The sequence below is a fragment of the Panthera tigris genome, chromosome D4 (genome assembly GCF_018350195.1).
Source record: "Panthera tigris isolate Pti1 chromosome D4, P.tigris_Pti1_mat1.1, whole genome shotgun sequence".
Classification (NCBI taxonomy): Eukaryota; Metazoa; Chordata; class Mammalia; order Carnivora; family Felidae; genus Panthera; species Panthera tigris.
In genome coordinates, this window is record NC_056672.1 from 56,441,568 (window position 1) to 56,511,088 (window position 69,521).

General features: G+C 44.4%; 5 protein-coding genes across 13 annotated transcripts in view; 2 read left to right on the plus strand and 3 right to left on the minus strand.

Moving 5' to 3' along the window:
* Positions 1–3,949: 3,949 nt before the first annotated feature.
* Positions 3,950–13,154, minus strand: PIGO (phosphatidylinositol glycan anchor biosynthesis class O). Of its 4 annotated transcripts, none has more exons than XM_007076523.3 (11): positions 12,679–13,154; positions 11,391–11,930; positions 10,620–10,763; positions 10,310–10,433; positions 9,831–9,990; positions 9,445–9,624; positions 7,657–9,184; positions 6,828–7,034; positions 6,396–6,610; positions 5,713–5,783; positions 3,950–5,560 (listed from the first exon to the last, which is right to left on the minus strand). In XM_007076523.3, the coding sequence occupies exons 2-11, from the start codon at positions 11,926–11,928 to the stop codon at positions 5,431–5,433; spliced, it is 3,297 nt and encodes a 1,098-aa protein (XP_007076585.2). In that variant the 5' UTR covers positions 11,929–11,930; positions 12,679–13,154; the 3' UTR covers positions 3,950–5,430. The 4 variants fall into 4 exon arrangements, with proteins under 4 accessions (XP_007076585.2, XP_007076584.2, XP_007076583.2 ...); XM_007076522.3 differs by having other exon boundaries at positions 12,467–13,154; XM_007076521.3 differs by having other exon boundaries at positions 11,391–13,154.
* A 3,362-nt stretch (positions 13,155–16,516) lies between these two features.
* Positions 16,517–19,840, minus strand: STOML2 (stomatin like 2). The gene is made up of 10 exons (XM_007076520.2): positions 19,694–19,840; positions 19,316–19,453; positions 18,763–18,862; positions 18,566–18,624; positions 18,373–18,474; positions 18,088–18,222; positions 17,790–17,934; positions 17,592–17,671; positions 17,215–17,343; positions 16,517–16,793 (listed from the first exon to the last, which is right to left on the minus strand). The coding sequence occupies exons 1-10, from the start codon at positions 19,736–19,738 to the stop codon at positions 16,656–16,658; spliced, it is 1,071 nt and encodes a 356-aa protein (XP_007076582.1). The 5' UTR covers positions 19,739–19,840; the 3' UTR covers positions 16,517–16,655.
* A 2,025-nt stretch (positions 19,841–21,865) lies between these two features.
* Positions 21,866–32,528, minus strand: FAM214B (family with sequence similarity 214 member B). Of its 4 annotated transcripts, none has more exons than XM_042965029.1 (9): positions 32,411–32,528; positions 24,846–24,989; positions 23,632–24,601; positions 23,392–23,450; positions 23,097–23,202; positions 22,813–22,971; positions 22,521–22,589; positions 22,262–22,416; positions 21,866–22,144 (listed from the first exon to the last, which is right to left on the minus strand). In XM_042965029.1, exons 3-9 carry the CDS (start codon positions 24,523–24,525, stop codon positions 21,991–21,993), a joined length of 1,596 nt encoding a protein of 531 aa, XP_042820963.1. In that variant the 5' UTR covers positions 24,526–24,601; positions 24,846–24,989; positions 32,411–32,528; the 3' UTR covers positions 21,866–21,990. The 4 variants fall into 4 exon arrangements, with proteins under 4 accessions (XP_042820963.1, XP_007076580.1, XP_007076578.1 ...); XM_007076518.3 differs by having other exon boundaries at positions 22,262–22,437; positions 32,411–32,525; XM_007076516.3 differs by lacking the exon at positions 32,411–32,528 and adding an exon at positions 31,952–32,046 and having other exon boundaries at positions 22,262–22,437.
* A 115-nt stretch (positions 32,529–32,643) lies between these two features.
* On the plus strand, positions 32,644–40,010 carry LOC102958428 (Golgi-associated plant pathogenesis-related protein 1). Its single transcript, XM_015535045.2, is given in 6 exon segments — positions 32,644–32,952; positions 33,885–33,999; positions 39,404–39,596; positions 39,599–39,706; positions 39,708–39,782; positions 39,784–40,010. Coding segments are annotated over 4 exon segments (387 nt in total). The 5' UTR covers positions 32,644–32,952; positions 33,885–33,999; positions 39,404–39,518; the 3' UTR covers positions 39,910–40,010.
* An 11,530-nt stretch (positions 40,011–51,540) lies between these two features.
* The window catches only part of UNC13B (unc-13 homolog B), a 240,119-nt gene continuing 222,138 nt past the window's right edge, over positions 51,541–69,521 (plus strand). The window contains exon 1 of one of the 3 annotated variants that reach the window (XM_042965021.1): positions 51,541–52,150. In XM_042965021.1, the coding sequence (XP_042820955.1) occupies positions 52,129–52,150 (22 nt within the window). In that variant the 5' untranslated portion in view covers positions 51,541–52,128. The remainder of the gene's footprint in view (positions 52,151–69,521) is intronic. The other 2 variants (XM_042965020.1, XM_007076519.3) reach the window with 2 other exon arrangements.

Sequence of the window (69,521 nt, forward strand, 5' to 3'; positions counted from 1 at the left end):
CCAAAACCCTGAGAAATCGATCTCGGTACCAAAACCCGTGGCTCAGCCCTTCCCTCGCAGCCAAACTCCTAGGTCGGTCTGGCTTGGCGCCGCCCCGCACAAAGGAGGCCCGAGCAGTGCATGCTGGGAAGCGTAGTACGGCCGAAAGCAGCCACAAAAATGCCAGCCATGGCGCAAAGTTATTTCCAAAAGCAACTGAAAGGAGACCAAGGCTTTTGGTCAACAACCCTTCCTTTCTTTGCTCACCACAGAGCACTAACACGCTACCACATTCTGCTCAACCTCGTGCAGTCTGACTGCTGGCCATGGAAGCCCTAGGCTTGAGCAGGACACACTGCTCAAAGGTACCTCTGAATCTTTCAACAAATGGACCCAGGAGACTTGGATATCCATATATAAAAACAAAACTGTGACCCTTACCAGAGATAAAATCAACTCAATATGGATAAGTTGAACTTTATTAACATTAAAAACTCTGAGGGCAAAACAAAAACAAACACCTCTGGGGCGCCTGGGTATTTCAGTGGTTAAACATCAGACTCTTAGTTTCAGCTCAGGTCATGATCTCAGGTTGGTGAAGTGGAGCCCTGGGTAGGGCTCTGGGCTACTGGTGCAGAGCCTGCTTTGGATTATCTCTCTCTCTGCCCCTCCCAGCCCACGCACCTCTTTCTCAAAAGAAATAAACTTAAAAACAAAAACAAAACTTGTGCTACAAAAAGGCACCATCAAGAAAATTCAAAGAAAAATCATAAAGTGGAGAAATTATTTGCAGAGCATACACATAGCAGATCTCTAACCACAATACATAACTCTCAAAGCTCAAAAATAAAAATAATTTAAACCATTTTAAGACAGAAAAATATGAATAGACATTTTACCAAAAAAAAAAAAAATACATGAATGGTTAAGCAGCACGTAAAAAGATGATCAACATCATTAGCTATCAAGGAAATGCAAATTAAAATCCTGAGACACCATTATACACGTACACTCATAGTTACAATAATAAAACACAGGGGAACTCAGGTCATGATCTCACGGTTCGTGGGTTCGAGTCCTGCATCTGGCTCTGTGCTGACAGCTCAGAGCCTGGAGCTGGCTTCGGATTCTGTGTGTCTCTCTCTGCCCTTCTCCCGCTCACACTCTATCTCTCTCAAAAATAAAATAAACTATTACCAAAATAAAATAAAATAAAACAAAACAAAAAAACAAAAACAAAAACAAAAACAGAGAATACCAAAAGTGCCTGGCTGGCAGAGTCAGTACAGCATGCAACTCTTGATCTCAAGGTCTTAGTTCCAGCCCCACATTGGGTGTGGAACCTACTTAAAAAACAAAACAAAACGAAACACCACCACCAAAACAAAACAAAACAGATAATACCAAATGTTGGTGAGGATGTGGAGAAACTAAAACCTTCATACTTAGTGGGAATATAAAACATTATAGATACCTTAGAAAACAGTTTGGCAATTTCTAAAAAAGTAAATCATACAGCAATTCCACTCCAAGGAATCCTCTCAAGAAAGAAAAACAAGGGCTCCTGGGTGGCTCAGTCAGTTAAGCATCTGACTTTGGCTCAGGTCATGATCTCACTGTTTGTGAGTTCGAGTCCTGCATCTGGTAAGCTTGAGCCCCAGTTCGGGTTAGCCCAATTTCTTTCTTTCTTTCTCTCTCTCTCTCTCTCTCTCTCTCTCTCTCTCCCCCTCCCTCCCTCCCTCTCGCTCTCTCTCTCTCTCTGCCCCTTGCTCACTTGCGCCCTCTATCTCTCAAAAAACAAAAAAACCCAACAACTTATGTCTACACCAAGACTGGTATGCAAATACTCAAAGCAGCTACAAAAATATTCATAATAGCTAAATAAAACTAAAAACAATCCAAATGTCCATTGGCTGATCATAGCCATACAACGGAATATGACTCAGCAATAAAAAGGGGCAAAAACTGATACATGCATCAACATGGATGAACCTCAAAAATATTCTAAGTCAAAGAAACCAGACCAAAAGACCACATATTTGATGATTCCATTTGTATGAAATGTCCATAAAAGGCAAATTTAGAAAAACTAAAACATATCATTGGCCTAGGGCGAATTTGGGAATTCATTGTAAAGAAAGTATAGGGACTTTGTGAGAGTGATAAAAATTTCTATAACTGAATCGTGGCACTAGATAAGATTTTTTACATTTGAAGCCAAAAAGCACAAGCAACAAAAGAAAAATAGGATGAATTGGACTTCATCGAAATTTAAAAATTTGTGCCTCAAAGAATGCTATCAAGAAAATGAAATGCCTGGGGTGGCTGCCTCACTTGGTAGAGCATATAACTCTTGATCTCAGGGTCATGAGTTCAAGCCCCACCTTGGGTGTGGTGCCTGCTTTTTAAAAAAAAAAGACAATCCACAAAAGGATAAATATTTGCAGATCATATATCTGACAAGGGATTTCTATCTAGAATATATAAACAACGTTATAACTCAAAAGTAAAAATAAGACCCAATTAATAAACAGAGAAAGGTCCTGAATGGACAGTTCTCCAATAAGCATAAGAAAAATGCTCAATATCACTAGTCATCAAGGACATGCAAACCAAAAACACAATTTTTCCGTTTCACACCTGATAGGATGGTTAAATAAAAAATAGTTAATAGTAAGTAAAGGCATGAATGTGAAGAAATTGGTACCCTCATACACACTAGTAATGGGAATATTAAATGGTGCAGTGGCCTTGGAAAACAAACTGGCAGTTCTTCAAAACGTTAAACACGGATTTACAATAGGACCTAGCAATTCCACAATATACCACTAGGTATAAGTGAAAAAGAAATGAAAACTTATGTCCAAACAAAACTTGTATATGGATGGTCATAGCAGCATTATTCATAATAACCAAAAGGTGCAAAGAACCCAAATGTCCATCAATGGATGAATGAATAAACAAAATTGATATATCCATACAATGGAACATTATTTGGCCATAAGAAAGAAATGAAATACTCATATGTACTGCAACGTGGATGAACCTTGAAAACATTAGGCTGAGTAAAAGCCAGAAAAGGCCACATATTATAACATTCCATTTATATGAAATGTCCAAAATAGGCGAATATAGTCAGAAGGCAGATTAGTGGTTGCCTCGGGTTAGGGATGGATGTAGGGAGGTTTGGAGGGTAATAGGAAAGAGTATGGAGTTTCTTTTTGGGGTGATGAAAACATTCTAAAATTAACTGTGATGATGGTTGCACAATTCTGTGAATATACAATTATTGAATTGTGCACTATTTTTTTTTTTTTTTTTTTTGAGAGAGAGAGAGAGAGAGAGAGGGTGCGTGGTGGAAAGGCAGAGGGAGAGGGAGAGAATGAATCTTAGGCAAACTCCATGCCCGGCGCTGAGCCCAACACTGGGCTCGATCTCACAACTGTGAGATCATGACCTGAGCCGAAATTGAGTCAGATGCTTAACTGACCGAGCCATCCAGGCACCCAAAATTGTGCACTTTAAATGGCTGGATTTTATAGTAAATTGTACCTCAATAAAGCTCTCTAAAACAAAACAAAACAAAAAAGTTGGGCGCCTGGGTGGTTCAGTTAGTTAAGCATCCAACTCTCAATTTTGGCTCAGGTCATGATCCCAGGGTGATGGGATAGAGCCCTGCAAAGAGCTCAGAGCTGAACATGGATCCTGCTTAATATTCTCTCTCCCTCTCCCTCTGCCCCTCCCCAGTTCACACATACACTCTCTCTCAGAACAAAACAAAACAACACAACAAACAATAAGTTAGTGTGTAATGGGGTCTTTGATGTCAAGTGAGAAGCAGAAATGAGATTTTTTTTTTTCTTGAGAGAGAGAGAGAGCGCGCGCACAAGCAGGGGAGAAGGGCAGAGGGGGAAGAGAATGTTAAGCAGGGGTGCTAATGGGGCTCGATACCACAACCCTGGGATCATGACCTGAGCAGAAATCAAGAGTCAGATGTTCAACTAAGCCACTCAGGTGCCCCAAGAATTTTTAACAGATCTTTCTCTAAAAGGATCTTGTAGTTAGATCAGAAGAGGAAATAGCCAATGGTACTAAGAAAAGATTTTCCTTAGGCTCCAGGGAAGGAGGCTCTCTGCAAAAAAGGAATGGGATTGGGGGGAACCTGACTAAGACAAGATGAGGGACTAGGCTCTGAAACCCTTCCCATGGGTGCTAGGGATGGGAAAGGGTCTTTTCTTCTCACAGAGGCATTGTCTGCTTATTAAATGATGCTTGGGAATAGTGTCCCCCAGATTAAGGAAAGGGAAGGGATCTTTTTCTAATTCATCTTACAGTTTTAGCTGGGGCCTAACTTCTCTTACATTATTAAATCTATTCCTGCCAGGGTTACCAATGTCCTATCCTCTAACTGCCTGAAACAGTATGAACTTATCTTTGTTTGATCTCTGTAGCATTAGAGACTATTAGCCACAATAACTCCAACTCTTCCTTTAGCTGCCACAGTGGTGAATGCCTTTACTTCACCATCACTTGTCCTGGGCATTATCAAACATCAAATCCCAGTCCTGACCCTTCTCCTCAGGGTCTTCCCCTCCCCCTCCTTTGATGGACATTTCCATGAGAATTTGCCACCAGTACTTCAATCTTACATAGTAGTGAGGTGGATGAAGAACATAAGAGACATGCATTAAATTTATATAGTTTTGGCTCCAAGTCAGGAATAATCAATAGGACAAGATGGAATGCTATGTAAGATGGGCAATTAGGTCTGATAAATGGCAGCAAAGGTTGGAAAACTAGGGTGGCCTCCTGGCCTCCACAGAAGCAAAGGGCAAAGGGTGTTCTAGCGCGAAAGAACACAACAGAGGAGGGAATGCAACACTGTTTGGGGCTTTAGACAGTGGGTTTGTGTACTCCATGTTGCCTGTGCTTTTCAGCCATCTCTGCTATTAGCAGAAGAATTTAATAAAACATGTTACATGAAAAAAAAAAAAAGCCGGTGGGATAACAGGAGTGATTTGGGAAGAAGTAGAAGTGAATTCAGACAACTCCAACCACTTCCCAAAAGTTTTCAGGTGTAGCCAGGTCTGCACAAGATGGCTGATGCCATCTGTGCCTCATAGGAGGGGAGAGTGACCCTCTTCCTAGTCCCTGTAGGACAGTGGGGACTCCCCCACCTCTCAGACACACATATTTACATTATTATTTTATTCTACTTTGGAGACCACCCTCCAGTCCCTTAGATGCATTCAAAGCAGCAGTTAGGGACCATGCCCCACTATGATTTTGAATTATAAAATAACGAAGTCCCAGATGTCAGTAGCTCCTGGCTGCATGGTGGTAAGAAGTGTGGCTAAGCCTCTCTTGCAGATGATCCAGCACCTGTATAGGCCAGGCGAGATTGTTCTTCAGCTCTCCCTGTGGCCACAAAGCCAGCACTTGCAGCCTAGGCTACCTCTGTTGGGCCAGAACTAGCTGCCTGAACCAGGAGCTCACAGCACCATCCACTCGCATCACCAAAGCTATGCCCAGGAAAAGTCCCACGCTGCTCACAATGAAGCCCACAGCCTCAAAAATGAACCTGCAAAGAAATGTGGAGAATTCTCAGGGGACACTGAAAGTAGATCTGGAGGCCTTTTCCCTGATGAAACAAAACCTGCCCGCCCTGATGTTCATTCTTTCATCCAAGCTTACCCACCCCAATGCCAATACTTCTCAAGCAAATCCACTCACTTGGGAGCAAACACCTTCCAGACCATGAGATGCCTGCGGAGGATGGAGGCTGCCAAGGCACAGGCCAGAATCTAAGAAAGGATACGAAAGGTCAAGTTATTTGGGAAGGGGAGAAGAAGCAGGTCAAAGGGAGAAGTGCTATAGGCCCCTATGAAGAATGGGAGGAGTAGGAAACTAGCGCATGTCAGTGAAAAAAAAACCCTAGATGACGAATTGGGAGACCTAATTCTTTTCCTGGCCTCACCATGACTCACTGTGTGACCTTGAGCAAGCACTATCCATCTGTGCTTATACTCAGGCTCTGCCTTCCAGGGTGGAGGAAAATGTCAGAGTCACACCTTCTGCCTCTGAAGGGAAAGCAGATCCATGACCACAGCCTGGGAAAGAATCCTGGCCATCACCTCAGTTTTTCCAGTCTGTCCACTAATGGAGGAATCCCCAAATGCAACCAGCAGAGTCCAGATCTAGCTTGTAGAGAGGAAACAATCCATGACTAGGATTAAGGAGACTCAGGTCTAAGTCTCAATATAACCACTTGAGGCCACTGGCCTTGGGCAACTATTTTTCTTAACTGTACTTCAGTCAAGGCTGTCTCCTAGGGTTTTGGTAAAGTATGAAAAAAAGAATGTGATGTACACACATGAGAAAAGGTCACTAACCCTGTGATCTCTCCCTGTACCTACCTGAATACCAAGGACAAAGAAGTACTTGAGGCCCAGCTGCAGCAGTGCTGCATTGAAGTGATGAGGCGCATCCCGGAGCCGCATCTCCATCAGTGGCTCCTCCTCCTCCTCAGGCTTGACTCTGGATTCAGTTTCATTCCCTAGGGGCTGCCACTTCTTCCGGGGTCCTTGACTCTCACATAGGAAGGGCCAGAGCAGAAGCAATGGGCAACCTACTGCCTCAGAGGAAGGCAGGACTAGAATCAATGGAGGACCCAGGGACCAGGCCACCCTGGCCCCCAACCACCCTAGTTGACTGAGGCTCCAATTACCATTGGCCAAGGGGTGCCAAAGATCCAACAAAATCACATCTCCCCACTCAAATCCAGGACTTTCTTTTCTTTCCACAAATTCAGAGTAAACAAGGGAAGCAAGAGAGGAATGAGGAGTTACCTGCAAAGAGGAGATGGGAGGCAAAGGTGTTGGCTCCCACCAGCAGAGCAGGCAGCCAGGTGGAGGAACCATGACCCTCTGGGAATCCCACGAAGGCTGCGTGCCAATGAATGGCTGGAAAGACAGGCTGGTGGCCCGTGGAGTAGAACGTCTGTGTGGCCATGAGGGCCCAGGCAGAAACTGCCTGCCATGGCACAGTAAAAGGACCTGGGGGAAGAGATATACCTTTTCACAGTCACATCCCATTCTCTAATCCATAGCCTACTGCCTCATGATCATATACTCCTACTACTTCAGTGCTATACACACACACACACACACACACACACACACACACACACACACTTGCACATGCCAATCATCCAACCTCTTTACATTCAACACTCTGTTATTCTAATTCCCTCTGTGGCACTAAGTCCCCGTTACTCTAAATCTGAACATTTCAACTATGATCTATCTCTTTCTCTCTCTCATATATGCACAGCTCACTGTTGACATCACATACTCATAATTCACCACTCCCATCACTGGAAAATCAGGAAATGCACTCATGAAGATGCAGCATTTCCATAAGAAATGAGTCTTGGAAAAAAAAAAAAAAAAAGAAATGAGTCTTGGAGTACTCCTGTCTGTCTCCTCCATGAACCTTGCTGGCCTTGAGAGCCAGTGGGAGGGATCAATTAGCTTGGCTACAGCAGATAAGAGGACATCTGGAGAACCCTCCCAACCGTGTGAAGAATCTGAGGAGCAACACCTCCCTGAAAACAAGAGGGGCCGAAGTCACATCACTACTGTCCTTGGATGAACCAGGGCTGAGAAATGTATTTACCAGGGGTGGTGATGGATATCCCAGCAGCAAGCAGATGCAGGAGAAGGAAGCTCTGCAGAAACAGAAGCAGGAACACAAGGCTAATGCGTTCTGCATGCAAAAGCAGAAGTGGGAAGGCCAAAAGGGTGAGAGCTGTGACCATAGCAGCTGAGTAGACACTCCCCAACTGATAAGCTGCCACAGTCAAGGGGCCCTGGGATTTGGTCCTCTCTAGACGGCCCCGGAACTCCTCCTGCATATGTCGGTAGATTTGAGGAACCACATAATCCAGGTCAGCGCGAGAAGTTGGGGGGCCTGAGAAGGGAGTGAGGACAGTCCTGGTCCTTGGAGCACCTGTTGTAGCCTTCACTAGCACTGTCACAGGCCTCCAGAGCAGCAGCATGAGCCCTGAAGCAGCCAATCCTGCCACAGCCCTGGGCAGCACAACTGATGCTCCAGCAACCAGGGCCCGGAGACGTGGGGGTGCTTCATCTGCTCCTGATGCCAATGCCCAGTAAGCGGCAGTGCCTAGTACCATTAAGGGCAGCCCCCAGCGCACAAAGAGCACAGAGGGCTCAGGGCTCTTGAGGTTACTATAGCGGCGAAGCCACAGGCGCACAGCAACTAACAGGGCTACCAAAGCCCCCACACAAGCTCCATACCACAAATTCTTGGCTCGACCACCCACCATGGATGCCAAGGGACTCAGCCAGGGAGAGGAATGGCAAGCAGGTGTCTCTTCAGGGCACCGATGAAAAAGTCCAGCTAGCCTTATACATAAAAGCAACCCAACTCCAAGTCCCAGGGCATGTGTGCCATTGTGCCGTGGCGGGCCTGTTGAGGCCGAAAGGCAAAAGCGGGGTATTGTGAGAAGCTTAGGTGGCAGCAGCTTGCCCTCCCAGTGAAGTTGGGCAACCAGGAGCAAGATGAATGAGCCCAAAAGGAAGGGGGTGGCCCTGGCCTCAGCTACAACAAAACTGTCAGAGAAGAAAGCAGCAAAACGAATGAGCAGGAATAACAGAACAGGCCCAGGGATGGGCAGTAGGGCTGCCGGGGGCCTCTTGGACCCCCAGCCAGCCCACACTTTCCACAAAAAAGGCAGGAGTGAGCCCACTGCAGCCATGGCCCCTAGGACCACTGGATCCGGCTTCAGTCCGGTAGCTGTCAGGAGTCCAGCACACACTATGGCACCAGCCAGACCATAGGCCATGGGTGTTAGGAGGAGGGGGCAGAAGTAGAAGCCTGGGGATGTTACCCACTGGGATACCAGCAAGCAAAGAAAACAGGCAGCAGCCATGAGAGCAGCACCCCCTGCCATGCGAACCAAAGAGAAACGAGCCCAAGACTCAATGCACATGGCCCGAACTCCCCGCAGGAACTGCTGCAGCTCAGTAATCACAGTCTGTAGTGCTGCCTCAGCCCCCTGGGGGCTTTGCAGAAGCCGCTGGTAGTCAGCAGAGGCCTTGGAGAAGAGGTTCTGCAGTCGATGAAGCTCCTTAATTTGAAGGTCCTGAGCAGCAGCTGAGTAGGTGTGAAGAAATCGGGATACCTGGCAAAAATGGTCAGAGGCCAAGGGAACACATCAAAGACATAAACCGGGACAGAGGCAAGGGTTAGTGTTACCAAAGCAGGTATCTGGAAAACAGGGACCCAAACTCTGTCCAAGACAGGGGGGAAGTGAGGGATAATGAAGGAGGACATGGCTATGGACAGTGGGATTAAAAATGAACAAAGGACAATGAAGTGATCATTATGCTTCTCCCATGCCCACCCTAGCTCTATCACCTGGAAACCCAACCCATCACCTACCTGCTGGGCATTGAGATGAAGAGCTGAGGCTTGGGCCAGAGCAGAGGAGTGAGGCTGGGGGTCTTCAACCACTGAGAACAGCTCAACCATTACCTCCCCAATGTTCCCAAATGGAATGGGCAGGCCCAGCAGCAGGGCCAGCGTAGGTACAAGGTTGATTTGAGGAACTATCTCCGGCTCCTAAAGGAAAAGGAGAGGGGCCAATGGGTTCACCACAAAGCTGAGATCGGGATTTCGAATGGAAGACAGGGACCTAGGTAGGAAATGGATGGGGAATGCCCAGGGTAAAGAATTTGGGGATCTAAAGTGGAGGGATCCACAAGAATGCTGTGATCTTGATGAGGATGAATACCAGGAGATCCGACAAAGCACACCCCAGACCTCACCTGTGGTAGGGCACTGGGAAAGAGAGCTGTGGGACTGTACAGAAAAAGTGCAGCTGAGATCTCCAGCTCACTATCCCCTCCGTGGTCCCCAGTCATGGTCATTCCATGGTCCCCAATCACCACCAGCAGTGTGTCATTCTCCAGACGATCCACAAGTCCCCTGAAGGCCAAGAAATATGTCAGGGGGTAGGAATGGATGAAGATTTTCCTTGGAGACCCATTTACCCCCAGCCATAACTTCCAACAGGAGGGCTTAGACATTTGGCAAAGAGATACCTCTTCATTCACAACCCTACTGCCCAAAGCCACATGCTGAGTCACTCAAGATGAATGAGGCTCCTAGCTTCAAAAGAAAGGCCTAGAAAAGACAGAATTCAGCAAGGAAAGAGGCTCCAAGATAAAGACTTTTTCTCTTGGGCCAATATATCCTGAGATTCTCAGACACAAACCCACTCCCCCAGCCAATAACCCACACTCACTGGATCACCTGGTCCATTTGGCTAAGTTTCTTGGCCATTTCAGGGTGGTGAGGGCCATGCTTGTGGCCACAGTGATCCACACCCAGGAAGTGAGCAATCAGCATATCCCATTCACTACTGTCCACTGTGAAAGGAAGAACACTGAGCACAGGGGACTAAGGCCACTCCTCAACCCCAGCCAGCTTTTGACAATCTATCAAGGGACGTAAGCCCAGGCCACTGCACCCATGGGAGGGTCAGAATTTGTGACCTGAAGCAACCCTCCCCAGCTCCTAATCTTAGTCAGACCTGCCTCTGGCCCAATGCTCACTGGTTGGGTAGAGGTGTTCCAGGATGCCATTGTCCACTGTGTGCAGGTCTCTCACATTGAAAGATGGGAAGAAGAAAGCTTGAGAGAAAACTCCAGGAAAAAGATCTTTCCAGGTATCATCTCCCATGAAGACCACACGCCTTCCTGCAGGGACATGAGAGTGGGTCACAGCCTGAGCAGGAATCAAGGCAGGGGTAAAAAGAAGACGGGGACCTTTAAAGACTCGTCAGAAATCTCAACCATGCACTCGAAGGGACAGCAATTTCATCCAACAACTCTTTATCTTTCAAGGCCTAAGATTTTCTGCCAAGAAGCTTTCCCTGTTAACCATACTTTCCCCAATAACAAGACTTTTCACTTCTTGTTTCTACAAAAGGCTCTGCTAATTCCCAATTCTTGGCTACCTTTGCTGATCTGTCTTTCCTGGGTATATGTTACATTTTCCAAATCAGTGAGTGGACAGGGCATGGACTGACTCTCTGCTTTCTCACTTGTGAGAATAACAGGATTCACATCTTCTCCTCATCTCTCCACTGCCCCTTACTGAGAGCTCCCCCTAAATAAAACCAACATTCCATGCAGACTAGAAACTCCAGAAGGACAAAGCCCAGACCCCTACTTGCTGCATGCAGGGCCCTGGTCTCTTTCTCTTCCCCTGTCCTCCCACAGCATAGTCTAGCAAGCAGCTGGACACCCAAAGTTCTGGCTCTCTGACTTCTAAAGACAAAATCTGCTAAGGTACTCTTGGACTCTAAAGAGGCCCAAACTAACCTGCACTGGCAAGCTGCTTAATGAGATTGTCTTCCACTATGGCATAGCTGGCAAAGTTACTGCCAGCATCAATAAAGGTAGGCAGTGAGCCAGTGGTGAGGGCCTTGAGGCGCTGCATGGTGGTGGTGGGGGGATCAGCCTTAGACTGGTAGAGCCTGGCATGGTGGGGCTGAATCTCCAGGATCCTCTGCAAATAGTCCAGTTTACCCAGGAAGGGCAGAGAGACAGGAGGTTCCCCAGGCCCATGTGAGTGCTGGGGCTGGGCAAAGTCAAATCGCAGAGCATCTATTAGCACCAACACAAGCCGAGAGAATCGAGAAGGCATCCAGCAGGCCCCGGGTTTCCCTTGGCTTCCCCATGGCAGGGACCCAGGGCCTGGGGGCTCTTGGCAGCTGCTATGGTTGGTGAGCTCCAAACGGGTGAGCAGGAAACCACTGGTGAAGAGGGCAATGCCAGCGTAGAAGAGGAAGCCGACCCAGGCCAGGAAGAGCAGCACTGAGATCTTCTGCATCCTGCTGGTAGCGGGCAGGGAGTTCATCACTGTGGGGTAAAGAACCAATGGATATTCTGGTCCCTCAATACAAAGCCAAGCTAGAATCACTTCCTCTTGGAAGCCTTCCAGAAGATAAACAGCCCCATAGCCAACCCAATGCAATGTTCCTCTCCACCAGTTACACCAGTGTTTCTGAAGGTGAGGTCCGCAGATTACGGGCATCAACCTGGAGCAGCCGTTTAAAATGCTGATTTCCAGGCCCCACCCCAGATCTACTGAATCGGGATCTTTCGGGGTGGAGCATAGGGATTTGCACATGTACTCCAGGAGATTCTAATGATGAAAAGCACAGTCCACGAGGGAAACTTATTTCAAGTGGTACACTGCTCTCTGACAGCTCATTTCTCCGCCTCTCTCCTTGCCAATCTCAACACCCTTGGGGTGCCCAGGGCTCGCAGCGCAGGGGAACCTGGGCCGGAATGACGGCGCCGCCTGGTGGAGACCAAGAGGACCAAGGGGAGGAGTCACGCTCCGCTTCTGGAAGGCCAGGATCGCCAGGAGACCAACCAGAGTCACGACCTACCCCGCGCAGCAAAGCAGAGTCGCGGGGTCTACGGCCGGTGGGCCTCGCCGGGACCCACACGTCAGAACAGCTCTGCCTCCTCTGGTGGCTACCTGGCCATCTCCTGGGCACCCTGGCTCCGGTACTTAGCCGGCTGCGAGCTGCGGGGGATGGTTTGATTCGGGAAAAGGGATTGAGGAGTAGGGAGTAGGTTCTCGGAGACCCTGGCTCACCTTGAAAGGCGCCCGGAAGCGCAGAGGCTACGCCTGCGCACTGGTGGTACCATAGACAGACGCGGGCCGGACAGAGCGGCCCACAGGGGCCCCATCGCCATCTGCTGGCGCCTCCGAGGAGGTTCCTAAAGGAACGCAGGTCTGTAGTTTAGGGGAATTAGGGGCAAGGAACAAAGCTGCAACTCAGTGAACCACTGGTCATTCTTGGTTAAGGTTAAGAGCTGGCCTTTTGGAATCAAACTTAGCTTGAATCCTAGCTCTGCCACTCACTGGCATTATTGGGCATTACCTCATCTGTAAAATAGGGATAAATAATATTTATTTTCTACTTGCTTAGCTGACACCGATAGGTTTTATTATTCCTCCTCTTCGTGTCTTTCACTGGATCTTCCAACTCAATAATCCAAAAGATAATCCAATTTAAAAATGAGCAAAGGTAGGGGCATCTGGCTGGCTCAGTTGGTAGAGCATGCAACTCTTCATCTTGGGGTCATGAGTTCAAGCCCCACGTTGGGCATAGAGCCTACTTTAAAAAAATAAAAATAAGGGGTGCCTGGGTGGCTCAGTCAGTTGAGCATCTGACTCTTGGTTTTGGCTGGGGTCCTGGTCTACTGGTTCATGGGATCTAGTCCTGCATTGAGCTCTGTGCTGGCAGTGCAGAGCCTGCTTGGGATTGTCTCTCTGCCCCTCCCCTATTCTCTCCCCCCCCCCCAAATAAATGAATAAACATTTTAAAAAGTAAGTAAGTAAATAAAAATAAAATTTTTAAATGGGAAAAGGATAGGGGTGCCTGGGTGGCTCAGTTGGTTAAGTGTCCAACTCTTGATCTCAGCTTAGTTCTCGATCTCAGGGTTCTGAGTTCAAACTCTGTGTTGGGCTCCACATGTATCCTACTTAAAGAAAAAAAATGGATCTGAATAGACATTTCTCCAAAGAAAATACACAATGACCAATTAGCACAGAAAAAGATGCTCAACATCACTAGCCATCAGGGAAATACTAGAGATACCACTTCAAACCCCACTAGGATGGCTGTAATAGAAAAGACAAATAACAAGAATTGGGTGTGGAGAAATTTGAACACTGCCCTTGGGATTGTAAAATGGTGCTTTGGAAAACAGTCTGGCAATTCTTCAAAAGGTTAAACATAGAGTTACCATATGCCCCAGCAATTCCACTCATAGATGTATACCAAAGAGAAATGAAACACATATGTTCACACAAAAACTTGCACATGACAGCTCATAGCAACAAAACAACCCAAATGGCCTTCACTGATGAAAAGATAAACAAAATATGGTATATGTGCACAATTGAATATTGTTCAGCCATAAAAAGGAATGAAGTACTGCTACATGCTATTACATGGATGAACCTTAAAAATATTGAGTGAAAGAAGACAATCACAAAATAGCATTTTATATTACTCCATTTACATGAATATGTAAAGCTAAAGGGACAGGAAGTTAGTGGGTTCCTAGGGCTAGGGAGGAGAGAGGAATGACTGCTAATGGGTATAGGGTTTTGGTGGTCGGAAAGAAATGGAGGAGAGATGATGAAAATGTTCTAAAATTGTGATGGTTGCACAACTCTAAATATACTACAAATGATTGAATTTACACTTTAAATGGGTTAATTGTAGTGTATGTGAATTACATCTCAGTAGATGTACTACTGTAAACAAAACAAAAACCCTCTGCGCTGGTTTCACATTTCATGGTAAAGCCCAAGTTCTTGTGGTAGTCCTACATAGCGGCAGTAGAAGTCTATACACCAGCTCCCTCTCTGATGCATCTCGCTGCCACCTCTTTGCTTCCTTAACTCTGCTCCATCCATTGTAGCTCCTTTGCTCTTCCAGTTATAAGGCAGGCAAGCTCTGCCTCAAAGCCACTACATTTAGGATCTCCAGTCAGCTCTATTCCCAGGTGGCCAAATGGGCCTTCCCCTCCTTTCCATATCTAAGCTCAAATATAACATCCAGAGGCTTCCTGGAACCCTCTAATGTTACAGATTACAGCCACTTCACCAAATTCCTCACATTCCTTCCTTTCTTTAATTTCTTTCATAGCACAACTCACCAGCATGTGAAATACTAAACATCTTATTAATGGTTTGTCTCTTCCAAATAGGACTTAAACTCATTGAGGGGCACCTGGCTGGCTCAGTCGGTACAGCATGTGATTCTTGATCTCACAATTGCAAGTTCAAGCCCCATGTTAGGTGTAGAAATTACTTAAAAATGAAATCTTTAAAAATAAATTTTAAAATCTTAAAGGAAAAAATTTAAGCTCATTGAGAACAGGGAATTGTTTCTCATTACTATATCCTTAGTGCCTGGCATGTATTTGAGGTTCAACAGTCATCAAATGATACACAAATTCATTACTATATCCTTAGTGCCTGGCATGTATTTGAGGTTCAACAGCCATCAAATGATACACAAATTCTAATTCAGACATATGTTGAAAAATGTCATCGCTCCACCTCCATCCCAATGGCTCCTTACTTCAGTTCAGGCCTCATCACCCTCCAGGATGGAGGTCGCCTTCTTACTGTCCTTCAGCCTCTCACCTCTCCTTCAAATACCCTGTCCACATTGCAACAGGACAGCTGTATCTAAAACACTAATATGACTACCTAAATCTTCCTAAGTCTTCATGGGAGGGCAGAAAAAACCCTTCATGGACCCCTCCCTATCCTAAAGCTAAAGTCCAAACTCTTCAGTACTCTATCTCCCTATGACTGGCTCTTGCCATACAGTCACACCCCTAACATCCCACCCACCCTTCAGTCTCAGCAAACATCTCTGAATGTTCCAACTTCTCTGGAATCATGGGCCTTTGCAGATTCTAGTACCAAACCCTAGCCTGGTGAATGTGTTAATTTTTCTAGCCTGAGCTCAGTGGCAGGGTTGGCAACCTTGCTGCCCACAAGCTGGCATGCTCCTCCCTGCAGGATCCCTCAACCAGAATTTTCTTCCATCTTAGCACTCAGCACTTTGTATCTCTGTGTCTTCCCTGCCAACCTGATATTCTGTGAAAGCAGGAACCACTAGGTCTAAACTGCTTGTCTAGCACTGAGCTTGACACACGGTAGACATCATGTTTTTGAATGAATGAGTGTTCACAGTCCCTGGGAAACCTTTAAACACTGAGCAGTACTATCCGCCAGAATAGCTTTCTTTCCCATAAAAAATCCCCCCAGGGGTGCCCAACTGGGTCAGTCGGTAAAGCAGGCTACTTTTGATCTCGCGGTTCTGAGTTCAAGTCCCACATTAGGTGTAGAGCTTACTTTAAAAAAAAAAAAAAAAAATCCCCACAGGGGCACCCAGGTGGCTCAGTCGGTTAAGAGTCCAACTTCAGCTCAGGTCATAATCTCATGGTTCATGAGTTCGAGCCCCATGGCAGGCTCTATGCTGACAGCTAAGAGCCTGGAACCTGCTTCAGATTCTGTGTCTCCGTCTCTCTCTGCCTCTCCTCCGCTCACACTCGGTGTGTATTTCTCTCAAAAATAAATAAAACATTAAATAATAATAATAATAAATTTAAATAAATAAATAAATAAATAATCCCCACAAATACCCGCTCAAATTTATATCCCCATAGTTAGCAAGAAGGGGGACTACACTCCCTGATAGTTCAATAGACACATGGCTTAATCCTCCACCCTATCCCAAAGCTTCTCCTGAAGACAGAAAGGATGACTTACATGAAGTTTACTCTTAGTCATGGAGGAATCAGCTCCCCAGACCTGAGAGAACTGGAGGATGGAAGTGGACATCCAAGGAAAACACTGGTGACTTTCCCAACTTCATTCCCCAATCAAAGAGGACAGTTTCTGGTTTGCCAGTGGCAAGTTTATTACATGATTAAAGTTCAAATAAAAAAATAATAACAAAATCTTGGCAGGGAAGCTAGAGCCAGAGTATGGGAATGCTGTTTCCCTGTCCCCAGCCTCCCTGGCCAAGCCCAGCTCCATTAACTCAGCTTGACTCGATCAAATTCCTCATCAAGACTTGCATCTGTGCCCTGGACATCTCTGCTGCTCCCACTGGAGACTGAATCCTGGGCCCCGGGCACTGGGGCTTTGGTGAGGGCCCCATACACACCCATGGCCTAAAAAAAGGGACAGAGAGAGCCATGAGGACACATGGCAGAAGGCATAGCCCAACCCACCAATAGCTAAAAAGAAAGTGGGGCTGGGGCCAATAAACTTATTTTTCCTTTCTATCTCTCTTGCAAGACTCAAGCTGTAGAGTCGATTCTAGGAATCGTAAAAACTATCAGAGCAGGGTTACCCTCAGAATATTGGTACAGATATATCTGCCCCCAAAAAAAGATGTCTCAAGAGCTCCCCTATCTCCAGGGGTGAGGGAGGTGTCTCATTCTTAGAAACTTATTCTCTACAGAGACTAACAGAAGGTCTAGGGCTCAGGCTACTCTGAAGGCCTCTATGGTGTCTAAGTTGTGATGGTGGTGACAGGGGTCTCAGTTTCTGGCACTGGTGTCCTGTGCTAGGTCCTCAGGGTACTCTAACCTGAGCCACCATACTGGTGACATCGCCAGGGTTGGAGGGCAGCAGGATAGTGTTGGAGTCCTTGGCCAGTTTGGAGAACGCACTGACATACTGCTCAGCCACAGTCAGCGAGGCTGCTGCATCTCCATTCTGTGGCCACAGAAAAAATCAAAGATCACAGTCTTGGAGAAGGAGATGGGTGGGTAGGTGGAGGGGAGGGGAGTAAAGAGTAGTCAGGTTCCTGGAAAGAGAATCAGATCACAATACAGATCACAATACAAGAGATCATGTAATCTGGCTCAGCGGAACCCACAAAGGCAGGAACTTCTCCCAAGAGTAGATGAGAAAACCTCTTCCAGTGTCAATTCTTGTCTCCCATCCCACCCAGGGCCTCTCACATGTTGTGTCAGAGCTGCAGCCAGGATCCGAATAGCTTCAGCCTTAGCCTTGGCCTTGGCCAGAACTGCACTGGCCTCTCCTGGAAGAAAAGAGATAGAGCTTTACTCATGAAGTCAGGGTACCTCAAAGCTCCTGTCCCAGTACCAACCCTCAAAAACCCAAGCCCTCTCCTCCCTCAGCCTCTACCCTCTGCAGACCTGCTGCCTGATTTATTTGTTCAGCCTTTTCTGCCTCGGAGGCCAGGATCTGTGCCTGCTTCTTCCCCTCTGCCACGTTGATGGCTGACTCTCGGGTCCCCTCAGACTCTAGAACTGTGGCCCGTTTCCGCCTCTCTGCCTCCACCTAGAAACCCCCAATGACCCCCATCAACAAAAACCCAGAGTAAATTCTTACACAGACCTGCAATTGTACCCATCATGACAGGGAAGGGAGTCCAAGTCCCCATGAGACTGGAGCATCCTGAAGTCCTCTTCCCTGCCCCTCCCTGGCCCCCACCTGCATCTGCATGGACTCTTTCACCCGGGGTGGCACGTGGATATCCTTGATCTCATAACGGAGGCAGCGAATGCCCCAGCAATCAGCAGCCTGATTGATGGCATCCACAATGCTAGCATTCAGGGACTCCCGCTCCTGGAGAAAGAGAGGTATAAATTCCATGGCTTCAACACACTCATCAGGGATCTAAGCTGAGAAGTGCCACTGACTGATCTTGATTCCCACAAAGGACGGAGAGTGTGAGGGAAGCATCTTCAAACAGTAACTCTGGCTCAGACCCCTTACCCGGAAGACTTTGTCCAGAGAGAGTTTGCCAAGCTCTGATCTCATGGTCGTCTGAGCTAGCTGTGTGACAGCATACTCAGGGTCCTCCACACCATAGCTTGCCTGAAAAGGGCATGGAAAGTGTAAGAAGCTCGAATGCAGGATTTTAGTGGGAAAAGCAACTTAGGAGCTGAATAAACCAAGGAGAAGATACCTTGTATGGGTCCATGATACGTAGATAAAGGACTCCATCGATTTGCAGAGTTACATTGTCTACAGGTACAGGAGCAGGAGAGAAAAGGAGGAAAATCAGGCCTCCAATTTCCGCTCAGCTCGTTCTCATGAGCTCTGCATCTCCTGCAACTACATCCTAACGGTCTCAGGGCACCCGTGTCACCCTGCACCCCTCACCGAGAGTCACAGCCGACTGCTCAGGCACGTTGATGACAATTTCCTTGAGACTCTGCACGTATCGGATCCGGTCTAACACAGGGATGAGGATGTTCAAGCCCTGGGAAGAGGAGTCATGGGTCCTCAGAAGGATGGGGGTTGTAGGGTTGAGATCCAAGCTAGGCCTGGAGTGGGTATGGAATGAACATATGGAACATTCCAAGTAAAGCAGAAAGCTGGGCGTGTCAATAGTAGGGAAGTCCAAAAAGATGGGAATACAAGGCGGGACATCTGAACAAAGGGGACAATCAAGAGAATGGGAGCCAGCAGAGTAGCAGACAACAGGAGCTGAGGGGGTAGATAGGGGAGATACCCAAGAATGGGGCTTGTGTAATGCTAGAGCAACACCCAAAGGTGGTAACATGGGTTCAGCAGCCTGGGCCCTGCCAGGTCTGGCCAGGGGAGCTGAAAGCCAAAAGTGGGCGCAGGCTCCAATGAGATCCCACCCCATCCGCCCATATCGTGAGGGAATTCGGCATCAGGGTGGCCCTGAGTGGGCAGAAGAGGTTCTCACAGGCTCCAGGATCCGGTGGAATCGGCCCATTCGCTCTACCACCCAGGCCTCTTGCTGCGGCACAAACAGTACCACGGTGTTTCGGGGCAATCCAGAGGAGGCGCGACGCGGAGCACGGCCAGAAGCCTGCACGGAGCCCTATCGGGAAGACGAGGATTAGCAGAGACCCCAGCCGGCGGGCCACATCGCCCTTCTCGGCGCCTGTCCAGAGAGCATCTCCTTAAACCGCGACCCTAAAGGGTCCTCGGAGAGGAACTCACGTGGGTACTGTGACCTCTGACCCTAGTTCTCTCCCCAAACTTAGAATCCTGCTCCTTCCCAGGTAAGGATCCAGGTGATCTCTGACAGGACCCTTGGAGAACGTTCCCTCGCACTCACCCTCAGCAAAAGGGCCCCAGTGCCCCGCGCAGCGCGCGCCAGCATTTCCCACGAACACAGGACCTCCGGAACCAACGAGACGGTGAGCAGAGAGGTCACTCTAGAAAACCGGACCTGAGCCTTTCCTCCTGTATTTCCACTCCCCCAGACGTACTTCCGGCCGTCTCCGTTCTCCCGCCCCCCCCACCCCAACTTCAGCCAATCAGCTTTACTTGAACAGAAGCGTGTATCAAGTTGTTCCCTGGGATTTGTAGACCAGCTAGAGAAGGCACAAGGCTGAAACTTGTTCTGGTTCTCTTTGATCAAGCTCAAGATCCTGGACATGGTGACCATGGAGTCTATTTTCCGCGTGCAAGTGTCCCAGAAACACCTCCCACCAAGTTCTTTACCTCCACCCGAGACTCAGTTTACCCTTCTGAGCGTATAAACGGCTTCGTCACCATAGCGACCAAGGGATTGGCGCTCTATGCCATGGTTGCCATAGTGACATTGTCAGGTAGTCCTGCTGTGTTGTACCCAGCCCTCCCACTGGGGACTGACCCCATTCCCGTTGCCATGGTGATTGGGCTAACATTGCCTGGTGATTGGATTGAGATTTCCCCCTCCCCTCTTCTCCCCAGGCACCGTAGCTTTTTCTACCTCTTCCTAGTCAGTCTATCAGGCCTGGTCCCCTTACAGAGTCCAGCACATAGCCCCTACATTCAGGCTTCTCTGGATCATGTCACTCTGCACACATCCCTGATGTCTGGCACATCTTTTAAGAGACTTGCAGAATCACCCCCATTTTACATTTCAGGGCACTTAAGTTCAGAGGTGCTAAAATCGGTAACAATAGAACTAGTTTGGGTATGTAGATCCACATTCAGAGAGCTCAGCTTTTATGGCTGAACCTTTCTCACCACCCCACCCCGCCCCATTATCTGAAAAGAGCAAGACCAGATCCTAAGAATCATTAGGGCCTTGCCTAAGACCTCATGGCCTCAGACCTCAGGCCCGTCTGGGAGAAAGGGCAGAGTCTGAGCTCCAGTTAGACCCTCCATCCCCATTCCCATATTCTCCCCAACAGAAAAAGTAGGGTTTAGCTCAAGTTTCCAAACAAGAATTTATTCTTTCTTTATTGTTGTTGTTTCCTGAAAAAAAGTACCAGGTACAATTTTTTCATTTCTTTTTTCTTTCTTCTTTCTTTTTTTCTTTCTTTTTCTTTTCTTTTCTTTTCTTTTTTTTTTTTTTGTTCAAGTTTCAAGCAATTGCTTGTTCCCCTCAGCCAGCCCCAGGAGTCAGGACTAAGGCTGGGTCAGAGTCTGGTGTGGGGAATGGGGTAGTTGGGAAATCACATGACTGAGTTTGAGGGGTGCCCCTCATCCCAGCTGAGGTAGGTGGGTCAGAGTCTGGTCAGGTGAGAGGAGGCACCCCAGTCCTTGGCCCTGACTCTGCCCCCAGAACACCTTCCTCAGTCAGGACCCCAAAGCAAGGAGACACAGGCAGGAGGAGAGAGACAACTGGAGTCTGGAGTCTTAGATCAGGCATGGTTAACCTCTGTGTGTGTGCATGCATGCAAGCTCTCTTTCTCACACACACCACATAAATAAAAGCTTGTATGTGTGTGCGTGTGTGCGCGGACACGTGGACACACACACACACACACACACACACACACACACACACACAAGTTGGCTTTCAGAGAGGGGTCAGAGGGTAGGGGAAGTGAAAGGTATAGGGAAGGTATAGGGAAGGACAGGAGAAGCTGAGTCTTTGGCTAGGGACTCAGTCCTTCTGGGATAACCTCTCTGCCCTCAGCTGAGAAAGAACAGTTCTCCCCCAACCCCCACATCAGCTTCTTCAACTCCTGAGCTTGGAGCAATATCTGAGAGTGGGAAAGGATGAGGGGCAATGCCAATTATCAGGTTTGGGAGGTTACCAAGGCAATCCAATTTGAATAAATTATAAATTAAAAATAAATAAAATAATAAGTGGCCCCTGCCCAGGACAGGGAGGCAACGCTGGCATGACTTGCCTGGGAACTTTAGACAACCTCAGGGTAACGCCTTGTCTCCCCACTACCTAAGTTGGCCTGGGAAATCCAAGGGAGTGGGAGGCACATGGAGTACCCAGAGTAGAGCAGAGTGTGGTAAGGATCAGAGGCTTTAAACACCCAAATAATCGATTTGGGCATGAGCATGGTGAGGGCTTTAATTCAAGCCTAAAGGGTCTTTTGCCACCTTTCCACGTATTTGCTCTGTCCAGGATGGAGCAGGATGGGTAGGTACTTGGCCCACATGGGTTCAGGGCACTGGCAATCAGGGCAAAGGTGAATAACGTGGATTGTGAGGGGACTCAGTCACTGCCTGCAGTTCGTAGGGGAGCCCTGTGTCCAGTTCCAGGCTCCGGCGGGAAAAAAGCAGGCGGATGTCTCCATGCAGGCTTAAGCGGCCTGAGCGGGAGCTCCGGAACCTGGGGGACAACAGGGTGATCAAAGAAAGAATCCAGATAGTAGATAAGCCAGATAACCTGGGGTGGGGAAAATCCTTTCCCTGGGCCTCCCCAGCTGCCCCCGGGCCCTGTCCTCACCTGAGGTGCAGCAAGTAGCAGAGGAGGCGGCAGGTGGGGCTAGCATTTCCCTCCTCACCCACAGGTACCAAAAAGAGGCGATGGCGCAGGAAGGTCATGTGGGCAGCAGGCATGTCCGAGAAGTCAAAGGTCACAAGGAACATCTTCACCACAGTCTGGTTGGGGTTAAATAAGGTCTGGGGGCAGGACAGGCAAAGTTGGTAGGGCCTAGGGGCTGTTCTCCTCTCCCCACTCCCACTGCCCCTCAGGGGAAACTTACCACTTGGATGGTGCCCATCTTGGGCACGCTGTAACCCTTCCTCCCCAGGGGATTCAGGTCCACGACACCCTAGGAAGGTCATGGAGCCATCAGCTAAGATGGGGTCTAGGAGAGCTTTGAATACTCATCCATCTCCATAATCTCTCACTCTGGGCCTAGCCCTTGCCCCACACTAGAGTTCTCCCCACCAGGCTCTGAACTCTCTCCTAGGTGAGAACACCTAAAGAATCCTTCCTGCTATCCATCCCTCACCCTCCTCACAAGCTAACTTTGGGTTGAGGTCAGGTCATACCAGGAAGGGAGCCGGGGCATTTTGCTCAGAAACATCAAAGAAGGTGACAGTGACAGGCAGGGTGACATGCTGGGGGCAGTAGGATCCACTAGCTCCAATCTCTGCCGTGAAGCCCTCAATGTGGCCAGATGGTGCAAAGCGTCCTCGCAGCAATGATTCCTGGGGTAGAGATGGGGAAAGCATATTATGAGACAGATACCAGCTATTTTCCTTACCCATCCAGGCCACACTCTACCATCTCACTTTCCCCAAGGCCCCCAATCACAGAATCCAAGGGGAACTACCTCAAAGTTGCCAAGCAGGGTACGGCTGACAGCAGGGGTAGGAACAGGGGAGGCACTGGGGGGGCTCAACAGGCCTGGCCCCTTCCGGAGGCTTCGAAGGGAGCTCCTGGTAGGGGAGGGACACACAGTACATTGGCTTGAAGTATTCTGGTATGCTTACTCATGTCCTTGGGCTCACCCTTTGCCACCATCTAGGGCTCCTGCCCTGGGTTCCCCTACCCTGCAGTCAGAAAAAGGATTATAGACTTTTGCCCCACTTGCAGGGATAGAGCAGAGGGAGAAGCTGATCACTTACAGCTTCAGGCGACGGGCACCTTTCAGCCTCCGCCCCATGGGACTGCAGTCTGTTGGGTCCTATGGAGAGGAAAGATTACAGAAAAAGATTGGGTGGAGGTCAGGCATGTTTGGAAGCAGGACCTCATTACAAGCTCTCAAAGGAACATCTGGACCCCCCTCCCCCCCCACTCCTCAGGCCTTCACCTTTTCCCACACACATATCTACTTAAGAATAGACCATCCCCTTCTCCTGGATTACCAGCACAGGCTCCTTGGGCCCAGGCAGCAGATGGCTCCAGAAGGGTGTGGCTTTGGCATCAGAACTGTTGGCAGCAGGAGGGTGGCCCAGGGTTCCCCGGCGCCTCCGAGGGGCTGGCCCCTCATCCTCAGAGCTGACATCCAGGGCTTCTCCAGCAGGAAGCAACCTTCGCTTGGTGGGGCAGGGGCCTGGAGGTCCAGGGCCAGGGGGTGTGTGCTCGGGACTGTGCCCATTGGCAGTGCTAGGGGACTCCCTAGGCCAAGGGCTACCCCCGTTGCCCACCCCAGCCACTGGGCTCTTACCCCCTATTTGTGCAAGACTGTGCAAATCAGTGTCAAATGTGTGCAGCTGGCCCAGAGGGGCTGGCCCTGGGGACTCCCCCAGGGACCCCTGTGCCCCTGGATCTGGGGAAGCCCAGTCTCTGGTGTGCAAACTATTGCAGGAAGCATTTGATGGGGGACAAGGGGGACTCTGGGCCCCTGAAGTCCAAGGTGAGGTGGAGCTACCTCCCTGTTCCACAACACAGAGGCCATGGTGACAGAAATGCTGGCTGGCCAGACCCAGTCCCAGCCCCAGTCCCTCTGGGCCTAGTAGCCCCACAGTAGATGGTTCTTCAGGGGGTAGTCCCTCTCTGGCCCCCAGCCCAGGGCCTCTCTTCAGCTCCCTGGTAACCTCAGTGGGTGGGGCCGGCCGTTTCAGGGCCCTGTGAGGCTCAGAGGCACCAGCTGGAGGGGAAAAGATGGATACCTGGTAGACCCCGGGGGATGTCGCCCCCCCTGCTGGGCTGTAGCCCATGAGCAGGCCACCCTGGAGGGCCCCCTGCCTGACTGCAGGCTGCGAAGGGCCAGCCTCTGGTTCTGAGGATGAAGACGGCTCCGCCTGCACGTGGCGCATGAAGCCCCCCCTTGGGTCAGGGGGGCCCCCCCACACAGCCTTTATGCTGGGCCTGGGCTGGGGGGCCTGGGGACATCTGTACAAGAGAAGAGAAGAAAAGGTGATCAGAAGAATCATTGGGTCTTCTCTCTTCCACCTGAGTTGCAGATCCTCCTCTGGCCTGAAGAGGTGACCTTGTGGGTTTCCTTGGGGTGAAGCTGTCCAAATCCCCAGATGGATTAATGGAGTATAGAGGACAATCCCAGAATTTCTGAGAGGATGGCATGTTTAGCTCAGGGTTCTCACTGGACCTGCTTCCCCTCCCTTTCCCCAGCACTCACCCCGATGAAGAGGCCTTAAGCCTAGCCGTGTGTTCCCTCTTCCTGACTGATGCCTTGCTCTCCTAGCTTGCAGTCTGGTCCATTCCCGCTGCACTGGCAAGGTGACTGCCACCATTCCGTGCAGCTCTTGGGCTCAGCTGGACCCTAAGGAAAGGAGAACAGACATTAAAAGCCAGGATCCCTGGTGCCAGTGGCAAGACTCCTGTCCAGTTGTGGGCTATCAGAGTACCCTCCAGGATATCCTTCTCCCATATGAAAAGCTCTTCAGAAACAGAAGGTGTAGTCTTGGGATCCAGAGCCCAGAGGGCAGAGCTAGGTTACCTACGGAGTCAGAGAGAGGCAGATCTAGGTTCAGCATAATAGGAGGTGAGAAGTTGTGGCAGGATCACCATTTATCAGGGCCACCAGCTAAGGGGCTTCTGCCCTGAGTGTGAGGGGGAATGCAATACCCCAAGATCCAAGAGAACTCCAATGCCAACTGAGAGATGGTCAGAGTATGAATTCAGCCCTCCTAGACAAGGTTGTATAACTCATTCCTTAAAGTCTCTCTCCAAAAGACAAATGCTACTCCGGAGCCCTAAGGGGAGAGGTCTTGCAGAAAGTCCTACCCCAGGAGCACTCCTCACAGATACAAACCTCAGGTCAGCTCAAAGGCAGCCCTTTGGCCTTAAACACATTACCCCCGGCAGTCTGTCCCTTTAACAGGAGGCAACAAATCTAATCAAGTGGAGGGGGAGTGTAGAAGGCAATGCCAGAAGGCACTTTCCAGGACCTCCCCTCCCCCTAGGCCCTGCAAGCTAGAGATAAGGCAGTGGCAGTCAGATAGCTGGAAGCAAGTAGGACTACCTCTCCACTTAGCCACATGTTCAGCACCCAAAAACCCAAACCACTATTTTTCTGCCAGGACTAAAGACTTTCTTTATTGACTAGTCCACCCTCAGGAGCCCATACTAGGTGAGGGGAATGCCAAATTGAAGGCCATTTTCCTTTATGGGAGGAAATACTGTCCCAGGATCAAGCTTCTCCTTTGGGCAGTAGCCTATGCTGCCTGCCATCCACCGTATCTTTTCCCCTTCAAAGAATGTCCCCTGTATACCTACCTAAGCCCTATCCTTCCTCCTTGGCTAGGCCAAATGCCATTCCCTCCAGAAAGCCTACTCTGTCCACCCTAGACCACATCTCTCTCCTGAGACTTCACCTAAGGCAGTGTCACTATCTACTACAACCCAGTGACAATTTTGCTTGTTCTTATAGGTAAGAAATCTCCTAGACAGACCAGGGGGTTCTTAAGGATAGTTCTGTTCGCTCCTCTGCCAAACTCTAAGTACAGGGAGTAAGCACATGGCAGGACTCAAAAAAGTAGAATGCAAGCCCCAGAGACTTTGGCATCAGTCCTAGCAGTGAAGAGAAAAACTCCCAGAATTAGAGAAGTAGAGAGATTACTTGTATAGGGAGAATCAGCAATAACAGAGGTGGAAATGGGGGACAGGGAGAAAGGGAGAGATTTACACACTGGGGACTGAAAAGCTCTCCTACACCAAGTTCTTATCATTGCACCCCACATTACCTTATTTCACCAAGTTCTCGTGAGAAATGGGATTGCTAGAAAATTCTGGTTCCCTGTGGTGGGTGGGGTGTCTGGAAAGGGCAGAACTCCAATGACAGCACTGTCAGAGGGTAGGTACAACCTGTATTCATCTCTACCTTCCTTTCCTCTACTCAAGCCATACAAGTTGAGGAAGGTCCTTTTTCTTAGCACCCCACCCCTGGTCATCCAAGTTGGCCTCTGGAGCCATTGCCCTGGGGAAGGCAGGTGATGACATGATGCCCTACTTGACCCCAGAATGCCTGGCATCTGCTCATTACCCCAGAGCCCTCTCAGTTCCTGACTTGTCAATGAGAAGCTCTAAGACGCACTTCCCTGCCACCCAGCCTGTCTGGCTCTAGACCATGGCTTCGAGCTGACTCATGGGGCAGGACTGTGGAAGAGGGGGGCAGGGTAGGCCAAACCTCACTCTCTGTGCAGGGGGTGGGCAGCAGCTGGCATCAAACAGCTGTGCCAGGCTATGGCTGGCAAGGACTACAGTACCCAACATTCCCAAGGAGCAAGGCCAGCAAAAACACCAAATCCCAGAATACCATGGGTTCTGTACCTCAGACACCTGCTAGGCCTGGGAGGTGGGGCAGGTGGGTATTGGTACAGGTACAACTCCCAGACTCACTCTCCCCTTTCCTTCAGTATTAAAGGTATCTATTTCTACACTGATCTAGGAGGGTGGCAGGAAGGAGAATTCCTCTCCATGTGCTTTCTACCCTCATCCTGTTCAGAGAGAACTGCCAGCTACTCCACATTTTGTTCCTATACATGTCCACACAAACTAGCGGAGCTACTCCCATGGACCACCACTATGGGTAGGAAGGTCAACCTCTGGTCTCTAACCCACCCCTTGACTGCTGACCTAAAGCCCTCTACCCTTAATGGAGAGACCAGATGTCAGCACCTCCTCCAAACTGAGTCCAGCAGACTCACCCCTTCCGCTGGACTCCTTGTTCTGGATGATGCCCCCAACCCCTACTTAGTCTCCCAGGTCCATTCTCACCCCTCTCCTCCCCAGAGCCTGGGGCAGGCCCCATTCCATACTGGAGCTTCGGAGATTTGCTCTTTCCCCCTAGCACACACTCACCCCGCTCTTAAATTGGCTCCGCCGCGGCGGCCGCTGCTCCGGGCCCTTCCGTCCCGTCCCGGTCCCTCCCCTCGAATCCCGGGTCCTCCCCGCCACGGGCCCCCAACCCAGACAAAGGGTGGCTCACGCAGAGCCCTGCTTTGCTAGGCTGTTCTCTGTTCAGCTTCGTGTGCAACACTAGCGGGACCTGGCGCCCGCAGCCCCCCAGCCTCTGCCGCACCCCTCCCCGCGACTGTCCCTCCCCGTGGCCGCCCCGGCTCAGTGCTGTCGACTCCGCTGCCCCTCTGACTCACAGGCCATTTCCTACCAGCTGATGGGGCCGCCCGCCCCGCCCAGCGCCCCAACACCCCCGCCGCGGCGGCCGTGGCCGCCACGCCCCCCTAAGACCACGCCCTCCGCGGGCAGCGACCATATTCATTGGCCCATAGGAGTCCAGCCTCTCCACGACCTCAAGTGTGAGGCACGCCCCCTCCAAGAGACACACGCCCATTGGCCCACAAGGGGGCAGGCCTACCCGTGTCGCCCCGCCCATCTCCTTAACCCCTCAATTGCAGGAATCCAAAGGATCTCCCTGCCCTGCCAATTTAACCCTTTCAAAGGTGTAGCCTCCCACTGCTCACCTCCGCCCTTCCTCTTCCGAAGGTGTTTAATAGGACGCCCTGGGGCTTTCAAAGACAAAGTTCCACAATCTCCAAAATCAGCCTGCTCTTCCCTCACCAGACCCCAAATATCCCCACTCTCATTCATCTCTCCCTTTCTTGCAAACCTGAGCTTCAAACACCAGAGTACTGCTTAAGTCTAGAAAGCTTCCTTCATGCCAGAGCAGATGAAAAAGTTCTGAAGTGGGATCTTATCTCCTTCCATTGAGAAATGGTATGCTTCCTTCTCTTACTTTTTATTAATTTTCTTTTGCCTTCTTTAGAGGGACCTCAAGAATTCCAGAGATAGGGATACATTTTAATTCAGGGACCTAAACATCCTTTTTTGTGTCTCTGAACGACCATTCTGAGATCAGGCTGCTTCATTCTTTCTACAGTATTCTTTCTATTCATAGGAGACGGAGCACCCAGGGGAAGTGGGATAGAAAGGCTTCTGCCATGAGTGGGGGGATGTGCCCAACTCTTGTGATGGAGCTCCCTCCCATGACTCACAGCTCCCTCGAAACTCCCCACCCTCCCCCTGAGTCACTGGGCTCTAGGCTGGGCCCAGAAACAGCCAAACTAAGTGGCAGCAGAACCAGCATTCCTAATTCTTTAAATGACCTATTCTTTAAATGACAAGGATGGAAACCTCTATAAGGAGTAAGCATTAAAAGATGCTCTTTACAGGGGCTGCTTTAGGGGTAAGCTAAGAAAATAGGTACCTTTTCCTCTGAACTTGTTGACAAGTTAGTTTCCATACTTAGGAAGCTTTTTCTGTCAGTCTTCCACAGAAGCAAGGAAATTGGTCCAGAGTTAAAAGAGGGACGACTCAAACCAAAGCCTGGAGTATTGGCGTAGGCCAGGGCAGGTTGCCAATTATGCCTCTAGAAGGGGAGTCCATTCTTCCATAGTTCAGAGGCTACAGAAGGCCTAAGGTCCTTGTTTCTACCTTGCCTGTGCTGTAGGCCCCAAGGGCCCTGAGGTTGTCACTGGATAGTAAAAAAAAAAAAAAAAAAAAAAAGGCTCCCCTTTCCCTACTTCCTCCTTGTGCACTACATTTAGGAAGGACAAGTAAGAGGGGCGCTTGGGTGGCTCAATCTGTTGAGTGGGCTCTGTGCTAACAGCTCAGAGCCTGGAACCTGCTTTGGATTCTGTGTCTCCCTCTTTCTCTGCCCTTCTGCCATTCATGCTCTCTCTCTCTCTCAAAAATAAATAAACATAAAGAAAAATTAAAAAAAAAAAAAAAAGGAAGGACAAGTAAGTAACCCTTCCTCTAGGCTCCCTTCTTCTCACCTCAGACCAGGGAGAAAAACCCTGAAAAAGAATCCATTTCCATTTGCCGTGGACTGATTTATTTGTTGGTTCCCTAATGCTAAGGAATAGGATTCAGGAAATTCTCAAAATTCTGAACAAAATTGCAAAAAGCAAGAGCTTACTTCCTTTAGTAAAAACTTACTAGGAAGACAAATAGACACAGAACACTACAGGAAAGTGATAGTCCCTTGATGACCCCAGAGAACAGGCAGTAAGTTCTGTCTTACTGCCACTAACATAGATCCAGGCCTCAGTTACCTGCAAAGGGCAGGGGGGCAGTAGCTCAGTGGGAAGGATCAAAGGTGTTCTAGGCCTCCATGTGCCCTAGGAAAGCAGCATGGTACAATCAAGAGGCCTTATCTAGCTGCTGTCCTTTATTTTTTTCATAGCAGTTATCACCAGGTGCCCCCCCCCCCCCCACGCATTTCTTTCTCCTCGTTAGAATGGAAGCTATAGGAGAGAAGCAATGTTGTTTTGTTCATGCTGGTATTCCCAGAATCAACCTCAGTGCCTGGCACATAATAGCTGCTCAATAAACGTTGGCTGAAAGAAATGATGAGCCCTGGGCTGAGGGAACAGCAAACAGAAGACATAGGTCCTAATACCTGCTCTTTCACTCTGAGACCAGAGAAAGTCACAGTGTCTTTGGCTGTAAATTTTCAACCCTGTAAGATTAGAGGTTTGTATAAACTATAGTTGAGGGCTTCTACAACTCTGGCCTTATACTGCTATGATTCTAATGGCTATTGTTCACTCAAATCCATTTTCAGAGGATGGACACAAGTTTCTGAATGCCCTCCTGCTTGTATTGAAGCAGAGAAGCTATATACTCCAGCCTCAGCACAGCAAACTGATGCCCTTTCTCTTTACGCCCCACCCACTCATACAAATGCCTCAGTCCTTAGGAAGCTGGAGTGTTTGCCCTAGGCCCGCCTCTCTGAGAGACAGTCTGGGAAGCTGTGTTGCCATAGCAATCAGCTCCTCCTCAAAAGGCTTCAGCCTGCCCTCCCTTACCCACCCTACCCTACGGCTTTGTCTGGCTTCAGCACCCCCTCCCTCCCCAGCCAGTCTCTCAGCTAGGAGGAGAGTTGGCTTGGGGCCCCTTTCAGTAACACTGTCATACTCATCCAGCCACTGTGTGGAAGGCAGGCCTTTTTTCAGTCTCTCAACTAGCCCAGGGACAAATAGAACTTTGGCACTATATCAAGTCCCCTCAGGGAACCTGAGGAACTCCCAAGAGGATTAGGCCCCTAGTATCAGTTCTGACCATCAGCCTCCCGGCCAGGAGTGTGGGGAGCTATTCTCTCTTCCTCTTCCAGCTGAGGCTGGAACCTCATATCCCTTCTGGAGTTCAGCCTGCAATAGTAGTTCACCTCTCAAAACAAACATCAAAGACTCAATAATTTCCACCTTTCCCACAGAAGCCGATTTTTGAGGGTTCTAGGGTTCCCCACCCAGGAGAAGGAAAAGGGTGGGGAAAATAACTTTGTGGCCAGTGGTAAAAATGTAGCTGCCAGTCACTTGTGGGGGCTGTTGGGAGAGATCTTGGCAGTAGTGGGATGAGGTCTGGGCCTTGCAGCTGGTTACTAGGTCCTGTGGCCATTGAGCACAAAGCTCCTAGACGGGCAAGTCCCAGGCCAGGCCCCAGGGCGAGGAAGGAAGTGGGAAATGAGCACACCCAGAGCAGAGGGCAGGGCAAAGTGGGGGAGGGGGAAGACAGGGACGAAGGCAGCCTTCTGGGAGGAACAGGAACTAGAGTGGGGGTTAACAGGAACACCAGCTAGGGGAAGAAACTCCAGTCTCAGCCAGCCAGATCCAAAGCAGACTGAGGAGACAGTCACAGAAGACCTAGCAGCAAGTGGGGCCTGGATCCTCCCTAAGAGTGCTCAGGCCTGAAGGTGTAATTAGGAGCCAAGGAGCCAGGAGCACTATGGACTGGTTTCTTCACCCCACTAATCCCATCATGCCATTCCTAGAACACAGTACACAAACCTCTTCCTGGAGTCTCTACAAAGCCAGGAGACTTTCTCAAAGCACTAGGGGTTCTTCCCCCCCTCATTTGGGGCCTACAGCCTCTTTCCCTCACATAGTGCCCATTCTCTGCACAGTCCCTCTGTCTCTCCCACACTCTGGACCACCAGCTCTTCATCATACAGCACCTGCTTTCCCCAAAGCACTTCACATCCCCTCCCCCTCAAGCATAGCCAGGCTCCAACCCTCCACATCAGACAGACTTGCCCTCTCACACTGTACCTCCAACCTCCACAAAGCACTCCCTTACAAGGGACCCTGGAGAATGCACCTGCCTACCCACACGGTGAGCCCCCAAGTCCTCCCCCAACTCTGTCTTCCTCCCCCGCAGCAGTCCTCAGATTCTCTCCTTCCTTAACGTGGCCCCCACCTCCTCATGTTTGCCCAAGCGCACCCCCATTCTTGTCCCTTCTTCCACGCGCACCCCACCCCACACCTGTAGTTCCGTGAGTCCCGTTGCACCTGAGGAGGTAGTGGGGTTGAGGCAGTTAGAGAGAGGCCCTAGCTGCAGCCTCGGCCTACAAACCTCACCCCTTCTGCCGGAGCCCCGCCCCCGCAACGCCCAGGCCCACCCCCTCCCTTGTCCCACCTCCCACCTTCTCGGGGCCCAGCCCCTTTCCTAGTTTCTTTAATTCCTCTGGCTCCTCCCCTGTAACACAGGCCCCGCCCCTCTCTAGCCCCGCCCCTTCTAGCCTTTTCTGCGTCTCCCCAGAACATCCGCCTGTCCCTAGCCCCTTCCTTGGTCCCCACCCCCTTGTGGTCTCTCCGCCTTTCGCTAGGATCCGCCCTCTCTCGGATTCCAGCCTGGCAGAACCCAGGCCAGGCCCTTTTCCACCGCGAGCCCCAGTCGGTCTCAGGGACTCTCCTACCCCACCCCTTCTCCCTCTCGCCTCACCCGGGCGCCGGCGCTCCTGCCGGATCCGCTGGCTCTGATTGGCGGCGACGGCCCCAATGGATGGCGGAGGAGACAAAGTGATGGCTGCAGGTCGCCTGAGGTCCCACCCCGGCCACGTGCGGCTTCTGTGATGACAGGTCTAGAGGGGCGGGGCCTTGGCCTGGGTGCCGGCCTAGACTGACCGGATCGGGCGGGGGGGGGAGGGGTTGGGGAGTCGGAGCTGGCATCAAAGCGCTAGCCTGAGGGCACTGAGCCTGATACTGGGGCTCTCCCCAAGCTTTCGCGCTGGTGTGAGCTGCCCGCGGAACTTGAGCCTTTTTGTGGTGACGTCTGGGTTTGCGCGCATATTTGCCCTAATGGGGGAGGTCTGGGGGTTTGCAAGATAGTGCAAGGAGTCCCAGGGGTCGGTGAAGATGAGAGAATCTGGTTGGTGGGATCTCAAGTCTGTGGGATTGAGCAAGTGTCTGCAGCCTACGCTGTGCGGGAGAATCTGAGTTCTAGGAGGTGTGCAGTAATAGCCAGCCAGATCTGTATCTGTGGAGGTGGGTCAGCAAGGAATTCTGTGAATTTTAGGAGACTAAATGTTAATACGGAGTTAGAAGAACCTTCAATTGCCGGAGAGAAGTAGGGTCTCTACTTTATACAAGTGTCAAGTGAGCTATCTGATAGTTAAATATGTTCTGTAATTTAATTAGCGCTTGAGACTTCTCTCTGATTTACTAATTGCTGAGATACAGCAGTGGGGCGGGGGTTGGGGGGGAGGGGAGAGGGTGTGTGTCAACTCTTTCCAGCTACCTGTAGATGGCAGCACAGGACCCTTGCAGAACTGAAGGGCCCTCCGTCCAGGGCCTATCCGGCCTCTCTGAGGAGCTGGCTGTATAGATTGTGGGTTGAACCTGATAAGATTCTCTGAAAATCACAGAGTCTTTAGGTTTTTGTGACTTTTTTTCCGTGAGTAGTGAATTTAAGCTGACTTACTGAACACCAATGTACGCAAAGAAAAAGAAAAAAAAAGCTTTTTTCTCTATTCTCAAGGAACTTGTTAAGGTCGTTATACAAATACCTAGAGAGAGTAAGTTGGAAGGGTTTGGGTAGTGGAAGTTGGTAGTAAGTTGGAAGTGGATTTGGGTGGTGGAAAAAGCATAGGGTTTGTAGTCATTTGTGTTGGCCTCTGAATTTTGGGTATTGGGTATTTACTAGGTGTATGAATTTGGCTAAATTACTTGACTTAAAAAAATAAATTTTATTTTAGAGCAATTTTAGATTTACAGAAAACTTATGAAGATAATACAATTTCCATATACCCCACTCCATATACAGTTTCCATATAATAAATGTTAAATTTATTAACATTTAAATTAGCATGGTTCCTCTGTTACAATTAATAACTGATATTGATACATTATCATTAACTAAAGTCCATACCTTATTCAGATTTCCTTAGTTTTTACCTTATGCTTTTTTTCTGTTTTAGGATCTCATCCAGCATGGCACATTGCATTAGTTCTCTTGTCTCCTCAAGCTTCTCTTGGCTGTGACATTTTCTCAGACTTCCTTGTTTTTGATGACCTTGATAGTTTTACCCTCAGGTATTTTATAGAATGTCTTTCAGTTGGGATTTGTCTGATGTTTTTATGATTCTAGGTTTTCGGGAGGAAGACTCCTGAGATAGTTTCATTACATCATATCAATCTATGCGTGTGTATGTGGTATGTTTACATACACAATATTGGCATTATACTGTATATTCATATTACAAGTTTTTATTTTATTTCATTATTTTATTTTATTTTTATTATTTTTTAATGTTTATGTATTTATTTTGAGAGAGAGATATTTATTTATTTTGAGAGAAAGATAGAGTGCGAGTAAGGGAGGGGCAGAGAGAGAGACACACACAATCTGAAGCAGGCTCCAGGCTCTGATCTGTCAGCACAGAGCCCGACATGGGGCTCAAACTCCTGAACTGCGAGATCATGACTTGAACCAAAGTCAGACACTTAACACCCAGGAGCCCCTATTTTATTTTATTAAAAAAAATATATTTTATTTACTTTTTGGGAGAGGGCAAATGGGGGAGGGGCAGAGAGGGGGGACAGAAGATCCGAAGCAGGCTCTGTGCTGACAGTAATCAGCCCGGCTGGTGTGGGGCTCAAAGTCAAACTGGGAGATCATGACTTGAGCTGAAGTCAGAGGCTCAACCCACTGAGCCACCCAGGTGCCCCACAAGTTTTATTAAATCAATGACTCCTAAACATTCTGGGAGAATTCTATAAGATTAAAAAAAATTTCTTTATGAGGAGTGCCTGGCTGGCTCAGTTGGCAGAGCATGTGACTCTTGATCTCAGGGTTATGAGTTGGAGTCCCATGTTGGCTATAGAGCTTACATTTAAAAAAAAAAAAAAAAAAATTAAGGGGCAGTTGGTTAAGCTTCTGACTTCAGCTCAGGTCATGATCACAGGGTTCATGGGATTGAGCCCTGCTTGGGATTCTCTCTGTCCCTTTCTTCCCTCGACCCCTCCCCCACTCACACTTTCTCTTTCTCTCAAGCTAAATAAATAAACTTTAAAAAATTAAAATCAAAGAAAAGAAGTAAAAAATAAAACTGTCTTTATGAAATTTTAGGCATACAGAAAGTTATAAAGAATACTATATCAAACATCCACATTCTTCTCACACAGCTCTATCAAATTCCAATATTCCACCACATTTGCTTCAAATTCTCTTAAGGAAATTAATATTTCAGATAGGTTGGGCTTTTATATACTCCTTCCTAATCTCATTCCATTCTCCCCCTTGCTCTTCATCTTCTCTCCTCAGAGTTTGCCACTATTCCAAATTGGTATTAATTTTTCCTCTTCATTAAAAAAATAAATTTATTGACTAATATACATGTATTTCTATTGGATATATACCTAGGAGTATAACTGCTGAGTAATAGGGCAGGTATGTGTTTAGCTTCAGTAGATATTGCCAATATTTTTCCTAAAGAGATTATAACAGTTCACATTCCTCCAACAATATATGAGAAGTCTAGTTTCTTCATTTCCTTGACAACTCTTGACATTGTCAGTCTTTCCAGTTTCAGTTATTCTAGTATATGTAGTGGTATCTCACTGTGGCCATAGTTAGCATTTCCCTGATATCCAGTAAAGTAGGACACCTTTTCATATGTCTATTGGTTATCTTTTCTGACTTGCCTGGTCAGGTCCTTGGCCTGTTTTTTTTATATGGTTCTCTGTATTTTTTCTATTTGTATGAGCTCTTTATATATTTTGGATAGGATTCTTTTGTTAGAAAGAATTATCTGTAGCTTACTTTTTTGTTTTCTTAGTGGTATTTTTCAATGAAGTAAAGTTCTTCACTTTAATATAGTCCAATTTATTTTACTGTTTGTGTATAATGTATTTGATGCCTGTTTAAGAAGTATTTGCCTATCCCAAGGTAATGAATATATTCTCTTATGTCATTGTCTAGAAACTCTATTATTTTATTTTTTATAAGTCATCTGCAATAGATTTTGTGTATGGTGTGAGGTAAGAGTCAATATTCATTTTTTTCCTATATGGTTATCCAGCACTTTTTGTTGAAAACATTGTCAGAGTACAAATTCCAAAAAGTTAAAAGCAAGATTCTTATAAGAATATAGAATGAAAAACATGCCAAAGATTTATTTAACTCATTAATGACAGAATAAGCAGTATGGTAAAGCATGTTTAATGAGCATTTAAGGAAATTAGGTATTATATTAGAGCTCTGGTGAGGGGTGAGATACACACACACACACACACACACACACACACACAGGGATAGAGATAGAGAGATTTTACTATAAGGAACTGGCTCACAGGATTATGGAGGCTAATAAGTCCCAAGATCTTTAGCCAGCAAACTGGAGACCCAGAAGAGGTGATGGTGTAGTTCCAGTCCCAGTTCAAAGGCGTGAGAACCAAAAAGCTGACAATGAAATTCCAGTCTGAAAGCCAGCAGCAGGCTCAACACCCAGGAAGAGCTATTGTTTCAGTTTGAGTCTAAAATCAGGAAAAAGGACCAATGTCACAGTTCAAAGAACTGATCAGGGAGAAATTTTCTCTCACTTTTTTGAAGCTTTTATTTTTAAGTAATCTCTACAACTGCTACAGGGCTCAAACTCACAACCCTGAGATCAAGAGTTGCATGCTGACATCTTACAGGTGCAGAGATTATGACTTTGGTAGATGAGACTAACATGTTTGAAAGTGTAGGAAGAATGTTTATTCTTCGTTCCAAGGAGGTAATTAACAATCAACTGTTAGAGAAACAGAGAATAGCAGAAGAAACAAATTAAAGAATTGAAACAGAAAAAAATCCTACATGGAGTGGAGTGTTAAAGAAGCTGAGGACAACATCTGGAAGATGCTGATGGCATGAAGGGCACAGCAGGAAGCCTCTAGCAGAAGCTTCCTTCCCCCTCCCTTTTCTGGCAAGGGCAGAGGGACCCGTGTGGGGAAACATCCTCACTTCTGCCCTGATGGACTTTTTTTATTTGGATGATCTGGTAACACAATGTTTTCTGCTTCACCCTGGTCCCCTTTCAGATCCCAACTCTGTATTTTTTATCCTACTTCTGCCTGAGACCCCTGCCCAGGACACTCTTCTACCCTGGGGGTGAATCACAAACTCCCAGGAGAGAGAAAATGGGAGCCAGGACAGATAGGAGAGCTCTGCTCAAGCCTACTGCCAAGTTATGCTGGTTAGAGCAATAAAGGGCATTTGTTCCCCTCACCACCAAAAAAACAAAGTCTCATGCTGTATGGACTGAGCCAGCCAGGCATCCGGAGAAATTTTCTCTTATTCAGTCCTATTGTTCTATTCAGGCCTTCAGCTGATTGGATGAGGTCCACCCACATTAGGAAGAGAATGTTATAGTGACATTGTTAAATGGGGTGCCTGTCTGGCTCAGTTGGTGGAGCATGTGACTCTTGATCTTAGGATGGTGAGTTCAAGCCCCACACTGGATACAGAGCCTACTTAAAAAAAAAAGTAAGAAAGAGTAACATTGTTAAGTTGATTGTGTCTACAGGATAATAACACCATAACCTTTTCTTTTTTTTCTAAGTTTATTTATTTATGTATTTATTTTAGTCATCTCTACATTCAACATGGGGCTTGAACTCATGACCCTGAGATCAAGAGTCACATGCTCTTCCAACTGAACCAGCCAGGCGCCCTCATAACCTTTTCTACTAAATCCTTTGCATCATTACCAGACCAAAATCTATAAGTTAACATGTGACTTCACAGAGTTTTATCCTTTAATCAATAATAGATAATGAGTTAAGCACAAGTATATTGCTTTGATAGATCATCTTTGGCTAGCGTTGCCGCCTTTTCTTTGCAGCATTTCCAAGTTATGGAAATTGTTAACAAAACAATCCTTTATCTCACTGTTCTGCTGCTCTGCAGTGTCTCCTTTTTTATAAGATAAATGTTCATCACAAGTGTTCCTCATTGCTATAATTTTGTAATAAGTTTTGATATCTGGTAGTCCATGTCTTCCAACTTTAAGATTATAAGATTATATTAACTATTTTTGGCCATTACATTTCCATATAAAATTTTATTTTTTAATGATTAAAAAATTTTTTTTGAGAGAGAGAGACCATGTGCAAGCATGAATGAGGGAGGGGCAGAGGAAGAGAGAATCCCAAGTAGGTTCTGTGCTGTCAGTGCTGAGCTGGATATGGGGCACAATCTCATGAACTGTGAGATCATAACTTGAGCCAAAACCAAAAGTTGGATGCTTAACTGACTGAGCCACCCAGTCGACCCTGAACATTTTTTTAAGTAAAAAATGTGGGGTCAAACTCATGACCCTGAGATCAAGAGTCATAGGTTCTACTGACGGAGCCAGCCAGACCCCCCTCTGTATACATTTTAAGATCAGTTTATCAATTTTTATACACTCTCTCACACACACAAACCTACCTTCTAGGATTTTCTTTAGGATTGTGTGAAAGCTAGAGATAAAACATTTAGGTTGCTTCTAGTTTTTTGCTGTTACAGATTAATGTTAACATTCCTTTATTTAATAAAGAGGTTGTGGGACTTTATGGGAATTTTTTCACTTTAGGCCCAAAGGAAAAATAATAATTTGGTGACTCTAAGCACAATGATCTTTTAACACAAAACATTGAGGAAGATTTTACTTTGCCCAGAGAAATTTCTGGGTCCACAATTAGAATATATATTTTAAGGCATCTCAATAGTTTTAACTTTTTACGTGCTGAATTTGAGGTACCAGTGTAATACTCAGGTAGAGAAATCTAGCAAATTATTGAACATATGGGTCTGAAGTTGATGACAACAATCTGAACTAAAGATACAGCTTTGGAATCTGTTGACATACATAGATAGCAAGTATCTGTGGGCAAGGTTAGAGTTTGTGAAGGAAAAAAGGGCTGTACGCAGGGACTTAGGGCTTTATTTCATATCTATGTGAACTAGTATGAGGAGGAAAATGAGCCTAACCAACAGTAGATTAAGGAGGAAGGGGGCCCTAAATCGTGTGTGTGTATGTGTTGGGGGTGGGGGCAGGCCTTGCTCTGTGCCATAGAGCTTTTCATGGTGTCTTGACCACTGGACAGGGTTATGTTTGTTCTTTTTTTTTTTTTTAAGTCTGTTTATTTTGAGAGAGAGAGAGAGAAAGTGCGTGAGAGTGGGGGAGAGGCAAACAGAGGGAGAGAGAGAATCCCAAGCAGGCACCACTCTGTCAGCGCAAAGCCTGATGTGGGGCTCAAACCCACAAACCGTGAGATCATGACCTAAGCTGAAATCAAGAGTTGGATGCTTAACAACTGAGCCACCCAGGTGCCCCTGGTTTCTGTTAGTTTTGAGTTCCTTCTCTGTACCACATCCCTCACTAACCCATCACCTCCCAAACTTCTACTCCTTTTCCTAGACCTTTGTGTGTTTTGGCTCTTAGAATCAGAACTGTTCTCTTTTTGTCAGTAGGGCTGACTCCCTCTAGGTACCTGGATTTGCCCATCTGTTCAGATTCATAAAGACAGGAATTGATCTCCAGCGACCCAGGGGCAGGTGAGAGAGCTCAGTACAGCAGCAGTGGGCCATGGGCAAGTCAGCTTCCAAGCTGTTTAATAATGAGGTCCTAAAGGCCCACAACAAGTACCAGCAGCAGCATGGTGTCCCCCTCAACTGAAGCTCTGCAAGAAGCTTGATTGGGAGGCTCAGCATTATTCAGAGGCCCTGGTCAGCCCAAGGATGCTCAAGTGCAGCTCAGAGTCCCGTTGTGGCCAGTTCAGAGGTATATGCCTCCTGTGATCAGACAGGAAAAGAGATGGCTGATAGATGGTACAGTGAAATCAAGAACTACCAACTTTCAGCAGCCTGACTTCACCTCCAGGACTAGACCCTTCATAGCCATGGTATGGAAGAATACAGAGAAGATGGGAGTGGGGAAGCCACCTGCAAGTGGTGGGTCTTCCTTCCTGGTGGCCTGATACTTCCTGGCAGGGAATGTCTTCAACTAGGCTTCCTACCTCCAAAGAAGGAATTCATTAAATGTGATGGGAAGGTGACAGACTTCATGTGGATATGAAGTGCCTAGAAAAATAAAAACTCAGTGGTGTGTCTGTCCCTGTGGGTGTATGTGCTTGGTGTGTGTGTGATGCATGTGAGTGTCTCTTGCACATACACTTGGATATACAGTTCTGTATGAACTTATTCTTATCAAAGGAAGGAGCATATAAAGCTTTTACTCTGATGGGTACCTAGACCATAATTATTTGGACATTTGGGGAAAAATAAATTTAAAAATTTTTGTTATTTAAAAAAAATGTTTTTTAACGTTTATTTATTATTGAGAGACAGAGAGAGACAGAGCATGAGCATGGGAGGGACAGAGAGAGGAGGAGACACAGAATCTGAAGCAGGCTCCAGGCTCTGCACTGTCAGCACAGAGCCAGATGTGGGGCTCAAACTCACAAACTGCGAGATCATGACTTGAGTGAAGTCAGATGCCCAACCTACTAAGCCACTCAGGCACCCCGTTTTTGTTATTTTTAAAGGAAATTTCTTTTGTGCATTTCTTATAATATCCATCTTTGGACTTTTTGTTTTCTAAATGTTTGTGATGCTTAGAAGTGAAGTTCAGAGCTGCCTCTATTAATGTAAAATTGAAAATTGAAGCTTTAGCCAAGCATACAGCAGCCACCTTTAACTAAAAGGGAGTACCCTTTTTTGTAAGGACAATATATTGACAGGTCTTTGGAGCATTATTTGCTCCAAAACAAATTACTTTAGGGGTTCCTGGGTGGCTCAGTGAGTTGAGCGTCCAACTTCAGCTCAGGTTATGATCTTGTGCTTCACGAGTTCAAGTCCTGCGTCGGGCTCTGTGCTGACATCTCAGAGCCTGGAGCCTGCTTTGGGTCTGTGTCTCCCTCTCTCTATACCCCTTCCCCACTCATGCTCTCTCTCTCTCTCTCAAAAATACATAAACATTTTTTTAGACTTTCCATTCAATTATTTTATTTTATTTTTTTTTACTAGTGTGTGTTCATTTATTTTTTTAATATAATTTATTGTCAAATTGGTTAACATACAGTGTGTACAGTGTACTCTTGGTTTTGAGGGTAGATTCCCATGATTCATTGCTTACATACAACACCCAGTGCTCATCCCAACAAGTGCCCTCCTCGCCCTCCTCAATGCCCATCACCCATTTCCACCCCCAGTTTATTTTCTGTATTTAAGAGTCTCTTATGGTTTGCCTCCCTCCCTCTCTGTAACTATTTTTTTCCCGTTCTCTTCCCCCATGGTCTTCTGTTAAGTTTCTCAAGTTCCACATATGAGTGAAAACATATGACATCTGTCTTTCTTTGACTGACTTATGTCACTTAGCATAATACCTTCCAGTTCCATCCATGTTGCTGCAAATGGCATGATTTCATTCTTTCTCATTGCCAAGTAGTATTCCATTGTATATATAAACCACGTCTTCTTTATCCATTCATCAGTTGATGGACATTTAGGCCCCTTACATAATTTGGCTATTGTTGAAAGCGCTGCTATAAACAGTGGGGTACATGTGCCCCTATGAATCACCACCCCTATATCCTTTGGATATATTCCCAGTAGTGCTATTGCTGGGTCGTAGGGTAGTTCTATTTTTAATTTTTTAAGAAACCTCCACACTGTTTTCCAGAGTGGCTATACCAGTTTGCATTCCCACCAACAGTGCAAGAGGGTTCCCATTTCCCCACATTCTCACCAGCATCTGTTGTTTCTTGAGTTGTTAATTTTAGCCACTCTGACCAGTGTGAGGTAGTATCTCAGTGTGGTTTTGATTTGTATTTCCCTGGTGATGAATAATGTTTTCATGTGTCTGTTGGCCATCTGGATGTTCCTTTGGAAAAGTGTCTGTTCATGTCTTCTGCCCATTTCTTCACTGGATTGTTTTTCAGGTGTTGAGTTTGGTAAGTTTTTTATAGATTTTGGATACCAACCCTTTATCTGATATGTCATTTGCGAATATCTTTTCCCATTCCATCAGTTGCCTTTTACTTTTGTTGATTGTTTCCTTGGCAGTGCAGAAGCTTTTTATCTTCATGAGGTCCCAATTGTTCATTTTTGCTTTTAATTCCCTTGCCTTTGGAGATGTGTCGAGCAAGAAATTGCTGCGGCTGAGGTCAAAGAGGTTGTTGCCTGGTTTCTCCTCTGGAATTTTGATGGTTTCCTGCCTCACATTTAGGTCTTTCATCCATTTTGAGTTTATTTTTGTGTATGGTGTAAGAAAGTGGTCCAGGTTCATTCTTCTGCATATTGCTGTCCAGTTCTCCCAGCACCATTTGCTAAAGAGACTTTTTTCCATTGGATATTCTTTCCTGCTTTGTCAAAGATTAGGTGGCCATACATTTGTGGGTCCAATTCTGGGTTCTCTATTTTATTCCATTGGTCTATGTGTCTGTTTTTGTGCCAATACCATACTGTCTTGATGATTACAGCTTTGTAGTAGAGGCTAAAGTCTGGGATTGTGATGCCTCCCGCTTTGGTTTTCTTCTTCAATACTACTTTGGCTATTCGGGGTCTTTTGTGGTTCCATACAAATTTCAGGATTGTTTGTTCTAGCTTTGAGAAGAATGCCTGTCAATTTTGATTGGGATTGCATTGCATATGTAGATTGTTTTGGGTAGTATTGACATTTTAACAATATTTATTCTTCCAATCCATGAGCATGGAATGTTTTTCCATTTCTTTGTGTCTTCTTCAATTTCCTTCATAAGTTTTCTATAGTTTGTATAGTTTCTCCCTCTATATAGTCTCTCTCTCTCTCTCTCTCTCTATATATATATATATATATATATATATATATATATATATGTATACACATAGTTTTCAGCATATAGATCTTTTACATCTGAGCCTGGCTGGCTCAGTGGTTTGAGCGTCTGACTTCAGCTCAGGTCAGGATCTCATGGTTCATGAGTTCAAGCCCGCGTTGGACCCTGTGCTGACAGTTCAGAGCCTGGAGCCTGCTTTTGATTCTGTGTCTCCCTCTCTCTCTCTCTGCCCCTCACCCACTCATGCTCTATCTCTGTCTCTCTCTTTCTCAAAAATAAATAACCATTTTTAAAAAAATAAAATAAAACAAAACAAGTTACTTTAAGATATGCATGCCTCATTTCCCAGAAGATAGGTTGCATATTGCAATAATGGAAAAGAACATTTAATATTTACAAATTAATTGTTAAAAGTCCTGCGTTTCGAGATAATGCTGATTTGCTTTGTATCTTTCAGTTAAATAATAGTGTCTCAAATGAAGTGGGAGAATTCTAAGTGTACGTCATTAAAGAGACCTCAATTTTGCCTCAGGAGAGATTATAAGAGGTATGAGAATACCTGACATTTGCCTTGCTATCCTCTTCCCTGATTTGGAATTAGAGCCTGCAGGACCAGGCTACAAGCATACTCTTTTAGAGGTCTTTTGCCTCCAAACCACAGGCAACACCAATTTAGGACACTGAATGGATCAGGCAGTTAAAGAATGCCCTTAGTGTTCCCTGGGACTCCCAGCTGCAAAGAAATCTTTGTAACAGCTGAAGAAATATGTCCAAAGAAAATAAATTTGGGACACTTGGGTGGCTCAGTCATTTGAGCTCCTGACTCTTGATTTCAGCTCAGGTCATAACCCCAGGGTCATGGAATGGACCTCTGAGTTGGAGCTTGCTTAAGATTCTCTCTCTCAATCTCTCTCTTTCTCTCCCTCCTGCCCTTTCCCCCACTTGCGTCCTGTCTCTTTAAAAATAATAATAATAATAGGGGAGCCTGGGTGGCTCAGTCAGTTAGGCTTTGACTTAGGCTCAGGTCACAACCTCACTGATGGTGAGTTCAAGCCCCATATTGGGCTCTGTGCTGACAGCTCAGAGCCTGGAGCCTGCTTCCAATTCTGTGTCTCCCTCTCTCTCTGCCTCTCTCCCGCTCACACTGTCTCTTTCTCTCAAAAATAAACATTAAAAATCTTTTTAAAAAAAAATAATAAATTTATAAATATTTTAAAAATGTGCATAGGACTGTTTGCCTTTTGGTGAGAACACTTGCTTGAATTGAAGACACTGGAAGTTTAAGGGTAAATTAAAATGATTTTCTTTATTTATAAAGGGCAAAGAGATCATTTATTCTCTCCTGTTGGAGTGTTTTCTTAGAGATGTGGTAAATCTGAATCATTATTCTCAACTTTAGTATAAAGATAAATCTCTCTAGGGATTAAGCCTAGTCACCAGTTTTTACAATGTAGAGCCATCTCCAAGGTTGTGGACCAAATGACCTCTGCAAACAAGGATTTCTTTGGAGAGGTACAGAAGACTATTAAGAGGTGCAGCCCTTTGTCTCATTAGGGCTTTCTTGTGCTTTGTTCTTTCTAGTGTTTTGCTGTATACATTATGTAAGATTTTGTCCTAACTTTGAAATTGTTTTCAGGCTACATTATATATATGTAATCTGTTAGTTCTTATTCAGTAATCAAGTATGTTCTTTTACTCCTCTATATTGGCAAGGAGGGGGCTTTTTGCTAGCAGGTTTGTTTTATTTCCCCCGACAAGAACAACATAATAGCCGATTTAAAAACAAAGCAAATGAGGGGTGCCTGGCTGGCTCAGTTGGTGCAGTAGGTGCCCCTTGGTCTTGGAGTTGTGGTTCCAGCTCCACCTCGGGTGTAGAGATTACTTAAAAAATAAAAAACAAAACAAAAAACCACAGCAAATGATTTCAAGTAGTTTTCCTTAGCTCTTGATGAGTCCACAGTTACCAATACCATTCAGTTGTTGTTTATTTGACAAGTCAATGCTGAATTTGAAGTGACTGAAGAATTAGCCTCTATGAATAGTCTGCATGAAACAATTACAGGTAGAAATGTTTTCAAAGAAGTTGAGAAAACACTAATTTAGCACAACCTGAAAGGGAATCTGCTAAACTGTGTTACGACTGATAGTGGCAAAAATATATGTGGAGCAGAAAAAAGGCTTAGTTCAACAAATTTACAAGGTTTGTGAAAATGTAATGCGTTTAAAGTATATGGTTATTCATTGCAGAAAGTACTTTGTGGGAAATATGTAAATTTATCATGTGTTATAAAACTAGTAGTTTAACAGTTGACTTCATTCGCTCTCATAAAATTAATCATATCATTTCTGTAGGGTTTTTTGTTTTTTTGTTTTGTCAGAAATAGAAGCTGAATATCTTGATTTGTCCCACTACACAGGTATTTGATGGCTTAGCATTGGTGCAGTTTTATTATGATTTTCTGGGCAAAAATGGAACAGGGGTGCCCGGGCTGGCTCAGTCAGTAGAACATGTGACTCTTGATCTCGGGATTGTGAGTTTGAGCTGGGCATAGAGATTACTTAAAAAAAAACAAAAAACAAAAAACAAAAAAACCTTCATTGGGGTGTCTGGGTTGCACAGTTGGTTAAGTGTCTGTCTGACTCTTGATCTTGCTCAGGTCATGATCTCACAGTTTGTGATTTTGAGCCCCACATCGGCTCTGCACTGATGGCACGGAGCCTGCTTGGGATTCTGTCTCTCCTTCTCTCTGCCTTGTGCTCTCTATCTCTCTGTCTCTCAAAATAAATAAAATTTAAAAAGTTTTAAAAAATTTCATTAAAAAATTGAGCAACTATCAAGAAGAGAATCTAATAGAATTTAAAAATGCTTTCCAGGCACTGAATATGCTCAATTGAATCACATGCTCATTGACTGATATCAGTATTTGACAGTAGTTATCTGTGTGAAAAAACAGACAAGATACATAAAATCTCATTACAGATCACCATTAATAGTTGAACATTTGCAATTGATTCTGATACTTTGAACCCCAAGTAAACAAAATATATACTCCCCCAAATAATTTTATCGTTCTCATTGGTAGACCTATAGTACCAAAAACTTGTGTTCAATTATTGTTGGTTTATTTTGAATGTTACCAATGAAAAACTTGTAGAAGTTTATTTTCTCTCCTTATACAAGTACCTATACAATAGCTTCAATTTTGTTTTTTTTGTTTTTTTTTTTTTTGGCCTGAACTCTAAATATTTACTGTATGGTCCTTTATAGATGAAGTTTGCTGGTCTCTGCTCTAGATAGTGCCCAGTACTAAAATTGCAAGTACTAAAACTGTACACCCAGTAATTTCTTTTCCTTGTTTGCAAGTCTTGGATAATTTTTTCTAATAGAGAGAAACACACATCCTTTCCCTCATGAAGGTTATATGTTTGCTAAGTTCCTCACACCCCAACTTATTAAGCATTTAAACAATTCTGAAACCTCCAGGTTACATGTGCAAACAACCCACTTCTTCCTCTTAACTATGATCATAGTACTATTCATAGTCTGTTTATCCCCAGACTGCATTCTTTGAAGGAATGTCTTGTTCCTCTTTGTACCTGTAGCACTATGTGTAGTACTTGGTGGATGCTCAATAAATTTTTCTTGAATGCATTAACACCTATATCTCTGGTATGGCCTCCTCTCCTGATGTTTATCCATTTGTATAAGATTACAGTGCTATTCATAAATATTAAGTAATTACTTGATAGTGATGAATAAACTGATTTATTAGAGTTCATTGAATTGTTTGGCATTCTGATTTTCAGATTTCACTACTTAGATAATCCTGTACAAATCCTTGCACACATTATCTCCCATTCATTTGAATTATTTTCATGGAATATAGTCCCACAGTGGAATTTTATTCATTTGACAGTATGAATATGCCAGGCTAGGGGCGCCTGGCTGACTCAGTCAGAAGAGCATGTGACTCTTGATCTCAGTGTTGTGAGTTTGAGCCCCACGTTGGGTGTAGAGATTACTTAAAAATAAAATCTTTAAAAAACAACCCCCACCCCCAAATATGCCAGGCTAAGTCATGAATTTTAAGCATGGGAATAACATTTCTACTCTAGGTTTGCTGCTTTGGAATTTATAACTTCTCTGACTCTTCTGAGCTCCCTCTCATGAACTTTCACCCTATTCTTTCATGTTCCCTTTATTTATTTTTTAAAATATTTTATTTATTTTTGGGAGAGAGAACACAAGCAAGGGAGGAGAAGAGAGAGAAGGGGACAGAGGATCCAAAGCAGGCTCCATGCTGACAGCAGCAAGCCTGATGTGGTGCTCAAAGTCATGAACTGTGAAATCATGACCTGAGCCAAAGTCGGATGCTCAACCCACTGAGCTACCCAGGCGCCCCTCCATTCTGCCTTTATTTTATTTTATTTTTCCATTCTCCCTTTAAAACGTCCAGTTACCTCTATACAAATTGAAGATGAGTTCAGTTTGTGTTAGACTATTTTCCCTATTGCAATAGTATATTACTGATTGAATCTGTCCTAATCACTTGACTAATGTCCAGGTTTTTTTTTTCATCTTTGACAACAACCAAACCTTAAAACATTCTCATTCATGAATTCATTTATGTATTCGATTAGTCAAGAAATCTTTTTTGGACACCTTTACCAGGTGTGCTATGTGTTATGTGTTAGGGATAAAGACACAGAAAATACATCCTTTGCTGTTGAGGAGCTCTGTGTCTAAAGAAAGGATAGGTATGCAATTACTCTTCAATGAGATAAGATCTATACTGGAACACTATACAGGTGATTTGTTTATTTTCCTGTTTTCCCTCTCTGACCAGTCCTTTTCTGTCTCTTTTTCCTACTCCTTAAAAGTAGGCGTTCTCTATAAATGACCTTTGTTCCTTTCTCATTCTATATAGTCTTCTGACAACCATAGGGCTCCAACTCTCAGATTCTTTGCAGCTTACTCCTAAATGCCAGTACAGATTCAATGTGTCCATTTCCTGATTTTTTCATGCAACTTACTCTCTGTATATGAAATACCCTTTCTTCCACATTTGCATGTTCAGGTTTATCCATGCTTTGAGATCCATCTCCTCCACATGCTACTTCTCTTGTGAAGCTTATCTTGATTCCTTCCACAGCTTCTGCTGAATTCCTCTACTATTTGAGGGGCAATATAGCATTATGGCTAACGGCTTGAGCTCTGGTGAAAGATGCAGCTAGGCTGCATTCCAGTTTTGCTTCATTTTCTTTATAAAAAATGGAGATGAAAGTAGTTACATTTTTATTGATTGAAATCTCTGTCTCTAGCTTGGACTAATTGCTTAGGGTTCAGTTCCACATCATCTAATGCATTTATTTGCAAGAATATACCACACAATCTCAAACTTAATGTATGTGTTCAAAAGGAAACATCTTTCCCCAGAACCTATGCATCCTTGATTTCCTATCTATCAGTAAAAACTGTAGCATCATCCTTCCAGTCAACCTGACTTTAAAACTCTCTCCCTCTCTCCCCCTGCCTTCTCATCCAATGGTTTGCTACTAAAGAAAGGATATTCTTTACTGTATTCATAGTCATTGTGTGCCAAATTCTATCACATTAGTTCCGTAACACTGAGAAGTGTTAAAGGGATTGTCCCTTTTCTTCCCCCTCAGTTCCATATTTACTGCCCTAGTTTAGTTCCTTATTCTTTCACAGACCTTTCCTATCACCTTATAAACTATTTAAGGATAGTAACTTTGTTAGGAATAGTAAACAAAGGATAGTGCTTTGTTTACTTTTTCCTTTCATTAAGACTGAGCTAAGAAACACTTAATAAATATTTGTTAATTTAGTTATTTATATTAAATTTCTCTATGGAGGCATTGGGAGACATTTCCCAAGGGATAAGGAACTTGTAGAAAGAGTAAACTTTTAATGACCTTGTTGAATAGCTTAAAGATAGTCATAAAGTTGGTAGAGGGAACCCCTGCATCAGGGTTCTTACCCAGTCCCCTTTTCTCTCCTGCCTGAGGCCTCCCAAAGAGGCAGCAACAATGCCAAACCTGGGTGTTTTGGTCTTACCCTCTTGAGATTCTTAGGTTCTCTTCACTACCTACTTTCCTTGATCCCTCTCACCTTCCCTCTCATTTACTGAATTTTAGAGTCTTAGCTCTCAGCTACCTGCCAGCTAAACACAAATGTAAACTCCAAATGCTGGAGAACTTTCAAGTACTGTACTTGGAAACACTAATGAAGACTGAGGCATGGAGGACTGGCTTTCTATCCCTGTTTGAGTTGCTTCTGAAGATACACTTACCTTGCTGATGAGTATAAATGGTCCTGGTCAAGTGTCTAGAGGGCAAGAAGACCTCATTGCCTTTTTCCTCTGAACTTTAAACTGGGAAACTGGGATGCCTCAGAGCTTTCATCACAACCTTTAGACAGTGACCCTTGCTCTGCTTACCTTCTCTTTACCTCCCAGCCACATTCCTCCCTTTGTATCCACAGCCTAAGTAATAACAAACATGTATTGGACATGCATCAGGTAATTTAAATGCAGTTCCTCATTTAAGCCTCGAAACTATCTTATAAAGTAGTTACTATCATTATTCTTTGGGAAATTGAGGCCATGTAGCTTGCCCAAGGTCACAAGTATCAGAGCTAGGACTCAAATCTAGGTATGGTATGCAGATTTCTGAGATGGTTCCCCAAAGATGGCTGCCCCAATGAGGCAGCTCCTGGTGATATTCATTTCCTTGTGTAATCTTCTTCCCTAAAATGTGACTTGCTTCTGATGAATAGAATACAGCAAAAACTAGGGGAAGTCACTTCTGTGATTATGTTAAAAAGACTGTAACTTCCATCTTGCTAGCAGACTCTATTGCTTTCTCAGTTTGAATGCTTCGATGAAGCAGCCATCTTGTCTCAGACAAGGAACTGAGACAAGCCAATAGCCAATAAGGAACTGAGGCTTTCAGTTCAATAGCTGAAGAGAAATTGAGTCCTGCTAACAGTCACATGAATGAGCTTGATAGTGGATCCTGTTGCAATCAAGCTGGCGCTTTGATAGCAGTCTGTAAAAAAACCTGAACCAGAGGATCCAATCTAGCCCTACTCAGATTCTTGTCCCAGAAACTATAAGATAATAAATGTTTAAGCCATTACATTTTGGAGTAGTTTATTACATGACAATAGATAATACACCAGGTGGATCTGACTGGCTTCAAAGTTCATGCGCTTCACAATTTTATAAAGAATAGCTGGGCTGAATAGCTAGGTAGTTCAACCTCCAGCAGCCCAGAGAATGCCCATTATTTTTATGGTCAGCATGTGTGTTGAGTGGGCTGGCTGAGTGTCCTGGTCAAAATCTTCCTCAGGATTATTATTCCAAATTTGGGTGAGCACTAGGAAGATCAAGTCGTCTTTTTTAGGCTCTTGCTATAGCATTTGGAGGGTCACTTTCTCATAGCAACTTTTCATAGCATTTGGAGGGTCACTTTCTCATAGCAACTTTTCCAGTGAGAAAAATCATCTGATAGGTTTGTTTTTGGAGGGCAAAGACCATGTTAGATTGACGGACACTCCCTGGGTCTAGCAGGCAGAATCCTATGGGACCAAGAGCTTGCAAATGCTGACACCCAAGCTGGGCTACTGAAACCTTAGAAAGCATGTCCTCTAATGGTGCTCAGCCCTGGCATCACATTAGAATCACCTGGGGAGATTTTTTTAAAAATTTTATTTATTTAAAAAAAAATTTTTTTTAACATTTATTTATTTTTGAGACAGAGAGAGACAGACAGAGCATGAACGGGGGAGGGTCAGAGAGAGGGAGACACAGAATCAGAAACAGGCTCCAGGCTCCGAGCTGTCAGCACAGAGCCCGACGCGGGGCTCGAACTCACAGACCGCGAGATCGTGACCTGAGCCGAAGTCGGCCGCTCAACTGACTGAGCCACCCAGGCGCCCCCACCTGGGGAGCTTTTAAAAATAGTTTGAGACTTAGCCCAAACCAATTGAATCAGAACTGTGGCATGGAGGGGGTGTTGGATCTGTGCATTATACTACGGGTCTTCATGTTTTCTGCTCTGGTCTTTTTCACTTCCTCATATGTGCATATGTCATCTTACCAGAAGTCGTAGCTTAAAAAGCCTATCTTCCCTCTATCCTTCATTCAGTAAATATTACGGACTGATTTCTACGTCCCAAGTACTATTATAGACATTGGAGATACAATAGCATGCAGGAAAAAAAGGTCTAGGGGGGCCTGGGTGCCTCAGGTGGTTAAACGTCTAACTCTTGATTTCGGCTCAGGCTATGATCTCACAGTTCGTGAGTTCCAGTCCCTTGTGGGGCTCTGTGCTGATGGTGAGGAGCCTGCTTGGGATTCTCTCTCTCCTCTCTCTGCCCCTGCCCTGCTTGTGCATTCTCTCTCAAAATAAATAAACTTAAAAGGAAACAAGATCTAGATAAGAACTGAAGTCTCCAAGGGGTGCCTGGGTGGCTTGGTTAAGCTTCCCATTCTTGGTTTTGGCTCAGGTCATGATCTCATGGTTGGTGAGTTGGAGCCCCAAATCTGGCTTGCTGCTGTCAGTGCAGAGCCCGCTTTGGCTCCTCTGTCCCCCCCCCCCCCTCAAAAATAAATAAAACAAACAGAACTGAAGTCTCCAAACATTTTACTTTATGCTCACTCAGTTATTTTCCTTTTTTTTTTCTGTAGTTGGTAATTAAAACTTGCCCGTGATACGATCTTGTTAAATTACCATAAGTAGGTGCTCGGTGGGCTCCAATGGATAGACTCTTTAAAGAAGTCCGATGAACATTCTTCAATCAAAAGAATCTTGGGTGGGAGCTCTGTCCACGTGGGAGGAGCAGAGGGCATCAGTTATCTCCTGACACAGGTGTGGGGAAGCCCCGCCCTCTCAGTTCCAAGCCTTATTAGAGGGAGGAGCTGTCTTCTTGCACGTAGGGAAAGAGGAAGGAAACCCCACCTCTTATGGGCTTATGGGAGGAGGGGTCGGCGGACTAGGCGTGAGTTGATTGGCTGAGAGGCGGAGCGCCACGGGTTGGCTCCTTCTAGGAGCTCTCCGGATTCCTGGTGGGGCGAAGGCGGGGTGGGAGAGAGTCCCGGTAGCTCCTGCCTCCTAGCGATGGCGCCGCGGTGCCGCGCCCAGTCTCCTGCCTGCTTGCCCGTATTCACAGCTATCGGGAGTCCGGTCAGACGTTGAGAATTGAAGCGGGTTCAAGGGAGCGGCGGGACGCTGCCTGCCACGGGGACCATGTGGAGAGGTCAGACCTGTGGGGCCGATTACGGGAACAGCCGCGGCACCTGCTGAGAGGAAAGAGGGAGCTGCCGGGTGCGGCGGCGGTTTGCCAGCGCCTCGGCCATGTCGCTGCTCTGTGTGCGCGGTGAGTGTGTGGACTGTGGCAGGGTGGGAGGAAGACGCGGGCCGCCGAAGGGTCCCCGCAAGCTTCCAGTGGGCATTGCTGTACCACCTTTTCCAAACTTCACTTCTCGTCCGTGCCTCGGGGGTAGATTATGTTAACTCATTTATAAACATTTAAAGAGTTCTTTCCACTCTTTCTTATTTTTCCTCACTCTCACGTGAGGGACTGTTAACCTCTCCATTCCAGTGGCCATGTGACAGAGTTGTTGGCTGGCAGGCCCAGATCCTATTAAACAGTGACTGGCGCTCTTGTCTAGTGAGAGTGGACTAGCTAGGTGACCGCGAATAGTTGGTTCAAGAGTAGGCAGTCTCCCATTCTTTTTTTCCTTTTCCCTGCACCGTGAAACTAAAGGCGGCTTAGTAGCAGGTTCTTTTTATCGTTGTTTGAACGCAATGTGGTACAGCGGTCACATCCCTTCTTCTAGTGTATTTCTTCGCTTGCACCCCTCTGTTGCTTGTCTCGTTCCCGGCTTCTTTGTATAGGCTAAGTTTATTCTCATATTCGACTTGGAAAGTTGTGTTGTCTTCTCTCCTTTTTGGAGCGAACGTAAGACGTATGATTTATGTGTATATTCATTAGCTTTTATTACAGTAACTAAAGGGCCTTTATTGCTTTTTCACTGAGAACAGTTGGCCCCTCTAAGAAGGTATTTTAAGGCAAGAGCTTTGGGGTTTAAGATGAGGCAAGGTGCATGGATTAAGCTCCGTGAGGGTAGAGACTGTTTGTTACTGGTTTTTGTATTCCTGGTGCCTGATACAGAAGCTCAACGCTGGCTTTGAATAAATACATGCATGTGAGGACTGTGATTTTAGAGATTATCTCATCAGAAAAAACAGGGTTTGGATTACCCATTGAATTTGATCTTGGAAAATTCAAGTTATGGCCTATCATAATGGTGTTGAACAAGATAGGATAAGGTAGCTTGATGGTGAGAGGGAGAATTTATCTACAAGGGCATTTTCCTGGTACTGTTCACTAGATAGAGTTCATATTTCTTTTGGCTCAGTGGATTAGAAGCATTGTTATTTGTGATTTCCTTGATAGGTGTTTCCCTCAGCTACTGGCAAAGGGAACTGTTTTGCTCTGTTCTCTTCCTCTGTTTTTGTTAAATCTGCATTAACCCAAAATGGATTTGGCTATTTCCAGGGATTACGAGACAATTTTTTTTCTTCATGGTTGATTTTTCATTAATGAGAATTTTGCTTTGCTTTTAGTAAGACGTTTTCTCTCAGCAGCTGGGAATCTATTTATTCCTTTAGATCCCTGCTGTTGAGTAGCAGGATTTGGGAGAGGTTGGGTTTTGCAATGTCCCTTGGACAGTTAAAATCCCTACTGCCATACCTTATTACAATGCTAGTCTTTATGAAAGACACGTTAGGCAGGAACACTATTAAACCAGAAATTCCTATTTAATTGAATTTAAATAACTTCAGAGAAGGAGCTGCTGCTATTTTCATTTGTTCTAATATGGGTCAACTTTCATTGTCTAGAAATTCTGCTATTTAGCTAACCTCTTCTTTCCTTTTTCATGTTATATTAGTGGAGTCTCTCTTCTTTTGAACCTGAGGGATTGGAGGCCAGCAGGTCATTGTTTTTTGAATGAAGATCTTGAAGATTATTAATTACTGAAACAAGTAGCTACCTTGTAGAGAAGTATTCATATTAAATGGTAAAGTATTCGTTCTGGGGAAACTTACAGAAATGGATCAAAATAAATCTTTCTAAAATGATATTCCTTGTATTATATTTTGGCAGATAGGAATGTTGTTCATATTATGAGATAAGCCTGTGTAATGATATTGTATAAATCAATTTCAGTTCATCTTGGAGTAGAATTGAATTAGAGATTTTTTCCCTGTAGTCAAAGTTCAAACAGTTGTAAAAACTGATGTAGAAATTGGCAAACTGGTATTTAATTATCCCCAGACATCTAAAGAAGTCAGTTTCTTGATCTAACTCATTAATCATTCCTTATTGCCTACAGGTTAAGGGCTCTCCTTTTTGGCCCTGTATTCTTGCTTATTCTTATGCAGATACTTAGCTCTAGCACTAACTTTGCTCATTCCTGTTCTGCATTTGTACCCCCAAAAATATTCTTTTTGAATTTTCTGCTTATCAAAAATGTATTATTCCTTTCTCGACTTAGAGTCTACCTTTTTGTTGTTGTTGAAAACTTCCTAAGTTCCTGTCCACCGTGGTCTTTTTCTCCTTTACACTCTTTAACCTCTGAACTCCTTTAAACATAAATCATTTGTGGTATGAACAGTACCACTAATTTGACAATGAATTGTATACTGCCTGGCAACTAGTCTTATACTGTTTATGGTGACCCAGACAAAGAAGGTAATGAGAGTGGTCAGATCAGATCTGGAATTTTGTGTTCATTTAGAGTATTTGATTCTAAGAGGCACATTGAGAAACTAGAATTTCTTTATAGGAAAGTGATTAGAATGATGAAGGGTGTAGAAACAATTTGAGGAATTGAGAGATTTAGTTTTGAGACAATTAAAGAGGGAGATGAAGATAATAAAAATTGTTTAAAAAACTTAATTCCAGAGAACAGAACTGGGACAGCTGGGCCAGTGATTGAAAATTATAAGAAGCTAGATTTTAGTGTAATGTAAGGAAGAATGTTAACAATTAGAGTTGTTCTTTTTTTTTTTTTTAATTTTTTTTAATGTTTTTATTTATTTTTGAGACAGAGAGAGACAGAGCATGAGCAGGGGAGGGGCAAGGAGAGAGGGAGACACAGAATCTGAAGCAGGCTCCGGGCTCTGAGCTGTCAGCACAGAGCCCGACGTGGGGCTCGAACTCACAGACTGCGAGATCATGACCTGAGCTGAAGTCGAACACTCAACCAACTGAGCCACCCAGGTGCCCCAACAATTAGAGTTGTTCTTGAAGGCAATGGACTACTTAGGATTTTTTTTTTTTTTTTTTGACTTAGGATATTTTAAGTAGAAATTGAGTGGTAAGGGTGTTCTAAAAGAGATGTCGACATTGGGTGGGAGGTTAGACTTGATAACTTTTTTTAAAATTTTTTTAATGTTTTTATTTATTTTTGAGACAGAGAGACAGAGCATGAGTGGGGAAAGGGAGACACAGAATCTAAAGCAGGCTCCAGGCTCTGAGCTGTCAGCACAGAGCCTGACACGGGGCTCGAACTCACAGACTGTGAGATCGTGACCTGAGCTGAAGTCGGACGCTTAACCAACTGAGCCACCCAGGCGGCCCAGGACTTGATAAATTTTAAGAAAACATCCTTTCATAGAATTCACTTAGTTCTTCCTTAAAAATTTGGCACAACTTCCTCATAATACTGCTATCTCTTTGCTTCCTTAGGGGTTAGTACCACATGAGCAACTCCAGTAAGCTAAATCAAGGATTTTCTTTAACTTTTGGCATCTAGGTGTTCATGATAGGTTTTCCAAACAAATGATACTCATTTTGAGAATGAAGTCTTTCCATATTTCTTTGTAATTGCCACAGTATTTATAATTGAGCTATGAATCCCCCTCCCTCATTTGAGCCAGAAGTTACACTTGTTAAATCAAAAACAAAAAAATAGTTTTGGGGATATAAAAAGCAATATGTGCTAATGCTTTTTTTTTTTTTTTTTTTAAGTTATTTTTAAGTAATCTATATGCCCAGTGTGGGGCTTGAACTCAGTACCCTGAGATCAGGAATCATATGCTCTTCTGACTGAATCAGCTGAATCAGCCAGGTGCCCCAATACATTGTTAATTATAGAAAATTGGGAAAGTCGAGTGGGTGGCTCAGTCAGTTGAGTGAGTTTGGTTCAGGTCAAGATCTCACAGTTCCTGGGTTCAAACCCTGTGTTGACCTTTGCCATGACAGTGTGGAAGCTACTTCGGATTCTCTCTCTTTCTCCACCTTCCCTGCTTGTGCTCTCTCTCAAAAATAAACATTAAAAGAAAACCCAATAAAACGTTAAAAAAAAGAAAATTGGGAAAATGCAAGAAAGTATAAAAAGGAAAACAAAAATCATCATATTCCTACCACTACCATTATTCCATTAACTTTTTTTTTCATTGCTTTCATTTTTTTTTATTGTAATGGTGGTATATATGCATGATAAATTGAAACAGTTTAGGATGTGAAGTGAAAGTAAAAAGTTCTCCACTCTGCTAGTCCTTGTTCTCTTATAGGTAACTACTCTTTACTGTTTCTTGAATATCCTAGAAATTTTCATTACATATGAATATATACAATCTACAACTGAATTATACGATACTCCCCTCTTTAAAAAACTTAATTTTCCTATCACCTTCTATGAATCTAAATCATTCTTCTTTAAAATTTTTTTTAATGTTTATTTCTTTTTGAGAGAGACAGAGCATGAGCAGGGGAGGGGCAGAGAGAGGAGACAGAATCCGAAGCATGCTCCAGGCTCCGAGCTGTCAGCACAGAGCCTGACATGGGGTTCAAACCCACAAGGCGTGAGATCATGACCTGTCAGATGCTTAACCAACTGAGCCACCCAGGCGCCCCTAAATCATTCTTTTTAATAGCTACAGAGTATTCCATTTTTTTAAAGTTTATTTTATTTTAGAAGAGAGCGAGCACATGGCAGGGGTGCTCATGACCTGAGCCAAAATCAAGAGTTGGACGCTTAACTGAATGAGTCACCCAGACACCCTGAGTATTCCATTTTACAAGCATATATAATTCAACCAATTTCATATTGATGGATGTAATTTTTTTTTTTCATTTTGCTACTATAACAATGCTACCAGGAACATCCTTGTATGTGGTTTTGTTATATTTGGAGATCTCCTATCAGCTTTCCTCTTGGACTTTGTGTGTGATTTGCTCATTGCTGTTTTCTTGGTATAATGACACTCAGCCGGACCCATTAGCAAATCATATGCCTCATCATCTCAGATCAGCATCTTCTATGAGAGGCAGGTCTTTACCAATAGGTAATATTTTATGCCTACCAGTAAGACCAAAGACCTCAGCTTTTAAGTTTGACCTGTGATTTCATGTACTTGTCTTTTTTTTTTTTTTTTAATCTTTTTTGTACCATTTATTTTTTGAGAGAGGTACAAGTGAGTGAGGAGCAGTGGGAGAGAGAATCCAAGGGGGGGTCGAGGGGAGGGAGAAAAGAGAGAGAGAGAAAGGAAGGAAGGAAGGTGAAGAAAGAAAGGAAGGAAAGAAAATATGAAAATATCCCTCCCGTGTTTTACCTGAGGTGGGGCTCTCTTGCTTGTCAACCGTGAGATCATGATCTGAGCCAAAGTCAGATGCTTAATGACTGAGCCACCCAGGTGACCTTCTTTGTACTATTTTAAAATTATCTTCCATATTGATACATGCACCCAATGTTTATATCAGTGCTATCTGTAATAGCCAAACTATGGAAACAGCCCAAGTGTCCATTGATCAATGAATGGATAAAGAGATGTGGAGATATATAATATGGAATATTGGCCACAAAAAAAGAATGAAATCTTGCCATTTGAAATGATGTGAATGAAGCTAGAGAGCATTATACTAAGCAAAATCCTAGAAAGACCAATACCATATGATTTCACTCGTGGAATTTAAGAAACAAATGAGCGAAGGGGGGGAAAAGAGAGGCAAACCAAGAAATAGACTCTTTAAAAAAAATTTTTTTTTAATGTTTGTTTATGTGAGAGACAGAGCATGAATGGGGGAGGGTCAGAGAGAGAGGGAGACACAGAATCTGAAGCAGGCTCCAGGCTCCGAGCTGTCAGCACAGAGCCTGACTCGGGGCTCGAACTCACAAACTGCGAGGTCATGACCTGAGCCGAAGTGTGACGCTCAACCGACTGAGCCACGCAGGCACCCCAAGAAACAGACTCTTAACTATAGAGAACAAACTAATGGTTACCAGAGAATTGGGTTGAGGGATGGGTTAAATAGGTGGTGGGGATTTAGGATACACTTGTCGTGATGAGCACCGGGTGAGGTATGGAAGTGTTGAATCACTATATTGTATACCTGAAACTAATATTACACTGTAAATGAACTAGAATTTAAATAAAAAAAAAAATACACTTCCAGAAGTATTTTTGCAAAAACATTTTGTTTTGCATATTGAACATGAATTACTTGTGTTTTAAAAACAGAACAGGGGGAGCCTGGGTGGCTCAGTTTGTTGAGCATCCTACTCTTGATTTCGGCTCAGGTCATGCATGATCCCAGGGTTGTGGGATCGAGCCCTGCGTCAGGCTCTGTGTTGAGCTTGGAGCCTGCTTAAGTTTCTCTCTCTCCCTATGTCCCTCTCCCCTGCTTGCACATGCTCTCTCTCAAATAATAAAATCAGTCAGTCAGAACAAAATAATACCACTAGTGATGAGAAGTATACCAAGTCTGTTACATTGGCTCACCCTTAGAAAAGCTTATATTTAGGGGCACCTGGGTGGCTCAGTTGGTTAAGCGTCCGACTTCAGCTCAGTTCATGATCTTGCCATCTGTGAGTTCAGGCCCCGCATCTGGCTCTGTGCTGACAGCTCGGAACCTGGAGCCTGTTTCAGATTCTGTGTCTCCGTCTCTCTCTGCCCCTCCCCAACTCACGCTCTGTCTCTGAAAAAATGAATAAACCTTAAAAATTAAAAAAAACTTATATTTATCATCACTGATTACCTAGTTGACTGAAAGAATAATACTGGGAAACTCTTAGTGAATTCTGATGGACGTTCAGGACACATATTGATTGTAGGTCAATTTTAGGCTGTGGGGGACCTTAGATATATTTTGGTTTACTGCCACTGTGGAAGGTAGAAATAGTAATGATTTTAGAATTTTTAGGTATAAGAGCAGATTGGTCAAGTATTTTCTTTACACCTTATTTTTTCCCCTAACATTGTCATCTGCCTCAGCTAACTCCTTGTTTGGAATTTAAGAAATTTTGAACCAGGTAGCAGTAAAAGGGCGAAGGACCAATGTCCTCTGCCACGGATAGCTGTTGTCATAAATTGTTCTTGTCCTTAAAAGCAGTATGTTCTGTAATTTCTTAGTTTCTAAAAGTGGGATTTCTGGAAGTTGTACTTTGGGCCAGTGAATTGGATTTTGCCTGTGCTATGTATTTTAGACTTTGCTATGTGAATTTGTTTAAAGTTTGGGCTATTTGTCATTAGTAAATATTTGTTGACTACCTTCTCTCTGCCTGTTTATGATGCATATCTATATAGTAGATAAGAGTCCTAGGAATCTAAATAGGTTTTTTGTTTTGTTTTTGTTTTTTAAGTTATTGAGAGAGTGTGAGTGGGACAGGGGCAGAGAGGGAGAGAATTTTAAGCACTGACAGTGCAGAGCCTGATGTGGCGCTCAAACTTAACAAATCTCGAGATCATGCCCTGAGCCAAAGTTGGACGCTTAACCAACTGAGCCACCCAGGAGCCCCAGAATCTAGATAGGTTTTAAAACCTCTCCTTTCTTCTCTCTTCCTGTAAGCTGCCTGAGGTGATCTCTGAAAATGGTTCACTGTTCCCTTGACCCAGAAAACCCTACAAAATCATGCAAATCAGGAGGTTCAAATCTTCATGTTCACTTTAAGAACGCAAATGAAACTGCCCAGGCCATCAAGGGTATGCATATCAGAAAAGCCACCAAGTACCTGAAAGATGGAACTTTACTGAAGCAACGTGTGCTGGTCCATGGCTACAATGGTGGAATTGGTAGGTGTGCCCAGGCCAAACAGTGGGGCTGGACACAGCGTTGGTGGCCCAAAAAAAGTAGTGAATTTTTATTGCATATGCTTAAAAATTCAGAGAGTAATGCTGAACTTAAGGATTAGGTGTAGATTCTCTGATCATTGAGCACATCCAGTGAACAAAGCCTCAAGATGAGATGCAGAATTTATAGAGATCATGGTTGGATTAAACTCATACATGAGCTCTCCCTGCCACATTGAGATGATCCTTAAGAAGAGTAGATTGTTCCTAAAGCGGAAGAGGAGATTGCGCAGAAGAAAAAGCTATCCCTGAAGAAACAAAAACTTAGGGTGGGAGTAAATCAGCATAAAATAAATGCAAATAAAAGTTAAAAACAAACAAACAAACACACACACACAAAACCCCAAACCCAAGATCTCCTTTCTTAGGTAAACCCAGAATTTATTAGGACTATTAGGTCTGATTTAGGATAAGCAGAATAAGTTCTTACTGGAGTGGGAGATACTGCACTAGTTTTTCTAACTTTTTTTTTTTTTTTTACAGTGATTTATTTCTGAGAAACAGAGTGAGACAAAGTGTGAACTGGGGAGGGGCAGAGAGAGAAGGAGACACAGAATCTGAAGCAGGCTCCAGGCTTTGAGCAAGCGGTCAGCACAGAGCCTGATGCAGGGCTCAAACCCACAAACTGTGAGATCTTGACCTGCACCGAAGTTGGACGCTCAACTGACTGAGCCGCCCAGGCGCCCCTAGTTTCTCTAACTTTTAAAGTAAGATTCTTTAAGTTTGGGGAATGTTTTATATAGTCCTGTAGACTGTCATTATTAAAGGTCAGGGAAGATTTGCTCTTTATATATTAAAACTTTTTTGATTTGTAGCATATGTACAGAAAAGTACAAAAATCTTAGGTGTATGGCTCACTGAATTATCACAAAGGGAACACATACACATGACCATTACTGTGGTCAAGAGAGAGAACACTAATACCTCAGATGGCCTTCTTAGTGTTCCTGTCAATCATTACTTCCTCTCAACTTCCCAAAGCTAACATTATCTGACTGTAACAGCAGAGTAGTTTAGCTTGGTATTTTTAATTTTTATTTTATTTAAAACACTTTTTTTAATGTTTATTTATATGAGAGAGAGAATGTGTGCTCGCGCGCGTGAGTGGGGGAGGGGCAGAGAGAGAGAGAGAAAGACAGAAGTAGGCTTCAGGCTCTGACCTGTCAGCACAGAGCCCAACTAGGAGCTTGAACTCCCGAGTTGTGATATCATGACCTGAGCTGTGGGCTGAAGTAGGATGCCCAACCGACTGAGCCACCTAGGGGCTCCTATTTTTATTATTTTTTAAAATGTTTATTTTATTTTTGAGAGAGAGGGGCAGAGATGGTGGGCGGGCGGGGGTGCGTAGAGGATCTGAGGATCTGAAGTGGGGTCTGTGCTGACAGCAGACAGCCTGATGCCTGGCGTGAACTTAGGAACCATGAGATTAACCTGAGCCAAAGTTGGATGCTTAACAGACTGAGCCACCTAGGCGTGGTGGTATTTTTTTTTTTTTTTTAATAAACTTCATTTAATTTATTTTGTTTGAGAGAAAGAGGGCACAAGTGAGGGAGGGGCAGAGAGAGAATCCCATGAGGAGCAAAGAGAGAGAAAGCAGGGCACGAGCTCACCAACAGTGAGATCATGACCTGAGCCAAAGTCAGATGCTTAACTGACTGAGGTACCCAGGGCACCCTAAACTTCATTTTTAAAAATATTTAATTTATTTTTGAGAGAGCATGAACTAAGGAGAGGGGCAGAGGGAGAGAGAGAGAATCTTAGGCAGGCTCCATGCGTAGCACAGAGCCTAACTTAGGGCTCGATTCTACAACCTTGGGATCATGACCTGAGCTGAAATCAAGAGTAGGACACTCAACTGACCGAATCACTCCAGGCACCCCTATTTTCATTTTATTTTTTAAATTTATTTTTGAGAGAGAAAGAGAGAGGGACACCATGAGCAAGGGAGGGGCAGAGAGAGAGGGAGACAAAGAGTCTGAAGCAGGCTCCATTGCTCTGAGCTGTCAGCACAGAGCCTGATGTGGGGCTTGAACTCCTGAACCATGAGATGATAACCTGAGTCGAAGTTAGATGCCCAACCAACTGAGCCACCCAGGTGCCCCATATTTTATTATTTTTTAAAGATTTTATTTTTAATCTCTACACCCCACGTGGGGCATGAACTCCCAACTCCAAGATTAAGAGTTGTGTGGTCTCTTAATCACTGAGACCAGTGGTCACTGAGCCAGCCAGGTGCCCCAGTAAACTTCATTTTCTTTTATTTTTTTGTTTTGTTTTTTTTTTTGTTGTTGTTGTTGTTGTTTTAGTAAACTTCATTTTCTTAGAGCATGTTTAGGTTCACTGGAAAATTGAGCATAGAATTTTGCTTGTTTTTGAACTTTTTAAAAAAAAATGTTTATTTTTGAGAGAGAGAGAGAGAGAGCGCGCGCGCAAGCGAGCACGTGTACCTGCAAGCAGGGAGGGGCAGAGAGAGAGGTGGAGACTTAAGATCCAACGTGGGCCCCAGTGCCTGATTTGGAGCTTGAACTCACAAACCACAAGAACATGACCTGAGCTGAAGTCTGACGCTTAACCAACTGAGCCACCCAGGTACCTGTGTTTTTGAACTTTTTAAAAAACCAAGATGTAATTGACATTGAACTTTTCATAAATGGAATTATACAGTATTTCTTTTGGACTGGTTTTGTTGGCTTAACATGCTTGTCAGATGTTTCTACTTGATGCATATACCGATAGTTCAATTTTAATTGCTGTGTAGTATCTCATTGTATGAATATACTACAATTTATTTGTCTTTGGACATTTTTTCCTCATCTAACCATTTATTTATTTTTTAAATGTTTATTTTAGAGCAAGAGAGAGAGAACATGAGTGGAGGAAAGGCAGAGAGAGCAGGAAACAGGATCTGAAGTGGGCTCTGTACTGACAACAGGGAGACAGATGTGGGGCTTGAGCTCATGAACTGTGAGATCATGACCTGAGCTGAAATCGGACACTTAACCAACTGAGCTACCCAGGTGCCTCTCATCTTACATTTATATCTTTTGGTCCTACCTTGTGTGTATTTCAGAGGGGTGTATATATATCTGGGATTAAAATTTCTGGGTCATGGTTATGTGTATGATAATATGAAACAGTTTTCCAAAATCTACCAATTTACTTTCCTAGTAATTTTTTCTGATATTAAAAAAAAAAAGAGAATTGAATGGCCCTTAGTTCTCAGCATTTGGCCAGGTTATCAAACCATTTCACAGGCATTAATACATAACTTTTACATGTTAATCCTACAGGCTCGATAATTTTTTTTAATGATGTGAAGAAATCCATTATGTTGAGATGCTTTCTCACATTTAAGACTAAAATTTGTGGCCATGATTTTATTGAAAGAAATACTGAATTAGTGTTTTTGATGTTGATCAAAGATAATAGCTTGGTCCCTGAACTTAACGGCATTACATACTTTTAAAAAAGAATACCATTTTTCTAAAGAGAGAAGTTATTCATTCCGAAGTATTTATCAGCTTTGTATATGTCAGGCACCATTGGACACACTGAGAATGTAGAGGTGAACAAGTTGTCCCAATTGTCAAACGTCCATTATAACATTTTTCTTTTCCAGTTATAGAGTCCAGTCTGAGTTGGCATTTACATTTAGTGGTTATGTGTCTTTAGCCTCTTTCAATATGGAACATTTCCACAGTCTTAAAAAGTTTTTTTTTTTTTTTGAACGTTGGCTTTTTTGTTTTCGTTTTTTGTTTTTTAAAGAATACAAGCCCCTGTCCTTTTGTAGTAGAATGTTTGTCAGTTTTTTGGTTTGTCTGATGTTAAGCATCCTGAACTGGAGAACTACATAGTTCATGTTGTGTCCTTCTCAGGGTATCAACATCAGAATGTACACATTGTCATTTGTTGGTGATACAAATTTTGATTACCTGGTCAAATATTGTTTGACTCCTCCCTCCCCCCCACTTCCTCTCTGCCCCCTGTGACTAATAAGCACCTTGTGGGAGATATTTAAAAACCATTCAGATATTCTGCATAATAGGAGTGTTGTAAGGACTAAATAGAATGTTTTTCCCAGTGGCTGAGATAGTATCATGCTATGGGTTTGTTAAATTTGAATCTGTCTGACATGATGAAAGCACTGTTTTAGTGTATTTATTAATCTGGTGACAGTGTGTAGATTAAGTGGGGGAGGGAGGGAGAAATTAAAGACACTTAAATCAAAACAGGAGTAATTTAGATTGAATGTAGATTAAAATTTCTTGATGAGATTTGAACTATTGCAGAAAAGCAGTGAAATCCATTTTTCTAGTCCTTTAAAAATAAGCCCTATTTCCTTCTGTGTAGAATACTTAGGTGTAACTGCTCTGGATGAGGTAAGTTAGGTAACCAGCTTTGCATTTCCTGCTTTGTCAAGATTCTTTCTGTGATTACTGAGAAATGGAATAAAAATGTAGACATTTGGTAGAGTTTTGAGTTCAACTTACCAAGGAAACTATTTCATTTTTCTATTTATTTTCTTCAATAAAAATAAAATGTTCATTCTCAAGTGCTAGCTCCAAAAGCATCTATCCACTGAATGTGTGAGAGAGACCCATGGCATCAAAGGAAAACAGTTATGAGGGCTTCTTTTTATGTTAGTGACCTCCACAGTGGTTAAAAAAAAAACGTCAATATGACAGGAACAAGTTTGTGTTAGGGTGTTTGTATACCAACTATCTTCTCCTAAAGAATCTTATAAATAGGGAAAAGCAGTTCTAAGCCATTAGGAAATAAAGATTTCCAAGAAAAATCTGTTTTGTTTTCTATTGCTGCTTCTGCAGTAAGTACTTACTTGGAAATGGAGAACAGATAGGACTATGGATTGTGTTGGGCTATTAATTTTCTCTTGGAACTGTTTGCTTTATTAATTTTTATAGTGTTTTATTGTATGTGATGTTAAGAGGCTAGAGGACAGTGCATGAGGAAGATTTGCCTAGAAGCTAAAGAAAGACTGGCAGTTGGGCAATGGGAAGATAATTGCTTTTATATGTGATTAAAGGGGGCTAAAAATGATTTAATCAAATGGCTAGCTCACTTAACATGATTTCAATCTACTAGTTGTGACTCAGATTTATAGGACCTTCATGTCTAAAAGGATAAAATGTTTGCTGAGGAGAAAGGGGTAAATGATACATCTATCTCCACCTCATTTCAGCCATCCACACCCATGATCACATTGTAAAACATGTCACTCCTTGGATTGGGGCTCTGCCTTTCTTTTTCTTTTTTTTTTTTTTTTTTAAAGTTTGTTTATTTTGAGATAAAGCTCATGGGAGGGGCAGAGGGGGAGAGGAAGAGAGAGGGAGAGAGGGAGAGAGAGAGGGAGGGAGAGAGAGAGAGTGAGGGAGGGAGACAGAGAGGGAGGGAGGGAGGGGGGAGAGGGAGGGAGGGAGAGAGGGAGGGAAGGAGGGAGGGAGGGAGGGAGGGAAGAAGAGAGGGAGAGAAAGAGAAAATATCCCAAGCAGGCTGTGCATTGTCATAGCGCAGAACCCATTGTGGGGCTGGAACTCCCTAACCTTGAGATGACCTGAGCTGAAATCAAGAGTCAGTTGCTTAACTGCTTAACCACTGCTTAGCCACCTAGGTGCCCCCACCCCCGTTCATGCTCTGCTTTTGGAATCTTTAACTTTGTCACCTATCTGATCATACTCTCCAGTTTATCTTTCTAGCTGTTTAGTCTCAACTATGTTTTTGCTACTGTAATACAGGGTAGATGTTAAAAAGCTTTGGTTTTAGACTGGAGTTGGTAAATACACATCTCTACCACCTAGGAGTTATGTCCCCCTTACATATGTTACTTAATCTCATTGAATCTTAATTTCCACATCAAAAGTATTAAGTTCCTATTCTTTGTTTTTTGAAGTTTTATTTATTCAGGTTACCTTTGGACCAATGTGAGTCACCTCACTCATGAGCCTGAGATCAAGAGTTGTATGCTCTACCGACTGAGATAGCCAGCTGCTCCTTAAGTTCCCATTTATTTTTAAGTTTGTCATTATTTTTTTATTTTTATTTTTTAAAGTTTATTCTTTTATAATCTCTACATCTAATGTGGGACTTGAACAACTCCAAGATCAAGAGTTGTGTGCTTTTTGGACTGAGCCAGTCAGGTGCCCCCTTGAGTTCCTATTCTTAATGGAATTTCATTCTATTAAAAGAAGATACCAAAATAAAATAAATGAATAATAAACCTCAGAAAATAAGTACAGTGAAGAAAGTAAGGTAAGGGACTGAGAGTGATCTGAATGGGAGGAAATAGGATTGTCCAGGAAGGCCTCACTGAGGTGGCATTTGAGCTGAGACCAGAATGATGAGAAGGACTCATCAGTCAGAGATCTGAGGTAAGTTTTTTAGGCAGAGTGGATTGGAAGCAAATGTTTTGAGGGGAAGGAGAAAAGGGATTATTGGAAGGAAGTATGGTATATAGAGAGGTAGGCAGAGACTAATGATCATACAGGGTCATACCAAAGAGTTTGATTATTCTAAACAGCATTGCACTTAACTGAACGGCTCTAAGCAAGAGCAAAGCAAGAGCAGTGCTTTGACTTATGTTTTTACAAATGGCAACTTTGTGGTGAATGAACTGGTGTGGGAAGCCATGGCTAGCAACACTGGAAGAAGGGGCCTACTTGGAGTGTCGAGGTGAGAGATGGATAGTGCCTTGGACTAAGGAGCTAGTACTAGAGATGATGAAAATACCTATAGCAGAGTGTTGCTCAGATAATTGTCTTGAAAATGATTGGCACTATCCCAGGGCTAGAAAGAGCACTTTTTTTTTTTTTTTTTTTTTAATACTATAAAAATGGTATTGGTTCTCATCCAGCTCTGTGACCTCATTCATCTAAGTCAGGAAGCTGGAAGTCATCCTAGATTTCTCAGTTAAGGAACAAAAAACAGAGAGGAAGGAAATTTGTTAGGTTCAATTGAGTTTATGGATATGGTAAGTTACCTATAATATATGTTGAGTTGAAAGTATCAGTCTTCTTGCAGATGACCCTTAAATAGTACCTGAAGAAAATGTAGATCTATAGTTAATAGAGAAGTGTACATTAGAGGTAAATATTTGAAAGTTGTAGGTATTTGGAAGTAAAGCCACTAGCTTGAATAACTTTGCTTGTCTGGAGGATAAAAAAGGAGAAAAATGAGCTAATGGGCAGAAGAAATGTTGATAGGTCTGGTCAGAACTGCAGGAAGATAGAGAATGCTGTCACTGCCTAAAGCCTGGAGTAGAGAGAATTTCAAGAACGAATGATTGGACGCCAGAGATGTGTGATACTCGTTGAAGGTAAAACCAACCAACCTAGTTCACTGGACTTGAAGACTAGAGCAGTTTCATTACAGTAGAGGGAGAGTAGGTGTCATTACAGTGGTTGAGGAGTATTTGGGAAGCAAAATGGAATTAGTAAGTGTATGCTACTCATCCAGAAGAATTGCAGTAAAGAGAAGGGTTGAATGTGGTCTCAAGAGAGATGAAATTTGGATGTTTTGGAGCTTGAAGGGGAAAGTCAAGATGAGATGGGGTAGGGGTGCCTGGTTGGCTCAGTCAGTAGAGCATGGAATTCTTGATCTCTGGGTCATGAGTTCAAGCCTCACATTGGGTGTAGAGATTGCTTAAATAAAACTTAAAGATGAGATGGGGGTAAAGGAGAGATGATGACTGATTTCCCTATAAACTAGGATGAAAGATTAGCAGCTGAAAATGAGATGGTGGGGATGATTTAGCAAGTTTGAGAAGGGTGCTAAAGGTTTCATTCGTTCATTCTTTCAAGCAGCTATTGTAGGTACTAGGGGGCAGGATTGTGATTGAAAAACGGACAACCCTGCCTTCTTGAAAGTTACACAGATTAGTGAGAGCTAGACATTAAGCAAAGAAGAGTCATACCAATTAAAATTACAAGTAGAAAAAAATACAACCATGATCTGTGCTACAAAGGTGAGTTAAGACAACATGTTATGGGGAAAGTTACCTGTCCAGTTCAGAGAAGCCTCACCTAATGAAGATTGAACTGAGATCTGGAGGAAAAGGAGGCCTTAACCTGGCAAAGGAAGGAAAAGCATATTCTAGGCAGGGGAAATAGTATGTATAAAGGCCTTGTGTTGAGGATGAGGAGCTGAAAGAAGGCAAATATTGCTGGTGTACACAAAGAAAGAGAAAACATGGGTTAAAATGAGGCTAGAGAGATAGGTATAGCCCAACTATGGGGCCCTTGTATATTAGGGTGGAAATTGAGTGGGAATGAGACTGAGGCAGGGGCAGAAGAACTTTGTAAACTGAAAGCACAGGATTTGTAATTAGATTTGAGTTTGAATTTTTTCTGTCACTGAAAACTTTCAGCAAGCCTTTTGACTATTAGTTATAATTAAAAATTTTTTTATGATTCATTTTTGAAAGAGAGAGACAGAGCACAAGCAGGGGTGGGACGGAGAGAGAGAGGGGGACACAGAATCTGAAGCAGGCTCTAGGCTCTGAGCTGTCAGCACAGAGCCTGACACAGGGCTCAAACTCACGAGCTGTGAGATCATGACCTGAGCTGAAGTCGGACGCTCAACTGACTGAGCCACCCAGGCGCCCCTATTAAGTTATAATTTAAAAACAAAGTGTTACTCTCTGTTCAATATATCTCTTAGAGTTGAGAAGTAAACTCTAAATGAGATCCTATGTGTGAAATTCCCTTTTAAATTGTAGTAACTTTTACTCTTGGATAGTACTTTTTTTCTCCTTAGAGGCTTAAGTATTCTGAAACTTACAAAGAGGATGTGATCAATTCCATAAACATTTATTGAACACTTAAGTATGGGTGAGGCATTGAACTAGTCACCCTGAGTATATAAGAGTAAGAAATAGCCAAGATGGGGAGATAGCCATATGTACAACTAAATATGTTGCAAGATACAGTTTGATAATTTCTAAAATAGAGGTGCAGAACAAAATGAGGTGTAGAAACGGAGTGTTTGCTTTCAACTGAGAGAAAAGGCCTCAGCTGGGAGAGGAAGAGGAAGAAGGAGGTAAAAGTAGAGTCAGGTTTTTCATTGTGGTGTCATTAATTGGGATATGAAATAGAATAAGAGCCTCAGGGGAGATGAGGATTTTTGTTTTGGACATGTTAAATTTGAGGTGCTTGCAGTCTGTCCATGTTTTACAATTGGAAACATGACTTGGGAGATCATGGTTAGAGGTCTAGATTTGATCTACTCTTTGTAGATCTTTGGGTGGAGGAATGGTGGCAGGGTAAACATTTACTCATCATAATATACCCCATTTTGTCAACTGCAGGAAGCCAGAGATTGTAAGGAATGTCATTATTTTATGTACCATTAAGAAAAAAATACTATTCATTGAATTACAACACATATTTGACTTTTTGCTTTCAATTTTTTTTGAAGTTGAAGTGTAGTTGACACACAATGATATATATTAATTATAACCTAATGATTTGACAACTCTATGTTCATCACAAGTGTAGTTACCATCTGTCACCATATAGTGTTATTACATTACCATTTACTATGTTCCCTATACTGTGTCTTTGATCCTTGTGACTTACTCATTCCATAACTGAAAG

Coding starts and splice junctions, on each gene's coding strand:
- PIGO (XM_007076521.3), bottom strand. CDS start 12,201: ATGTGCAAATCCCTATGCTCCACCCCGAAAGATCCCGATTCAGTAGAT. Junction 10,764..11,390: donor TAAGCAGCTTGCCAGTGCAG/GTTAGTTTGGGC, acceptor ATGTCCCTGCAG/GAAGGCGTGTGGTCTTCATG. Junction 9,991..10,309: donor CAAATGGACCAGGTGATCCA/GTGAGTGTGGGT, acceptor CTTGGCCTTCAG/GGGACTTGTGGATCGTCTGG.
- STOML2 (XM_007076520.2), bottom strand. CDS start 19,738: ATGCTGGCGCGCGCTGCGCGGGGCACTGGGGCCCTTTTGCTGAGG. Junction 18,625..18,762: donor GCAGTCGGCTGTGACTCTCG/GTGAGGGGTGCA, acceptor CTGTACCTGTAG/ACAATGTAACTCTGCAAATC. Junction 17,935..18,087: donor AAGAGTCCATGCAGATGCAG/GTGGGGGCCAGG, acceptor GGGGGTTTCTAG/GTGGAGGCAGAGAGGCGGAA.
- FAM214B (XM_007076518.3), bottom strand. CDS start 24,525: ATGCGCCACGTGCAGGCGGAGCCGTCTTCATCCTCAGAACCAGAGGCT. Junction 22,590..22,812: donor ATGCCCCGGCTCCCTTCCTG/GTATGACCTGAC, acceptor TGACCTTCCTAG/GGTGTCGTGGACCTGAATCC. Junction 22,438..22,520: donor AGATGGGCACCATCCAAGTG/GTAAGTTTCCCC, acceptor TCCTGCCCCCAG/ACCTTATTTAACCCCAACCA.